Genomic DNA, 72,089 nt, shown 5'->3' with positions numbered 1-72,089 from the left:
AGATGACAGGTCTAGATAAAGGAAAATATCGGCAGAAAGAGAAAGAGAGAAGGAGAGAAGTTAAAATGTATTAAGAAAGGGGGAGATGAAAATGAGTTGGAGCGAGAAGGGCAGTGAGGAAGTGATGGATTTGTATATATATAAACAGAAAATAATTGAGACAAAGGGCCAAAGAGGGAAACTGAAAGAGGTGTGAGAGTGGGAGAGAGATGGAAATGTGAGAGTGAAAATAAGAATGAAAGTGGATTGTGTAGCTGCTGGATATAGACGGAAAAACAATCAGGAGAGAGAGAGAGAGAGAGAGAGAGAGAGAGAGAGAGAGAGAGAGAGAGAGAGAGAGAGAGAGAGAGAGAGAGAGAGAGAGAGAGAGTTATGATTGTTGTTGTTGTTGTTGTTGTTGTTGTTGTTGTTGTTGTTGTTGTTGTTATTGTTTTTAGTATATGTAATGATAACATAAATTATATAAATAATAATAATAATAATAATGATAATAATAATAATAATAATAATAATAATAATAATAATAATAATAATAATAATAATAATAATAAAAATAATAATAATAATAATAATTATAATAATAACTGATGATACAGTATCATTAGCTTCAGTTATAGTAGTAGAAGTAGTAATAGTATTTGTACTAGGTATTAGTAGCAGTAGTAGTAATACTAATTGTTGTTGTAGTGGTTCTACTAACATCAATATTAATATTAATAGCAGAAGAAGTATTAGGAAGTGAAAACGAAACAGTAACATGCCTTTTTTGTCCTTGTAAGGTTGTTTAGAGTAGGAAGAGAAGGATGGAGGTTGGAAAGGGTAAAAGAGAAGCTGGAGGTAGGAAGAAGATGAGGGTAAAGAAGGAAGAGGAAGAGGATGAGGAGGGGGAGAGAGTAGTACCAAAATCTTTATTCTACTTATTATTATTATTATTATTATTATTATTATTATTATTATTATTATTATTATTATTATTATTATTATTCATTATAATAACAACAAAAATATTAATAATAATAATAATAATAATAATAATAATAATAATAATAATAATAATATTATTATTATTATTTATTATTATTATTATTATTATTATTATTATTATTATTAATATTATTATTATTATTATTATTATTATTATTATTATTATTATTATTATTTTTATTATTATTATTATTATTATTATTATTATTATTATTATTATTATTATTATTAATATTATTGTTATTATTATTATTATTATTATTATTATTATTATTATTATTATTATTATTATTATTATTATTATTATTATTATTATTAAAAATAATTATAATAATAAAAATAATAATAAGTAATAATAATAATAATAATAATAATAATAATAATAATAATAATAATAATAATAATAATAATAATGATAATAATAACAATAATAATAATAATAATAATAATAATAATAATAAAAATAATAATAATAATAATTATTATTATTATTATTATTATTATTATTATCATTATTATTATTATTATTATTATTATTATTATTATTATTATTATTATATTAATAATAGCAGTAGTAGTAGTTAGTAATAGTAGTAGTAGCAGTAGCAGTTGTACTAATATCAATATTATTAGTAATAGCATAATTATTAGGTGATAAGAATACAAACGAATACAAAGGAAAGTCAAAGAACAACAAACGTTTTGGTTCTTGCAAAAGGTTGTTTGGACTAGAAAGAGGAGGAGGAGGAGGAGGAGGATAAAGGAGAAGCTGGGATTAGGAGGAGGGGGAAAAGTAGTATCAAGAATCTTTTTTTCTTCTTTTTCTTTCCTTTATCTTCCCCTTCTTCTTATTATTATTATTATTCTTATTATTATTATTACTATTATTATTATTGTTAATATTATTTCATTATAATAATAGTAATAATATAAACAATAATAATAATAATAATAATAATAATAATAATAATAATAATAATAATAATAATAATAAAATAATAAAAATAATAATAATAAAAATAATAATAATAATAATAATAATAATAATAATAATAATAATAACAATCAATAATAATAATAATGATAATAATAATAATAACAATTATTATTATTATCACTATTATTAAGTTTATTATTATAATAATAATAATAATTATTATTAATTATTATTTTATTATTATTATTATTACTATTATTATAGCAGAGGTTTAGTAGGAGGAGGAAGTAGACACCCTGCCAAAACGATAAGTACTCCCAGTAAGTTCTAACGCACTGTTCAGAGGGTGCTGTGAACTTATCATTAAACCCAGCTGTGACCTCACTGAACGTTTCCCTTCGTGTCTCACAACATAAGGAGGCAGTCACAGCCTATCCTCTAAAGACAACTCTCTTCCTCCACACAAAACTACAAGCACCTAATAACACACACACACCCTCTTCACTCAAAATATTCAAAATCATCATGGCGACTCCTACACAAGCTTCCAGGAGTCCCCATCTGGGGAGTGAACCATAAATGTCCCCCAGGTCGGACTGACTTTCTGTCGACGACCCTAAGTGTCTTGACACCCCTCAACTTTTTCTTCATTAACTTCTGCAACATTCGCATAGATCCTAAGGTCTAATTTTCAATCTGTAGAACAGTATCTCTCCTCTTCTAAACCTCTAGCCATCTTCTTTTCCTCACTCAAACTCAGGTGTCTGACGCAACTGACAGTAGCCCCTTTTCTGTTCCCTCCTACTTTCTCTATTCTCATTTTCAATCCAAAGCTGGATGTTGCGTTTATGTGCGCATTGACTTAACCTGCTCTCGTGCCCAAGCTCTTGAATCTTCCGAGTTTTCCACCATCTGGCTACGACTACACAGTCACTCTCAAACTAAATTTATCTGTACTGTATACCTTTCACCTAACTCCTCTATCTATAAGAAATTCTTTGACTACTTAACTTCCAAAGTGGAGCACATTCTGACCCTCTTCCATTTTGCAGAGATTTCCATTCTTGGAGACTTCCCCAGTGTTCACCACCAGCTTCCTTTTCCTTCACTGACCATCCCTGATGAACTAGCCTTCAACTTTGCTATCCTCCACTGACCTACAGCAACAGGTGCAACACTCTTACTCGTATTCCTGACCGTCTTGAAGATACGCCCATACATTCTTGACCTATCCCAGCCCTCTAACACTTCTGCTTATGCTGTCACCCATTCTTCTCAGTTGGGCTTCTCTGAGTCACAATCTTATATCTGTATCTTGTCCTATCGTTTCAATCCCTCCTCAGGATCCCCCTAAACGAAAATGCCTCTGGCACGTTTTGCCTCTGCTAGTTGGGGACACCTGAGGAGGTATTTTGCTGATTTTCCTTGGAATGACTATCACCTGCTTCCTTGTCTTCCTTTGTCTTTGTGTGCTGAGCGCATAACAGAGGTGATAGTGTCTGGTATGGAGGTTTACATTCCTCACTCTTTTTCTCGACCTACATAACCCTTCTAAACCTTGGTTTAAAACAGCTTGTTCTTGTGCTATACATGATAGAGAGGTAGCCCAAAGAATCTCCAGAATCCTCATGCACTTGTAGTATTTCTGACCGGAACCATGCCAAGTCTGTTCTTCAACTAGCCAAAAACTCCTTCATTAACAGAAAGTGTCAAAACCCTTTAAGATCTAACTCCCCTCGTGACTTCTGGCATCTAGCCAAAAATATCTTCAATAACTTTGCTTCTTCTTCTTTCCCTCTTTTATTTCAAAAAACGTTATTTCAACGGATAATTACTTCCAGTGAGGTCTAAAAAGCTCTGGGATCAGGAGGTGCTGTGAATTTATCATTAAACCCAGCTGTGACCTCACTGAACGTTTCTCTTTGTGTCTCACAACACGAAAGGGGCAGTCACAGCCTGCTCTCTAAAGACAACTCCACACAAAACTACAAGCACCTAATAACACAAACCCTTCACTCAAAATTTCAAAATTATCAAGGCCTACCTTACACCAGTCCCCATATGGGAAGGGGATTCACAAATGTCCCACAGCTCTCAATCCCCTTCTGACAACGACCCTAAGTGTCTTGACACTCCCCCTCTAATTTTTTCTTCATTAACTTCTGCAACATTCGCGATCTAAGATCTAATTTTCAATCTGTAGCCAACACCACCTCTCCTCTTCTAAATCTCATCTTCTTTTCCCTCACTGAAACTCAGACGTCATGAGACAACTGACATTAGCCTCCCTTTCTGTTCCCTCTCCTACTTTCTCTATCCTCATTCTTAATCCAAAGCTGGATGTTGCGTTTATGTGCACAACGACTTAAATTGCTCTCGTGCCCACGCTCTTGAATCTTCAGAGTTTTCCACCATCTGGCTACGACTTCAGAGTCACTCTCAAACTAAATTTATCTGTGCTGTATACTTCTCACCTAATTCCTCTGATTATAAGAAATTCTTTGACCACTCTAACTTCCAAACTGGAGACACATTGTGACTCTCTCTTCCCTTTTGCAAGAAGATCTCCATTCTTGGAGACTTCAGTGTTCACTCACCACAGCTTTGGCTTTCCTCTCCTTTCACTGACCATCCTGATGAACTAGCCCTTCAACTTTGCTATCCTCCACGTCCTAGAGCAATTGGTGCAACACCCTACTCGTATTCCAGACCGTCTTAGAGATACACCCAACATTCTTGACCTTTTCCTGAACTGTAATCCTTCTGCTGATAAGCTTTTTTTTCTCCGTTGGGCTCTTCCTGATCACAATTTCGTATCTGTATCTTGTCCTAACGCTTGAATCCCTCCTCAGGATCCCCCTAAGCGAAGGTGCCTCTGGCGTTTTGCCTCCTGCTAGGTTGGGAGGACCTGAGGAAGTATTTTTACTGATTTTCCTTGAAATGACTACTGTTTCACATGTAAGAGACCCGTCTTTGTATGCCGAGGGCATAACAGAGGTGATAGTGCGTTCTAGTATGGAGGTTTACATTCCTCACTCTCTTTCTCTCGACCTAAACCTTCCAAACCTTGGTTTAACACAGCTCGTACTCCTGTTTGTACATGATAGAGAGGTGACCCCAAAAAAGTTACCTTAAGCATTCCTTGAACAGAATCTCATGCACTTTATATTTCTGCCCGGAACACATACCAAGATCGTTTCTCTAACTAGCCAAAAATTCTTCATCAACAGTAAGTGACAAAATCTTTTCAAGATCTAACTCCCCTCGTGACTTTTAGGCATCGTAGACCAGAAAATATCTCCAATAACTTTGCTTTTTCTTCTTTCCCTCCTTTATGTCAACCAGATGGCACCACTGCTATCACATCTGTTTCTAATGCTGAACTCTTAGCTCAAACCTTTGCTAAAAACTCTACCTTGGATGGATCTGGGCTTAACATAAGAACATACTAAATAAGGGAAACTGCAACAAGCGGCCATTCTTACACGTGGCAGTCCCTGTATGAAATATACCTACCTATTTTCATCTATTATCCCCATCCATAAACCTGTCTAATCTTCTCTTAAAGCTCCCCAATATTTTAGGACTAACAACATGATTACTGAGTCCGTTCCACTCATCTACCACTCTATTTGAGAACCTATTTTTTTTCCTATCTCCTTCCTAAACCTAAATTTTTCAAGCTTGAACCCGTTATTTCTTGTTCTACCCTGGTTGCTGATCCTAAGAATTTTGCCTACATCCCCCTTGTTACTATTTAAAGACTTCTATCATGTCCCCTCTTAACCTACGTCTTTCTAAAGAATGTAAATTTAACAACTTCAATCTCGCCTCGTAAGGAATACTCCTCACCCCCTGTATCCTTTTAGCTTTGGATCAAGAATGAGGATAGAGAAAGTAGGAGGGAACAGAAAAGAGTCTACTATGAGTTGCCTCAGACGTCTAAGTTTCAGTGAGGAAAAGAAGATGAGATTTAGAAGAGAAGAGGTGGTGTTGTACAGATTGAAAATTAGATCTTAGACCGCGAATGTTGCAGAAGTTAATGAAGAAAGAGTTGAAGGGAGTGTCAAGATACTTAGGGTCGTTGTCAGAAGGGCAGTGAGAGCTGGGGACATTTGTGAACCCCTTCCCATATGGGGACTGGTGTAGGATAGGCCTTGATAATTTTGAAATTTTGAGTGAAGGGTTTGTGTTATTAGATGCTTGTAGTTTTGTGTGGAGGAAGAGTTGTCTTTAGAGGGCAGACTGTGACTGCCCCCTTCGTGTTGTGAGACACAAACAGAAACGTTCAGTGAGGTCACAGCTGGGTTTGATGATAAGTTCACAGCACCCCCTGATCCAGAGCTTTAGACCTCACTGGGAGTAATTATCGTTTCAGCAGGTGCCTACTGCCTCGTCCTGCTCCTCCTTCTCCTCCTACTACTACTACTAGTAGTAATAATAATAATAATAATAATAATAATAATAATAATAATAATAATAATAATAATAAAAAGAAGAAGAAGAAGAAGAATAACAATAATAATAACAAGGCTAAAATCACTCCCTCTTAAACTCAAATAATTGTATCTCTAAGAAATGCTGTTACAAATAATGCTACTATAGCCAATAATACTTATAGTGCCACTTCTAGTACTACTACTACTACTGCTAATACTGCTACTACTACTACTACTACTACTTCTACTACAACTACTACTACAACTACTACGACAATTATCACCAATAATGCTTATTTTGCAACTTTTATCACTTTTTTTTTTTTTTTTTGTAGGAGGAGGAATTGGCCAAGGTTAACAAAAATCTATTTAAGGAAATGCCCACTGAAATACCAGTCCCATAAAAGGGTCAAAGCAGTATTCAAAAATTGATGGATAAGTGTCTTGAAACCTCCCTCTTGAAGGAATTCAAGTCATAGGAAGGTGGAAATACAGAAGCAGGCAGGTAGTTCCAAAGTTTACCAGAGAAAAGGATGAATGATTGATAATACTGGTTAACTCTTGCATTAGAGAGATGGACAGAATAGGGGTGAGAGAAAGAAGAAAGTCTTGTGCAGCGAGGCTGCGGGAGGAGGAGAAGCATGCAGTTAGCAAGATTAGAAGAGCAGTTAGCATGAAAATAACGGTAGAAGACAGCTAGATATGAAACATTGCAGCGGTGAGAGAGAAACAGGAGACAGTCAGTTAGAGAAGTTCATGAGACGAAAAGCTTTTGATTCCACCCTGTCTAGAAGAGCAGTATGAGTGGAACCCCCCCATACATGTGAAGCATACTCCATACATGGACGGATAAGGCCCTTGTACAGAGTTAGCAGCTGGGAGGGTGAGAAAAACTGGCGGAGACGTCTCAAAAGACCTAACTTCATAGAAGCTGTTTTAGCTAGATATGAGATGTGAAGCTTCCAGTTCAGATTATAAGTAAAGGACAGACCGAGGATGTTCAGTGTAGAAAACAGGGACAGTTGATGTCATTGAAGAAGAAGGGATAGTTGTCTGGAAGGTTGTGTCGAGTTGATAGATGAAGGAATTGAATTTTTGAGGCATTGAACAATACCAAGTTTGCCCTGCCCCTATCAGAAATTTTAGAAAGATCAGAAGTCAAGCGTTCTGTGGCTTCCCCGTCTATGAAAAGACGGGGAAAAGTGCAGGGTGGTATCATCAGCGTAGGAGTGGATAAGACAAGAAGTTTGGATTAGAAGATCATTAATGAATATAAGAAGAGAGTGGGTGACAGGACAGAACCCTGAGGAACATCACTGTTAATAGATTTAGGAGAAGAACAGTGACCGTCTACCACAACAGCAATAGACCGGTCAGAAAGGAAACTTGAGAGGAAGTTACAGAGAGAAGGAGAGAAGCCGTAGGAGGGTAGTTTGGAAATCAAAGCTTAGTGCCAGACTCCATCAAAAGCTTTTGATATGTCCAAGGAAACAGCAAACGTTTCACCAAAATCTCTAAAATTGGATGACCAAGACACAGTAAGGAAAGCCAGAAGATCACCAGTAGAGCGGCTTTGACGCAACCCTTACTGGCGATCATATAGAAGGTTGTGAAGTGATAGATGTTGCTATCAGCAGCAACCGTGAACTGCAAGGCAGGGCCTTCATCCCGGCATGAGGGAGCTCGCCCCTCGTCTCAGTAGTAAGAGTACGAGAAAAATCCACGTCTTCCACCAGGAAGGAACCGACTACAGAGACCCCTGTGCCATGCTACCCAAGAACAGACACCATGGAAATCGACAATCAGAAACACCAGCATTACGACAGTGAAGACAGCGACCTCCAGCCACCGGCCAAGAAAGAACAGCTTTAGCAAGAAAACAAAAACTATGAAGACGAAAAAGGCTTCATCACCGTGACAGGCCGACGAAGCAAGAAGGGAAACCAAGATAAAGACACAGATCAACCAAAAGATCTTCCCAGGGAAACTGCAGCCACAGGGAACTTCCCGAAATTCATAAACCCACCAACAGAAAGTTCTATCTCTCCCCTGGACATAGCAGAGGCCATAAAAGAACAGCTGGGGGTAGGAAAACTCACGCTTAATTTTCTTTACTCGGTACAAGTCCTGATCACTCCAGACACCGGAAACACATGCACAGCTTGCTGCTCTGAAGGAAATCAAGAGGAAAAAATAACACCCCAATCAACCGAAGGAAAGACCACGGAAGGAATTCTGGTGAGATATCCGCTTCTGATACCCATATCTCCCATTTTAAAACATCACAAGGTCCTGAAAGCAGCATGATGCACCATGGCCAATGGGAACCTATGAGCCAATTTGCCATAACAGTGGAAGGCCCACTGCCAGAGTTTCTGGAGCTAGGAAGCTAGGGCACCTTCTACATCAGACCTTTCAGCAAGGAACTTCTGAGATGCTTCAGATGTCAGAAATTTGGGCATCATCAGGCAAACTGCAATCTACCCATCAGAAACGGAGTATGCGCAGAACCGCACGAAACAGAGAAATGCATCAAACGGCAAAAAGAGGGATAGGAAACGACTGCGAAATGCCCAAACTGCTCACAATATCACCACGCCTGGAACAAGAAATGCAACACCCCTCAAGAATTAGTTAAAACGCAGAAAGCATCACAGGCGAACTGGATGATCAAGCACAGACCTGCACTCGCCACAAACCCGTCATTCAGCACAGGACCAGCCCTGGCAGCGACTTCCACCTGGGGAAGCACACAAAACTCACCAGCCCCACCTCCAGCAGCCGCCCTCAAAGAGCTCTGCAGCTCCAGCAGCAGACCTCAAAAAACAGTGTGACAATCTCAATAACAGACCTGAAGGAAATGTTTCAAACCTTTGCCACAGCCATCGTCATCATGATGGGGAAAAACATTCCACAAGACGCATTAGAAGACATGTCGGAGCAAGTAGTGGCCAAACTGACTCCGCAAATACAGAAACAACCATCAACACGGCCGGAGACATCCCACAGCCCAGCAAGCACCACACAGCAAGCACTCCACCGCCAATGAGAAACACCAGTGAGTGCCCAGATAGAAACGAAGAAGATCGCACTTTGATTCCAGATCAGGAAAGCACATTCGAAGTCCTGCAATGGAACATCAACGGCATCCGAGCCAAACAACACCAACTCATGGCAGACGCACGGGAGAACAGGAGAGACGTCATCCTCCTACAAAAAACAAGACTTCCAGCAGACACCTCATTCACCTTCAGAGGATACACAGTCTATCATTCCCGTTCCATCTTAGTGCGAGAATCTCTTCCTACCACCAAAATACAAAACCCCATCAACTGCAGTGAGAGTGTAGAAGTAATGGGCGTTACATTACACTTATATCATTGAGACATCACTATTTACAACATATACAATCCGCCTGCCAATCGCGGTCTGGATGCCAGCGAACTCCTCACTCTATGTGCCACAACACCAACAATAATAGAAGGCTTCCTAAACGCCCATCATGTCTCATTCGGCTCCAGGAAAAATAAAATAGAAACAGACATCACCTCGCAGAAATTATAACGAACGTGCCAGAGGCAAGACTACTAAATACCAACGAGCCCACCCTCATCGAGTGCGGCGTCCTTGATCTTACGTGGACGTCACACCACTTTGCAAATCTAGGGACTTGGACTCGGCGTGATCATCTTGTCAGTGACCACTTTGCCATGACAATCAGCATCAGGCTACCATCAAGGGAAACAGTTCCCGAGCTGCCACGATGGAACCTAAAGAAGGCTAACTGGGACGAGTTCCATAGAATCTTGAAGCAACTTCTCACCGACATAATAACCCCACCCAGCTTACTTAAAGCTAAGCAACACGAAGTACGTGTAAAGTACGTGCCATCCACACAGCAGCGAACCTTAGCATTACATTTAAAAAAAGAAAACACCCAAAACACTACCACAAAGCCTGGTGGTACTATGATCCACGAGTCAAAAAAATATAATCGCAGAATAAACAGAGCTCGAAAGCTCACCAGAAAACAAAACACGGAAGAAACAAGAGAACTCCTATGAGCAGCCATAAGAACGGCAAGACAAGGCACAGAGCGAGTCAGAAACGAGAAATGGATAGAATGGTGCACATCCATGAATGCCCACACCTCACTCGGTGAATTGTGGAAAAAGATGAAAACAGCTCAGGGCAGGACACAAATGCACACACCCACCCATCCACACCCCGAAATAGAGACAGACAATCTAATCAACACTTATGAACAACGAGCAAGCAGCCATCAACTCCCAGCACCCACAAGGGCGAAGCTCCTCCAGCCACAAGCCACCCATGAGGAAAGCACCAGAAGAGCCGGGGAAAGTCGTGCAAACACAGACACCCCTATCAAGGAAATTGAGCTTGACAAAGCTTTCGCACCGAGAAGAGACACTGCAACAGGCACTGATCACATAACATACTCGATGCTCAGAAATGCTGGCTCGGCCATTCACAAGCTCCTACTGCACATAGTCAACCAGTCCTATAACAAAAGCGAACTTCTACCCAACTGGAAAGAGGCCATCATCTACCCTGTCCCCAAGCAAAAAGAACCGGGAAAAACGTGACCAATTCCTCTCCTCAGCTGCCTGGGAAAAACAACAGAGAAAGGATAAAATAGACCACAGGTTCCTTCCACGAAAAAATGTATGCCTATATCCGTGGTAAAGGAGCTAGAGATTGCCTCCTCCAAATGCTAGCAATCATTGCAGACAAGAAAGTTGTAGTCAACTTTCTTGATCTCGAGCAAGCCTTTGAACTCGCCAACCTTACAGCAATCCTCGACTTCTTAGTTGTAAAAGGCTTCAAAGGAAAGCTGCTGAAATAGGTTCAAAACTTCCTTTCAAACAGATCGGCGAAGATAAAGTTCCAGGGACACTTCTCACAAACAAAACGCTTTCACAATGACACTCCACAGGGTACCATTCTAAGTCCGTTTCTATTCAACACCTCAATGGAGAACCTGGTCGTGCTGCTTTTGCCATCCGAATCCTTTGCTATGCGGATGACATAACAGTTATCACCCTACGTCACAACTATCTCAGAGCTGCACAGACGGTACTGAATGCTGTATCTGAGAAATGTCAGTGTCTGGGGCTCAAAATCAACAACACAACACCAAGAACAAGTCCATCCTCTCCAGAAACAAATCACCAGAGCAACCTCTCCAACTCTTCGGCAGCCAGCTGCAATGGGCTCAATGTCATCAATGCCTAGGAGTATGGGTGGATAAGGACTTAAAACTCAATACACACATATCCTCTATCACAGACCGCATGGAACGGCTTCTCAGGACAATGGGGGCCTTATCTAACATAGAGGCAGGAGCAAATGAAAAAAAATTCAAACTATTCTATACACAAACAATACGGTCGGTGATAGATTATGCATCTACATTTCTTGCCACAACAAAATTGTCTCAAGTGGAATTATTACAGGAAATACAGAACAAAAGACAACGAATCATTCTCTTTGCTCCAAAATGGACAAAGATCTCCACGCTCCAAACTGAATCATAACTGCCTTCAGTTCAGAGCAGCTTAAACGTTCTATACATAACACTTTTTTTTTTTTCACAAATATATATCAAGACCCAACAATATAAGTCATCCCACGACTTCTCCAAGCAGTACGACAAAACCCAGCACTCTTCTGTGACAATAAGCGGATAAGAAGAGTGGTGAGATGCATTAAATCCTTGAACGCACAACACTCCTTCCTACACCACAATCCAGACCGCCCACACCGTAACTACACACCAGCTTCACCTTGGATGGGAAAGCCGTGGACAATCACCACCACCAAACTGAATGCTAAAAAAGAACGAGCTCAGTTCTAAACAGCTCACTACCGAAACACACCGAGCACTGTCAGCTATCCAGGCAGATGAGTCGCAGGAAATGTACTTCACTGACGGGTCGGTGGATCCAATAACAAAAAGAACTGCCTCTGCCTTTATCCACAAGGACGAATCGTCGCACTCCCTACTGCCAGACAACGCATCATCTCTGCAGGCCGAGCTGGTGGCCAGAAAACAAGTACTAACACACTCGGAAACGAGAAGGGGAGACGCTGTTATCCACACCAACTCTTTTAAGCTCCCTGCACCTTCTAAAACACCACACACCACAAGACAACATATACCTCAACACATTTATACATGCCACAGCTACACGAATACAATGACAAAACAGAGACACACACTTCAACTGGGTACCAAGTCATGCAGGAGTCAAAGGAAATGACGACGTAGACATAGTGATAAAAAAAATCACTAAAAATAACACAGGTCACTACCCAGATACCTCTGAGCAGATCATTCATCAAAACCGACCTAAAAAAATATTATTTAAGAATAGCACAACTCACCTACATAAAAACGTCAATGACGGCTCACCCAGCGCAAATTGCTATACGATTGCCTCAGTAAACAATCCACACCCAGAACACACACTTCCCAGATACATAACATGACTACACAGACTCAGACTTGGATACAAGTGCTTCTCGGAGCTAGAAGACGTAGGACAAGTAATCTGCGTACAGTGCAACATAGCATCAACAACACCACTAATATACTACATAATAAACTGCCCAGGCACAGAAACATTTTTAAACAGAACACACAGAAACATACCACAAACAATAACAACACAGCCACAGAACAACTAATACGCCTTGTAACCCAATATCCGCCCCAACGATAATGTTACCAACATTCTCTGAAATCATAAAGAGATACCGAACCAAATTGCCTCAGACTATACACAGGTGAGCGAGACTGAGGCGCGGGATCGGTGCCTCTATCTGCAATCTTAAGAAAACTCTGATACGCAGCTGTGGGCCATCTCTATGTAAAGGCCCGCATTACCTTTACAAGGTGACAATCTCAAACAACAAGAACAACCCACTCGCGCCAGTAACTGCAGAGACATCATTGAGGGGGGGACCAGTGATAGTTGGCATAGTAGTTACCTCTACATGAAAATTCGATGAATACTCTAAAATAAATGCATCTGTGATTTACCTTGTTTCCTTTTCTACAAGACTGCGAATAAATATTCCATTTAAAATCTAACAGTCTTTCATGAAAACTTAAGAAAGTGTACCTTGTGTCATTTGAAGCAATAAATCGTCAGTATTATTGAACACAAATTCACTTTTCTATTAAAGTAAACCTCTTATAGCAATAGCAGCCAAACGGACCAAATGTGCACCAACATGGAGCTACATGCAACAAAAAGACGAGGATGTAGTTCTCTGTTTGACCTGCAAAGATAAATTAAATTACTGTGGAAGTACGACTTCCAATCTCACCAAACATCTCCGCACCAGATATCCCCATGAATATGCCGGGAAAATGATACAGGACATGATTTACCAAAACAGCCTAAGATGAGTTTACAACCAGCTTTGATTCATACTATTACCAAAGCAACAGCATACGGAAGTGACTCGAATAAGAAGAGGGAAATAGATAATCTAGTTGTTAGAATGATTGGGGAAGATTTGCAGCCACTTTCAGTCGTAAAAGACAAAGATTTTAGATGCCTTATCCATGGCCTTAACCCTCGATACGAACCTCCGAGTCGTAGGAAGATAAGTAGAACTCTTTTGCCTGACCTATATAACAAAGAAAGAGAGAGAGACTGCGAAAAGAACTGCAGCAAGACAAACATATCTCTCTGACCATTGACATCTGGACATCAAGGCAGACGAAAGGCTTCATCACTGTGACGGCCCATTTCATATTCCAAGACTGGGTTCTTCGATCTACTGTCTTAGAAAGTGTGTGCATGACGAAAACCCTCAAGTTTCAGAATACTGCAGAAGACTTAAAACTCATCTGCAGAAAATGGAACATAATGGAAAAAATATGTTTCATTGTAACAGACAATGTTGCCAACATGAATGCAGCAATCAATGAACTGAATGAGCGTAAAGTACCATGCTTTGCTCATACATTTAATCTTGTTGTGCAGGACGCAATGAAGAATACTCGACGTACAGAGAGTAAAAGAAAAAATAAAGAGAAGAGTAACATTCTTTCACTACAGCGTTAAAGCTTCGGATGAACTTATTCACCTGCAGGAACAACGAAGTCTCTCAGTCAAAAAATTGATACACGATGTTAATACCAGTTGGAATTCAATATATCACATGATGGAAAGATATCTTGAACAGAGTGGACTCGTCACCACCACTCTGTGCTTGCTTGCCAAGAGCGACATGTGTCTGAATGAAGACTAGAATATGCTCCTTCAGAGCACTGGAGCCTATGAAGAGGCTACCAAAGTAATGTCGACGGAAATGTTCACTTCCCTCTCTAAATCATACCAATTGTGAGAGGGATTCAAGACTATATAAATTCATGCAACGACATGGAAACCCTGACCAACTCTATATCTCTCAGTAGGGAATTACAGCTGCAAATGGAAAGGAGATTCTCCAGGGTAGAAGGAAAGTTCTTTTTTTGGCAGCATCCACCTTTTTGTATCCTAGATTTATAAAGGTACCATTTGCCAACACATCAAACATAAAAACAGTGGAAGAGAGATTGACAGGTCTAATGCGAAAGGAGGACACTAGTGCTAGCACATCAGCCGAGTTACCCAAACCTGTCAAGAACACACCATAACAACGTAAAAAGTCCTTGTGGAGTAGGTTTGACAGCAAAATTGAAAATGTTATGACTCAGCCATCCACAGGTCCGTACACTGAACTGCGGCGGTACGTTGAAGAGCCACACATAAGGAGAAACGACGATCTGCTTATATGGTGAAAGGAAGATCCTAGCCTCTTCCCTAAACTGCAGGAATTGGCAAAGAAATTTATGTGCACACCTGCATTATCCTTTCCATCAGAGCGATTGTTCTCCAAGGCAGGTAAATTGATTTCACACAGGCCTAGCAGCCTTAAGGAAAAGCAAAATCAATCAATATCAATATGATAAATCAATATGATTCTTCTCCCTAATAGGAATTTGTAAATACTACTTTGAGTTTCTTCCCTTACAAGCGGCCTTATTTGTCTTTCAACATTTTTTTCTGTTTCCAATGCAATGAAGGATTTCCTGTCTGTGATATTGCTTATGATACTGCACTTTATTTTTTATCTTTTTTTCTAAATATATGATATGGAAATTGTATTTTAATGAATTACTATTTGTGATAGTAACTGTATATAAAACAATTACATTATATTTAGTTTATTATAATTAAACCTGTTATACGGAAATAGTTATATTATAATAAGTTTATTTCTAAACCTGTGATACGGATAATATATACATTTTTTATTTATTACAGAACATTCATTATAAATTCATATTATATATGTATTTCTGTTTTATGATGGATATGATATCTATGTACATAAACAATATTGAATTAAAATTTTCACTATGGTAAGTCTATTTCTTACCTATGGAATATTTTATATAGACGTATTATAATTTCCTTCCAATGTGTAACCCAGTGTGTATTTTTTCTCATGTGTCTATCAGTGAAAAAAATATATATATATAAATAAATAAATAAATAAAAGTCATCGTTCTTAGAAAAAAAAAAATCTTTCAGTTATAATTCCTGATAGCCACACTTGAATATATATATATATATATATATATATATATATATATATATATATATATATATATATATATATATATATATATATATATATATATATATATATATATATATATATATATATATATATATATATATATATATATATTTTTTTTTTTTTATGTAGGAAGCATACTGGCCAAGAGCAACAAAAATCTAATAAAAAAATGCCCACTGAAATGCCAGTCCCATAAAAGGGTCAAAGCAGTGGTCAAAAATTGGTGGAAATTGGTCTTGAAACCTCCCTCTTGAAGGAATTCAAGTCATAGGAAGGTGGAAATACAGAAGCAGGCAGGGAGTTTCAGAGTTTACCAGAGAAAGGGATGAATGATTGAGAATACTGGTTAACTCTTGCGTTAGAGAGGTGGACAGAATAGGGGTGAGAGAAAGAAGAAGGTCTTGTGCAGCGAGGCCGCGGAAGTAGGGCAGGCATGCAGTTAGCAAGATCAGAAGAGCAGTTGGCATGAAAATAGCGGTAGAAGACAGCTAGATATGCAACATTGCAGCGGTGAGAGAGGGGCTGAAGACAATCAGTTAGAGGAGAGGAGTTGATGAGACGAAAAGCTTTTGATTCCACCCTGTCTAGAAGAGCAGTATGAGTGGAACCCCGCCCAGACATGTGAAGCATACTCCATACATGGACGGAAAAGGCCCTTGTACAGAGGTAGCAGCTGGGGGGGTTAGAAAAACTGGCGGAGACGTCTCAGAACACCTAACTTCATAAAAGCTGTTTTAGCTAGAGATGAGATGTAAAGTTTCCAGTTCAGATTATAAGTAAAGGACAGACCGAGGATGTTCAGTGTAGAAGAGGGGGACAGTTGAGTGTCATTGAAGAAGAGGGGATAGTTGTCTGGAAGGTTGTGTCGAGTTGATAGATGGAGGAATTGAGTTTTTGAGGCATTGAACAATACCAAGTTTGCTCTACCCCAATCAGGCGTTCTGTGGCTTCCCTGCGTGATATGTTTACCTCCTGAAGGGTTGGACGTCTATGAAAGGACGTGGAAAAGTGCAGGGTGGTATCATCAGCATAGGAGTGGATAGGACAAGAAGTTTGGTTTAGAAGATCATTAATGAATAATAAGAAGAGAGTGGGTGACAGGACAGAACCCTGAGGAACACCACTGTTAATAGATTTAGGAGAAGAACAGTGACCGTCTACCACAGCAGCAATAGAACGGTCAGAAAGGAAACTTGAGATGAAGTTACAGAGAGAAGGATAGAAACCGTAGGAGGGTAGTTTGGAAATCAAAGCTTTGTGCCAGACTCTATCAAAGGCTTTTGATATGTCCAAGGCAACAGCAAAAGTTTCACCAAAGTCTCTAAAAGAGGATGACCAAGACTCAGTAAGGAAAGCCAGAAGATCACCAGTAGAGCGGCCTTGACGGAACCCATACTGGCGATCAGATAGAAGGTTGTGAAGTGATAGATGTTTAAGAATTTTCCTGTTGAGGATAGATTCAAAAACTTTAGATAAGCAGGAAATTAAAGCAATAGGACGGTAGTTTGAGGGATTAGAGCGGTCACCCTTTTTAGGAACAGGTTGAATGTAGGCAAACTTCCAGCAAGAAGGAAAGGTAGATGTTGACAGACAGAGCTGAAGGAGTTTGACTAGGCAAGGTGCAAGCACGGAGGCACAGTTTCGGAGAACAATAGGAGGGATCCCATCAGGTCCATAAGCCTTCCGAGGGTTTAGGTCAGCGAGGGCATGGAAAACATCATTGCGAAGAATTTTAATACACGGCATGAAGTAGTCAGAGGGTGGAGGAGAGGGAGGAACAAGCCCAGAATCATCCAAGGTAGAGTTCTTAGCAAAGGTTTGAGCAAACAGTTCAGCTTTAGAATAGATGTGATAGCAGTGGTGCCATATGGTTGAAGTAGAGGAGGGAAAGAAGAAGAAGCAAAGTTATTGGAGATATTTTTTGGCTAGATGGCAGAAATCACGAAGGGAGTAAGATCTTGAAAGGTTTTGACATTTTCTGTTAGTGAAGGAGTTTTTGGCTAGTTGGAGAACAGACTTGGCATGGTTCCGGGCAGAAATATAAAGTGCATGATATTCTGGTGATGGAAGGCTTAAGTACCTTTTGTGGGCCACCTCTCTATCATGTATAGCACGAGAACAAGCTGTGTTAAACCAAGGTTTAGAATCAGCAAAATACCTCCTCAGGTCCCCCCAACTAGCAGAGGCAAAACGCCAGAGCCACCTTCGTTTAGGGGGATCCTGAGGAGGGATTGGAGTGATAGGACAAGATAAAGATATGAGATTGTGATCGGAGGAGCCCAACGGAGAAGAAAGGGTGACAGCATAAGCAGAAGGATTAGAGGTCAGGAAAAGGTCAAGAATGTTGGGCGTATCTCCAAGACGGTGAGGAATACGAGTAAGGTGTTGCACCAATTGCTCTAGGTCATGGAGGATAGCAAAGTTGCAGGCTAGTTCACCAGGATGGTCAGTGAAGGGAGAGGAAAGCCAAAGCTGGTGGTGAACATTGAAGTCTCCAAGAATGGAGATCTCTGCAAAAGGGAAGAGGGTCAGAATGTGCTCCACTTTGGAAGTTAAGTAGTCAAAGAATTTCTTATAGTCAGAGGAGTTAGGAGAGAGGTATACAGCACAGATAAATTTAGTATGAGAATGACTCTAGTAATAATAATAATAATAATAATAATATCAGGTTTAATTATCAAGAGGCAGCAGACAATACTGTGATAGTCGCTGAAGGGGTCTTGATTTACATGGTATACATATTTACATAGATATATGGTATATATATTTACATGGCAGCAGCTTCACCGCTTTTACAGTGTGGACATGATTGAACTGCATACGATATACTTCTTTTTTTTTGGCAGAAGCTGCACCATTTACATAGCTTCACCACTTTCATAGTGTGGACATGATTGAATTGCATACGATATACATCTTTGGCAGGAGCTTCGCCACAGAATAACAAACACCTACTGGGGGATCGAACATGGGACCTTCCGCCTCCCAGTCAGGAGCGCTACCCGTTACGCCACGGAGTGGGCACAAGAGCAGGTTAAGTCATTGCGCACATAAACGCAGCATCCAGCTTTGGATCGAAAATGAGGATAGAGAAAGTAGGAGCGAACAGAAAAGGGGCTACTGTCAGTTGCCTCAGACACCTGAGTTTCAGTGAGGAAAAGAAGATGAGGTTTAGAAGAGGAGAGGTGATGTTCTACAGATTGAAAATTAGATCTTAGACCGCGAATGTTGCAGAAGTTAATGAAGAAAAAGTTGATGGGGGTGTCAAGACACTTAGGGTCGTCAACGGAAAGGCAGTCCGACCTGGGGACATTTATGGTCCCCTCCCCAGATGGGGACTCCGAGGTTGGTGTAGGAGTCGCCATGATTTTAAAATTTTTGAGTGAAGGGTGTGTGTGATATTAGGTGCTTGTAGTTTTGTGTGGAGGAAGAGAGTTGTCTTTAGAGGGCAGGCTGTGACTGCCCCCTTGTGTTGTGAGACACAAAGGGAAACGTTCAGTGAGGTCACAGCTGGGTTTAATGATAAGTTCACAGCACCCCGTGAACAGTGCTTTAGACCTCACTGGGAGTAATTATCGTTTCGGCAGGTGTCTACTGCCTCCTCCTCCGATATATATATATATATATATATATATATATATATATATATATATATATATATATATATATATATATATATATATATATATATATATATATATATATATATATATATATATATATATATCGTCATACACCAACATGAATAATGTGTATTGCATACTCTAAACAAAGTATACCAAAAATATCACTAATTATAGAACTAACATATTAATATTCATTATGCAATACATAACAAAAAATAAATTTGTGAAATATAATGATAAAACATTGAAAGATAAATTATGAGTATGAGATAAATCTGAGGAATGATGCAATCAGCCGCCGTGGACCTGAGCATTGACAGGAGAGCGTGGACTCGAGTATAGGCTAGATGGGACGCGAGTACTAGCAGGGATCTGCGAGCGGCCTGGGACCTGATTACTATCCGGGATTCGATTACCGCCGGGACCCAAGTAATGGCAAGGATCCGCGAGAGGCCTAGGATTCGATTACCAACCGGGACCTGAGTACCAGTGTTGCCACTCCTTGTGTTTTCCTACTAGATCTAGTATTTTTTGCTTCGATCTTAGAGTCTCGTAGTTTTTTCCTTAAAATCCAACTAATCTTGTAGTTTTCATTAAAAAAAAAAAGAAAAAAAAGTGACAATGATTATTGTTACCTAATTAGACCTATCCAAGTACGCCTTAAAACGAATTCCATGCTCCCCGTTTTCTATAGTGTTTGTTTACGTGTGTTGGACACGATCCGTTCGCGTCACCTCGCGGTCAGTCCAACCAGAACTTCCCTCAGTTAAACTGTTGAAGTGAGTTCCCTCAGTTTGGTTTTGGATACATCGCGGTGATCAAACGGGTAGATTGATAAGTTGTTGAGACAATGAGTGATTCTGAGAACCCCAGTGCAATCTGCAGTGGAGATAAAACTCCACCAAAAAAGAAAAAAAAAAAAACGATGTGGTACAACCAGTCATTTAATAGTGAGTGGTTAACTGATCCTGAATTGAAAGACTGGATCAAGCCAGATCCTAAAGATAAGTATGTTGTTCATTGTGTAGTGTGTGATTCCAAGCTAAGGAATCCTAACAAAACTGGTTTAATAAGCCACAAAGCTACATCAAAGCACATAAAAAAAAAAAAGCTATGAATCAAAGAAAAAGTGTGTTAATATTAAGCAGTTCATAAAGAAACCAACTGAAGACCCGAAAGATAAAGTTCACAATGCAGAATTATTGCTGTCTGGGTATATGGCAGAACATGGAATGGCATTTTCTCAGGCAGACCACCTGATTGAGGTAATGAAAAGGATGCTTCCAGACTGTGATACTGTGAAGAAAACGACTATGAAAAAAACAAAAGCTTCATATGTCATGCAATATGGATTAGCGTGGGAAAAAAAACAGGAAGAAGTTACAGAGATATGCAAGGAAAACAAGTTTTCTTTAATGATCGACGAAAGCACAGACATATCAGTGTCGCAGATACTTGCCGTCATGGTAAGATACTATGACAAGAACAAGTGGAGAGTGACGGATGCGTTATTAGACATCTTGGGAGTTGAAGATGGCAGTGCAGAGGGTTTGTACAAAGCTGTAAAAAAATTGTTTCAAAGCAAAGACATACCACTTGCAAACATCGTTGGTTTTGCCAGTGATAACTGTTCTACGATGATGGGTGCACGTAGTGGCTTTCAGGCACGCTTGAAAGGTGATGTACCATCAGTATTTATTCTTGGCTGTGTCTGCCATTCATTGGCACTATGTGCAAGTCATGCAAGTGTCCATTTGCCATCCTTCCTTGAAGCATTTATTAAGTACATTTGTTGTTACTTTTCGTCAAGTAGCAAACGTCAGTATCAATTTAAACTGATTCAAGAGGTCGTTCAGAGCCTAAAGCACAAAATGATTAAACTTTCACAGACTCGTTGGTTGTCCAGAGGACATGTAATATCTCGAGTACTTGAGCAGTGGGATGCTCTCCTGCTATCTTTTCGATCTTAATTTCCTTCAAAATCAGATAAACTAGATGGAGCATCATATCATATATATATATATATATATATATATATATATATATATATATATATATATATATATATATATATATATATATATATATATATATATATATATATATATATATATATATATATATATATATATATATATATATATATATATATATATATATATATATATATATATATATATATATATATATATATATATATATATATATATATATATATATATATATATATATATATATATATATATATATATATATATATATATATATATATATATATATATATATATATATATATATATATATATATATATATATAAGACAATGGTAAGTTGGGGAACTACACACAAGTTATTCCTGAAGTACGTGCTTGGAAAAGTGGATAAAATGAACATAGAGTTCCAAGCAGAGTACTTCAGGCTTAGTACACTCTACTCCTCGATTTCTGATGAATATAGAGGCATCCTAAGCATGTTTATTAAGAATGAAGTAATAGACGGTCAACTGTCTGTGATTAATCCTCGTGATGTATCTCTGCACCTTGATGTGAACAGTATAAAACTTGGTGGAAGATGTGATGCTCTGATGTTGAAAGAACCACTAGGGGAAAGTAAAACAAGGTTCCTTGCTGACTGACAAAAGTTTTTAGTGGAACTGTGTGCACAAGTAAGAATGAGATTTCCCCTAGAAGATGGTGTCCTAGCACAACTTTCAGTTGTTGATCCGAAAGTTGCTCTCTCTCCACAACGACAAGTTACGTCAATTGCACAGTTGGCTGTTCATTTCCCGACACTCGTGAAAGAGTCACACCTTGATGACTTGCAAGAACAGTGGGAAGATTTGTTGCATGCCAAGACAAGTCTTCGAAATTTGAGCCTGTCAAAAAGCATTTTTTTTTTGGCAAGAACTATTTGAAGTAAAGGATGGAAGAGGCGAAGCAAAATTTTCTACCCTTGCAGAATTCATGCGAAATTTACTGGTATTGCCACATTCATCTGCTGCAGTTGAATGGATGTTTTGAAAGATCAACGTCATTAAAACCAAGCATTCCAATAGGTTATCAACTGAAACGGTTGCAAACTGAATGCTTGCAAAGCAACCACTCGCTAGGCAGGGAGGATCATGCTGCAACTGGAACCCTTCAAAATCTCTGCTTAGTGACATGAAGTGTGGAAAGTGTCACCAGCGCTATGTAGAGAGTGTTTCCAAGTTGGAAGTGGCAACTATATACCCTGAAGAAGCTGACGAAGCTGTGGAAGAGCTTCCACTTCAAGTCTACATTCATAGGTAAGACATTTACAGTACATACATATTTTGAGACATATTTTGTGAAAAAAAAAGTTGTGGTTTTTAGGTCAGTCTTGTGGCTTTTGGAGGCACAATCTCGTATTTTCCCAAATCCTAGAGTGGCAACACTGGTGAGTACCGCCGGGACGCGAGTACCGTGCGGATCCCTCTCCCTCACTAGTCTCTCCGCGCGCTGCAGGTACCCGAATCCCACGGATCTAGCAAGCTCAAGTACTCGGATGCACTATTCCTAAAATGCCGGATCCTGCTTAGCAGTAACGTTCACATGCACATGATCATCGATTTACTGAGTAGGTCTTCAAAATATTACATAAAACTGTTGCACATAGTCATTAAATATTAGAAGTTATTTACATTAAACACTTAAAACCAGAATAAAATAAGCACTTATCATCATCCCAACTATACCATTTATAAACTCTGCTCGGAGCTTTGGTATCCAAATTAGCAACCAAATTAACTCCCACACCGCCACCCCGTGTCGGTCTCCACTAGCAAGAACACACCATGTCTGTTCACTACACTACACCTTTATTTATTCTACTTGATTTTGCCTAACATCGGCGTTTCCCAATATGTCTAGCATTACTGTCTGTACATTGTTTTTTGATATGTCTGTTTTTACTCACGTTCCTTTGCCCCTGTTCGTTAGTATTTTTGTCTATTATATTTCTGAATGTATTCTGTATTGATATTCTAAATTTTATTTGTCTCATACTGAAGATGCCTTCTGTGAAGGTAAAGTGTTGCAAGAAATAAGTTGAAAAAGAAGCTCCGGATGTATCTCTGTCCATCTCTTTTGTAGCTCGAAATATGTGTGTGTGTGTGTGTGTGTGTGTGTGTGTTGAAGGAACACTGGCTAACGGCAATAAAAAAAAAAAAAAAAGCCGACCGAGAGGCTAGAGGCTAGGCAAGGCTAGAGAGGTGGACAGAATAGGGGTGAGAGAAAGAAGAAAGTCTTCTGCACGAGGCCGCGGGTGGAGGGAAGGCATTCAGATAGCAAGATCAAAAGACCAGTTAACATAAAAATAGCGGTAAAAGAAAGGTAGAAACGCAATATTGCAGCGATAAGAGAGAGGCTGAAGACAGTCAAAGGAGAGGATTTTTGATTCCACCCTGTCTATAAGAGCGGAATGAATGGAACCCCCCATTGATATGTGAAACATACTACATACGAGTACATGGACGGATAAGGCCCATTTGCAGAGTTAGCATTTGGGAGGGTGTAAAAAACTGACGGTGAAGTCTCAGAACGTCTAACTTCATAAAAGCTCTTTTAGCTAGAGATATGAGTCAAGTTTCCAGCTGAGAGTATAAGTAAAGGAAAGGCCGAGGATATTCAGTGTAGAAGTAGGGTTAAGTCTCATTGAAGAAAAGGGAATAGTTGTCTGGAAGTTTGTCTCGAGTTGAAAGATGGAGAAATTGTGTTTTTTGAGGCATTGAACATTACCAACTTTGCTCTGCCCCAATCAGATATTTTTTGGAAAATTAGAAGTCAGACGTTCTGTGGTTTCCTTGCGTGAAATGCTTACTTCCTGAAGGGATGGACCTCTATGAAAAGACGCGGAAAAATGCAGGGTGGTATCATCAGCTTAGGAGTGAATAGGACTAGAAGTTTGGTTTAAAAGATCATTGATGAATGATAAGAAAAGAGTGGGTGACAGGACATAACCCTGAGGAACACCACTGTTAATAGATTTAGGTTAGGTTAGAAAGAAAACTTGAAGTTACAGAGAGAAAGATGGAGGTCGTAGGAAGGTACTCTGAAAATCAAAGATTTGTGCCAGCCTCTATCGAGGGCTTTTGATATGCCTTAGACAACAGCAAAAGTTTCACCCAAATCTCTAAAAAAACGATGACCAAGACTCAGGAAGGAAAGCCAGATCACCAGTATAGCGGCCGTAACGGAACCCATGCTGGTGATCAGATAGACAACAGCGAAAGCTTCACCCAAATCTCTAAAACACGATGACCAAGACAGAGGAAGGAAATCCAGATCACCAGTATAGCAACCTTAACGGAATCCATACTTGTGATCAGATAGAAGGTTATGAAGTGATAGATGTTTAAGAATCTTCCTGTTGAGGATAGATTCATAAAGTTTAGATAGGCAGAAAATTAAAGGAATAAGATGGTAGTTTCAAAGGTTAGAACGGTCTCCCTTTTTATGAATAGACTGAATATAGGTAAACTTCCAAGAAGAAAAAAAGGTAGATTTTGACAGAGTTGAAAGAGGTTGATTAAGCAAAGAGCAAGCACAGAGGCATAGTTTTTTTTTTTTTTTTTTGAAGAGCAATAGTAGGGACCCCATCAGCTCCAGATTCATAAGTCTTCTGAGCTCAGTTTAAGGCCAGTGAGAGCATAAAAAAAAAAAAAAAAAACATCAATGCGAATAATTTTAATAGGTAGTATGAAGTAGTCAAAGGGTGCAGGAGAGTGAGGAAAAAGCCCTGAATCGTACAAGGTAGAATTTTTAGCAAAGGTTTGAGCGAAGAGATCAGCTTTAGAGGGAGATGTGATAGCAGTGATGCCATCTGGTTGAATTAAAGGAGGGAAAGAAGAGGAAGCAAAGTTATTGGAGATATTTTTGGCTAGATGCTAGAAGTTACGAGGTAATTTAGATCTTGAAAAATTTTGACACTTTCTATTAATTAAGTAGTTCTGGACTAGTTGGAGAACAGCCTTGGCATTGTTCCGGGCAGAAATATAATGTTCATGAGATTCTTGAGATGGAAGGCTTAAGTACTTTTTGTGGGCCACCTCCCTATCATGTATATCATGAGAACTGACTGTTTAAAACAAGTTTTGGAAGGTTTAGGAAGAGAAAAAGAGTGAGGAATGTACACATTCATGCCAGACGGTCAGGTGTGTGTGGTAGGAAATTTTTATTTTAGAATATTGAGCGGAGCCTAATAGTAGTAAACAAGGAAGCAGAGGAATTTCTTAAGGTAATTCAGAATTTTTTTTTTTTTCTTTTTTAAACGGGTAGTCGTAGAACCCACAAGAGGGAACAATATTCTAGATTTAATTCATACTAACAGTGAGAAAGCAGTCAAGCAGGTAGAGGTTGGAGGACCGCTAGGTTACAGTGACCATTGGGAAAGTAAGTACAAATTAAAATGGGAAGAAACACTTAGAAGCAAAAACTCTAATAAAATACCTGACTTTAGAAAAGCAGATTTTGAGGAATTAAAAAGGTACCTCCAGGGAGTTGACTGAGAGAGAGAGGGATCATGAAATTAGTGGGATGCCACAGGGATCAGTATTAGGGCTATTGTTGTGTTTAATATATATAACAATGACTTGGATTGTGGAATTAGTAGTGATAATAAATTTGCGGATGACATAAAGATAGGTAGATTAATTAGATCAGAATCGGATGCCATCGACTTGCAGGCATATATATATATATATATATATATATATATATATATATATATATATATATATATATATATATATATATATATATATATATATATATATATATATATATATATATATATATATATATGAGGGACACTGGCCAAAAAGAACAAAAATTTAAAATAAAATAAAAAAAAAGCCTACTGAGATACCAGTCCCAGAATAGGGTCCAAAAGGGTAGTCAGAAATTAAAGGATTAGTGTCTTGAAACCTCCGTCTTGAAGAAATTCAAGTCATAGGGAGGGTGGAAATACAGAAGCAGGCAGGGAGTTCCAGAGTTTACCAGAGAAAGGGATGAATGACTGAGAATACTAGTTAACTCTTGCATTAAGATGGTGGACAAAATAGGGGTGAGAGAAAGAAGAAATTCTTGTCCAACGAGGATGCTTGAGGAGGCGAGGCATGCAGTTTGGAAGATCAGAAGAGCAGTTAGCATAAAAAATAGTGGTAGAAGACAGCTACAGATGCAACATTGCGGCGATGAGAGAGAGGATGAAGACAGTCAGTTACAGGAGAGGAGTTGATGAAACGAAAAGCTTTTCACTCCACCCTGTCTAGAAGAGCGGTATGAGTGGAACCTCTCCAGACAGGTCAAGCATTTTTTTTTTTTTTTTATATATAGGAAGGACACTGGCCAAGGGCAACAAAAATCTAATAAAAAAATGCCCACTGAAATACCAGTCCCATAAAAGGGTCAAAGCAGTTGGTCAAAATTTGATGAATAAGTGTCTTGAAACCTCCCTCTTGAAGGAATTCAAGTCATAGGAAGGTGGAAATACAGAAGCAGGCAGGGAGTTCCAGAGTTTTCCAGAGAAAGGGATGAATGATTGAGAATACTGGTAAACTCGTGCGTTAGAGAGGTGGACAGAATAGAGGTGAGAGAAAGAAGAAAGTCTTGTGCAGCGAGGCCGCGGAAGGAGGTGAGGCATGCAGTTAGCAAGATCAGAAGAGGAGTTAGCATGAAAATAGCGGTAGAATACATGCAACATTGCGACGGTAAGAGAGAGGCTGAAGACAGTCAGTTAGAGGAGGGGAGTTGATGAGACGAAAAGCATTTCATTCCACCCTGTCTAGAAGAGCAGTATGAGTGGAACCTCCCCAGACATGTGAAGCATACTCCATACATGGACGGATAAGGCCCTTGTACAGAGTTAGCAACTGGGGGGGCGGTGAGAAAAACTGGCGGAGACGTCTCAGAACACCTAACTTCATAGAAGCTGTTTTAGCTAGAGATGAGATGTGAAGTTTCCAGTTCAGATTATAAGTAAAGTACAGACCGAGGATGTTCAGTGTAGAAGAGGGGGACAGTTGAGTGTCATTAAAGAAGAGGAGATAGTTCTCTGGAAGGTTGTGTCGAGCTGATAGATGGAGGAATTGAATTTTTGAGGCATTGAACAATACCAAGTTTGCTCTGCCCCAATCAGAAATTTTAGAAAGATCAGAAGTCAAGCGTTCTGTGTTTTCTCTGCATGATATGTTTACCTCCTGAAGGGTTGGACGTCTATGAAAAGACGTGGAAAAGTGCAGGGTGGTATCATCAGCGTAGGAGTGGATAGGACAAGAAGTTTGGTTTAGAAGATCATTAATGAATAATAAGAAGAAAGTGGGTGACAGGACAGAACCCTGAGAAACACCACTGTTAATAGATTTAGGAGAACAGTGACCGTCTACCACAGCAGCAATAGAACGGTCAGAAAGGAAACTTGAAATGAAGTTACAGAGAGAAGGATAGAAACCGTAGGAGGGTAGTTTGGAAATCAAAGCTTTGTGCCAGACTCTATCAAAAGCTTTTGATATGTCCAAGGCAACAGCAAACGTTTCACAAAAATCTCTAAAAGAGGATGACCAAGACTCAGTAAGGAAAGTCAGAAGATCACCAGTAGAGCGGCCTTGACGGAACCCATACTGGCGATCAGATAGAAGGTTGTGAAGTGATAGATGTTTAAGAATCTTCCTGTTGAGGATAGATTCAAAAACTTTAAATAGGCAGGAAATTAAAGCAATAGGACGGTAGTTTGAGGGATTAGAACGGTCACCCTTTTTAGGAACAGGTTGAATGTAGGCAAACTTCCAGCAAGAAGGAAAGGTAGATGTTGACAGACAGAGCTGAAAGTTTGACTAGGCAAGGTGCAAGCACGGAGGCACAGTTTCGGAGCACAATAGAAGGGACCCCATCAGGACCATAAGCCTTCCGAGGGTTTAGGCCAGCGAGGGCATGGAAAACATCATTGTAAATAATTTTAATACGTGGCATGAAGTAGTCAGAGGGTGGAGGAGAGGGAGCAACAAGCCCAGAATCGTCCAAGGCGAGGGCATGGAAAAATATCATTGAGAAGAATTTTAATACGTGGCATGAAGAGTTTTTAGCAAAGATTTGAGCGAAGAGTTCAGCTTTAGAAATAGATGTGATAGCAGTGGTGCCATCTAGTTGAAATAGAGGAGGGAAAGAAGAAGCAAAGTTATTGAAGATATTTTTGGCTAGATGCCAGAAATCACGAGGGGAGATCTTAAAAGGTTGGAGAAAGGCTAGTTGGAGAACAGACTTGGCATGGTTTCGGGCAGAAATATAAAGTGCATGAGATTCTGGTGATGGAAAGCTTAAGTACCTTTTGTGGGCCACCTCTTTATCATGTATAGCACGAGAACAAGCTGTGTTAAACCAAGGTCTAGTAGGTTTAGGACGAGAAAAAGTGAGGAATGTACACCTCCACGCCAGACACTATCACCTCTGTTATGCGCTCAGCAAACAAAGACGGGATTCTGACACAGAAGCAGTAGTCATTCCAAGGAAAATCAGAAAAATACCTCCTCAGGTTTTTCCCAACTAGCAGAGGCAAAACGCCAGAGCACCTTCGCTTAGGGGGATCCTGAGGAGGGATTGGAGCGATAGGACAAAATAAAGATATGAGATTGTGATCGGAGGAGCCCAACAGAGAAGAAAGGGTGACAGCATAAGCAGGATTAGAGGTCAGGAAAAGGTCAAGAATGTTGGGAGGACGCAGTAGATATCTGCCGAAACGATAATTACTCCCAGTGAGGTCTAAAGTACTGTTCAGGAGGTGCTGTGAACTTATCATTAAACCCAGCTGTGACCTCACTGAACGTTTCCCTTTGTGTCTCACAACACAAGGGGGCAGTCACAGCCTGCCCTCTAAAGACAACTCTCTTCCTCCACACAAAACTACAAGCACCTAATAACACACACACCCTTCACTCAAAAATTTTAAAATCATGGCGACTCCTACACCAGCCTCGGAGTCCCCATCTGGGGAGGGGACCATAAATGTCCCCAGGTCGGACTGCCTTTCTGTCGACGACCCTAAGTGTCTTGACACCCCCCTCAACTTTTTCTTCATTAACTTCTGCAACATTCGCGGTCTAAGATCTAATTTTCAATCTGTAGAACACCACCTCTCCTCTTCTAAACCTCATCGTCTTTTCCTCACTGAAACTCAGGTGTCTGAGGCAACTGACAGTAGCCCCTTTTCTGTTCCCTCCTACTTTCTCTATCCTCATTTTCGATCCAAAGCTGGATGCTGCGTTTATGTGCGCAATGACTTAACCTGCTCTCGTGCCCACGCTCTTGAATCTTCCGAGTTTTTCACCATCTGGCTACGACTACAGAGTCATTCTCATACTAAATTTATCTATGCTGTATACCTCTCTCCTAACTCCTCTGACTATAAGAAATTCTTTGACTACTTAACTTCCAAAGTGGAGCACATTCTGACCCTCTTCCCTTTTGCAGAGATCTCCATTCTTGGAGACTTCAATGTTCACCACCAGCTTTGGCTTTCCTCTCCCTTCACTGACCATCCTGGTGAACTAGCCTACAACTTTACTATCCTCCATGACCTAGAGCAATTGGTGCAACACCTTACTCGTATTCCTCACCGTCTTGGAGATACGCCCAACATTCTTGACCTTTTCCTTACCTCTAATCCTTCTGCTTATGCTGTCACCCTTTCTTCTCCGTTGGGCTCCTCCGATCACAATCTCATATCTTTATCTTGTCCTATCACTCCAATCCCTCCTCAGGATCCCCCTAAGCGAAGGTGCCTCTGGCGTTTTGCCTCTGCTAGTTGGGGGGACCTGAGGAGGTATTTTGCTGATTTTCCTTGGAATGACTACTGCTTCCGTATCAGAGACCCGTCTTTGTGTGCTGAGCGCATAACAGAGGTGATAGTGTCTGGCATGGAGGCGTACATTCCTCACTCTTTTTCTCGTCCTAAACCTTCTAAACCTTGGTTTAACACAGCTTGTTCTCGTGCTATACATTATAGAGAGATGGCCCACAAAAGGTACTTAAGCCTTCCATCACCAGAATCTTATGCACTTTATATTTCTGCCCGGAACCATGCCAAGTCTGTTCTCCAACTAGCCAAAAACTCCATTAACAGAAAATGTCAAAACCTTTCAAGATCTTACTCCCCCAGTGATTTCTGGCATCTAGCCAAAAATATCTCCAATAACTTTGCTTCTTCTTCTTTCCCTCCTCTACTTCAACCAGATGGCACCACTGCTATCACATCTATTTCTAAAGCTGAACTCTTTGCTCAAACCTTTGCTAAGAACTCTACCTTGGACGATTCTGGGCTTGTTCCTCCCTCTCCTCCACCCTCTTACTACTTCATGCCGTGTATTAAAATTCTTCGCAATGATGTTTTCCATGCCCTCGCTGGCCTAAACCCTCGGAAGGCTTATGGATCTGATGGGGTCCCTCCTATTGTTCTCCGAAACTGTGCCTCCGTGCTTGCACCCTGCCTAGTCAAACTCTTTCAGCTCTGACTGTCAACATCTACTTTTCCTTCTTGCTGGAAGTTTGCCTACATTCAACCTGTTCCTAAAAAGGGTGACCGCTCTAATCCCTCAAACTACCGTCCTATTGCTTTAATTTCCTGCTTATCTAAAGTTTTTGAATCTATCCTCAACAGAAAGATTCTTAAACATCTATCACTTCACAACCTTCTATCTGATCGCCAGTATGGGTTCCGTCAAGGCCGCTCTACTGGTGATCTTCTGGCTTTCCTTACTGAGTCTTGGTCATCCTCATTTAAAGACTTTGGTGAAACTTTTGCTGTTGCCTTGGGCATATCAAAAGCCTTTGATAGAGTCTGGCACAAAGCTTTGATTTCCAAACTACCCTCCTACGGTTTCTATCTTTCTCTCTGTAACTTCATCTCAAGTTTCCTTTCTGACCGTTCTATTGCTGCTGTGGTAGACGGTCACTGTTCTTCTCCTAAATCAATTAACAGTGGTGTTCCTCAGGGTTCTGTCCTGTCACCCACTCTCTTCTTATTATTCATTAATGATCTTCTAAACCAAACTTCTTGTCCTATCCACTCCTATGCTGACGATACCACCCTGCACTTTTCCACGTCTTTTCATAGACGTCCAACCCTTCAGGAGGTAAACATATCACGCAGGGATGCCACAGAACGCCTGATTTCTGATCTTTCTAAAATTTCTGATTGGGGCAGAGCAAACTTGGTATTGTTCAATGCCTCAAAAAATCAATTCCTCCATCTATCAACTCGACACAACCTTCCAGACAACTATCCCCTCTTCTTCAATGACACTCAACTGTCCCCATCTTCTACACTGAACATCCTCGGTCTGTCCTTTACTTATAATCTGAATTGGAAACTTCACATCTCATCTCTAGCTAAAACAGCTTCTATGAAGTTAGGTGTTCTGAGACGTCTCCACCACTTTTTCTCACCCCCCAAGCTGCTAACTCTGTACAAGGGCTTTATCCGTCCACGTATGGAGTATGCTTCACATGTCTGGGGGTTTCCACTCATACTGCTCTTCTAGACAGGGTGGAATCAAAAGCTTTTCGTCTCATCAACTCCTCTCCTCTAACTGACTGTCTTCAGCCTCTCTCTCACCGCCGCAATGTTGCATATCTAGCTGTCTTCTACGGCTATTTTCATGCCAACTGCTCTTTTGATCTTGCTAACTGCATGCCTCCTCTCCTTCCGCGGCCTCGCTGCACAAGACTTTCTTCTTTCTCTCACCCCTATTCTGTCCACCTCTAACGCAAGAGTTAGCCAGTATTCTCAATCATTCATCTCTTTCTCTGGTAAATTGTGGAACTCCCTGCCTGCTTCTCTATTTCCATCTTCCTATGACTTGAATTCCTTCAAGAGGGAGGTTTCAAGACACTTTTCCACCAATTTTTGACCACTGCTTTGACCCTTTTATGGGACTGGTATTTCAGTGGGCATTTTTTTATTAGATTTTTGTTGCCCTTGGCCAGTATCCTTCCTACATAAAAAAAAAAAAAAAAATTTCCAAGACGGTCAGGAATACGAGTAGGGTGTTGCACCAATTGTCTAGGTTATGGAGGATAGCCAAGTTGTAGGCTAGTTCACCAGGATGGTCAGTGAAGGGAGAGGAAAGCCAAAGCTGGTGGTGAACATTGAAGTCTCCAAGAATGGAGATCTCTGCAAAAGGGAAGAGGGTCAGAATGTGCTCTACTTTGGAAGTTAAGTAGTCAAAGAATTTCTTATAATAAGAGGAGTTAGGTGAGAGGTTTACAGCACATATAAATTTAGTATGAGAATGACTCTGTAGTCGTAGCCAGATGGTGGAAAACTTGGAAGATTCAAGAGCGTGGGCACGAGAGCAGGTTAAGTCATTGCGCACATGAACGCAGCATCCAGCTTTGGATCGAAAATGACGATAGAGAAAGCAGGAGGGAACAGAAAAGGGGCTACTGTCAGTTGCCTCAGACACCTGAGTTTCAGTGAGGAAAAGAAGATGAGGTTTAGAAGAGAAGAGCTGGTGTTCTACAGATTGAAAATTAGATCTTAGACCGCGAATGTTGCAGAAGTTAATGAAGAAAAAGTTGAGGGGGGTGTCAAGACACTTATGGTCGTTGACAGAAAGGCAGTCCGACCTGGGGACATTTATAGTCCTCTCCCCAGATGGGGACTCCGAGGCTGGTGTAGGAGTCGCCATGATGATCTTAAAATTTTTGAGTGGAGGGTGTGTGTGTTATTAGGTGCTTGTAGTTTTGTGTGGAGGAAGAGAGTTGTCTTTAGAGGGCAGGCTGTGACTGCCCCCTTGTGTTGTGAGACACAAAGGGAAACGTTCAGTGAGGTCACAGCTGGGTTTAATGATAAATTCACAGCACCCCCTGAACAGTGCCTTAGACCTCATTGGGAGTAATTATCGTTTCGGTAGGTGTCTACTGCCTCCTCCTACTACTTCATACATGCTTCATACATGGACGGATAAGGCCCTTGTACAGAGTTAACAGCCGGGGGATTGAGAAAAATTGATGGAGACGTCTCAGAACACCTAAATTCATAGAAGCTGTTTTAGCTAGAGTTGAAATGTGAAGTTTCCCGTTCAGATTATAAGTAAATGAAAGACCGAGGATGTTCAGTTTAGAAGAGGGGGACAGTTGAGTGACATTGAAGAAAAGAGGATATTTGTCTGAAAGGTTGTGTTGAGTTGACAGATGGAGGATTTAAGTTTTTGAGGCATTAAACAATACCAGGTTTGCTCTGCCCGAGTCATAAATTTTAGAAAGATCAGAAGCCAGGCTTTCTGTGTTTTCCCTGCGTGAAATGTTTACTTCCTAAAGGGTTGAATGTTTACGAAAAGACATGGAAAAGTGCAGGGTAATATCATCACCGGAGGAGTGGATAGGACAAGAAGTTTGGTTTAGAAGATCACTAATAAATGATAAGAAGAGAGTGGGTGACAGGACAGTACCCTGACGAACACCACGGTTAATAGAGTTAGGAGAAGAAAGAAAGGACATTTGAGATGAAATTACAGAGAGAAGGAGAGAAGCCATAGGAGGATAGTTTAAAAATTAATGCTTTGTGCCAGACTCTATCAAAATTTTTTGATATGTCCAAGGGAACAGCAAAAGTTTCACCAAAATCTCTAAAAGAGGATGACCAAGACTCAGTAAGGAAATCCAGAAGATCATCAGTAGAGCGCCCTTCACGGAACCCATATTGGCGATCAGATAGAGGGTTGTGAAGTGTTATATATTAAAGAATCTTCCAGTTGATGATAGATTCAAAAACTTTAAATAGGCAAGAAATTAAAGCAATAAGACGGTAGTTTGAGGGATTAGAACGGTCGCACTTTTTAGGACCAGGCAGAATGTTGGAAAACTTCCAGCAAGAAGAAAAGGTAGATGTTGACAGACAGAGCTGAAAGAGTATGACTAGGCAAGGTGGAAGCACGGAGGCACAGTTTCGGAGAACAATATGAGGGACGCCTTCAGGCCATTAAGCCTTCGAAGAGTATAGGCCAACAAAGACATGGAAAACATCATTGCAAAGAATTTTAATATGTAGCATAAAGTAGTCAGAGAGTGGAGAAGAAGGAGGAACAAGCCCAGAATTGTCCAAGGTAGCGATTTTAGCAAAGGTTTGAGCGAAGACTTCACCTTTAGAAATAACTGTGATAGCAGTGCTGCCATCTGGTTGAAATAAAAGAGGGAAAGAAGAGGAATCAAAGTTATTGGTGATATTTTTGGCTAGGTGTCAGAAGTCGCGAGAGGAGTTAGATCTTAAAAGATTTTGATACTTTCTGGTAATGAAGAAGTTTTTGGCTAGTTGGAGAACAGACTTGGCATGGCTCCGGGCAGAAATATAAAGTGCATAAAATTCTGGTGATGGAAGGCTTAAGTACGTTTTCTGGGCCACCTCTCTGTCATGTATAGCAAGAGAACAAGCTGTGTTAAACCAAAATTTGGAAAGTTTAGATCGAGAAAAAGAGTGAGGAATGTACGCCTCCATGCCAAACACCATCACGTCTGTTTATGTTATGCTCTCGGGACATAAAGACGGCTCTCTGACAAGAAAGCAGTAGTTATTCCAAGGATCCTGAGGAGGGACTGGACCGATATACAGATATGATATTGTGATCGGAGGAGCCCAACGAAAAGGAGAGGGTGACAGTATAAGCAGGATTAGAGGTTAGGAAAAGATCAAGAATGTTGGGCGTATCTCCAAGACGGTCAGAAATACGAGAAGGATGTTGCACCAACTGCTCTAGGTCCTGGAGGATAGCAAAGTTGAAGGCTAGTTCACCAGGATGGTCAGTGAAGGGGAAGGAAAGCCTAAGCTGGTGGTAAACATTGAAGTCTCTAAGAATGGTGATCTCTGCAAAATGAAAGAGAGTCAAAATGTGCTCCACTTTGGAAGTTAAGTAGTCAAAGAATTTCTTATCGTCAGAGTTAGGTGAGAAGTATACATCACAGATAAATTTAGTTTGAGAGTGACTCTGTAGTCGTAGCCAGATGGTGGAAAACTCGGAAGATTCAGTAGCGTGGACACGAGAGCACGTTAAGTTTTTGCGCACATAATCGAAAATGAGGATAGAGAAAGGATGGAACAGAAAAGGGGCTACTGTCAGTTGCCTCAGACACTTGAGTGTCAGTGAGGAAAAGAAGATTAGGTTTAAAAGATTAGATCTTAGACCGCGAATGTTGCAAAGTTAATAAAGAAAAAAGTTGAGGGGGGTGTTAACACACTTAGGGGCATTGTCAGAAATGTCGGACAAATGTCTGACCTGAGGACATTTGTGGTACCCTCACCAGATGGGGACTCCGAGCCTGGTGTAGGAATCGCCTTTATGATTTTGAAATTTTCAGTGAAGGGTGTGTGTGTTATTATGTGCTTGAAGTTTTGTGTGGAGGAAGAGAGTTGTCTTTAGAGGACAGTCTGTGACTGTTCCCTTGTAAGATTTAGAGAGGATGAATGAATGGACGGATAGATGGCAAATGCAGTTTAATGTCTACAAATGCAAAGTATTTATCGTAGGTAGAGGAAACCAACACAGTAGATACACAATAAGCAACGAAACTTTGGTAGGTACAGGGTATGAGAAAGATTTAGGAATTCTAGTTAGCTCTGAACTCCATCTAGAAAAACAATGCATAGAGGCCAGAAACAAGGGAAATAGGGTATTAGAATTATTTTTTGGGAGTGTTAAAAGCAGTAAGCTCGAAGTAATATTTAAGTTATATTTGCCGCTCGTCAGACCTCATCTAGACTACGCCGTGCAGTTCTGGTTCCCACATTACAAGAAAGATATAGGGCTATTAGAATCAGTACAGAGGAAAATGACTAAAAGGATATAGGGGATGAGAAGCATTCCTTACGACGCGAGGTTGAAGCTGTTAAATTTACATTCTTTAGAGAGACGTAGGTTAAGGGGATAGAAGTATTTAAGTGTTTTAAGGGTTATAACAAGAGGGGATGTAAGCAAAATTCTTATGATTAGCAACCACGATAGAACAAGAAATAACAGGTTCATGCTTGAAAAATTTACTAAAAAAAAAGAAATTGGTTCTCAAATAGAGTGGTAGATAAGTGGAACGGACTTAGTAATCATGTTGTTAGTGAAACACATTAGGGAACTTGAAGAGAAGATGAGACAGGTTTATGGATGGGGCTGATAGGTGGAAATAAGTAAGTATAATTTGATACAGGGACTGCCACTCAGAAGGTTCAAGAGAGTGGGCATGAGGACAGGTTAAGAAGATGAGGTTTAGTAGAGGAGAGGTGGTGTTCTACTTATTGAAAATTAGATGGAAGATCGCAAATGTTTCAGAAGGTATTGAAAAAAAAGATGAAAGGGATGTCAAAACACTTATGGTGTATATATATATATATATATATATATATATATATATATATATATATATATATATATATATATATATATATATATATATATATATATATATATATATATATATATATATATATATATATATATATTTATATGTATATATATATATATATATATATATATATATATATATATATATATATATATATATATATATATATATATATATATATATATATATATATATATATATATATACATATAAGCTTGGTCGCTTCTTGCAGCTTACCTTATTTCTTATGGTGTTCTGTTCTTATACAGAGATGAACCTCTGGCACGGAAGCAGTAGTCATTCCAAGGAACATCGATAAAATACCTAATCAGGTCCCCTTAACTAGCAGAGGCAAAATGCCACAGCCAACTCCGTTTAGGGGGATTTTGAGGAGGGATTGGAGCGATAGGACAAGATACAGATATGAGATTGTGATCAGAAGAGCCCAAAGGAGAACAGGGGGTGACATTATAAGCAGTAGGTTAGGAAAAGGTCAAGAATGTTGAGCGTATCTCCTAGATGGTCAGTAGATTGTACCAATTGTTGGTCATGGAGGATAGTAAATTTGAAGCCTAGGTGACCAGGATGGTGAGTGAAGGGAGGGGAAAGCTAAAGCTGGTGGTGAACATTGAAGTCTCCAATAATGGAGGTTTCCTCAAAAGGGAAGAGTCAGAATGTGTTCCTCTTTGGATGTTAATTAGTCAAAGAATTTCTTATAGTCTGAGGAGTAAAGCGAAAGGTATACAGCACAGATAAATTTAGTTTTAGAGTGACTCTGTAGTCGTAGTCAGATGGTGGAAAACTCAGAAGGTTCAATACATATATATATATATATATATATATATATATATATATATATATATATATATATATATATATATATATATATATATATATATATATATATATATATATATATATATATATATATATATATATATATATATATATATATATATATATATATATATATATATATATATATATATATATATATATATATATATATATATATATATATATATATATATATATATATATATATATATATATATATATATGTATATATATATTGAAATACATTTATATTGTATAAACGAAAACGAAATTCTTTCCAGAAATCTGAATTTTTAATGTACAAACCTAACTCATTGACATATGAAAAGGACATCCATTTTATACATTTAAAAATGGGTATATAGCACAAACTGAGTTATTTAAATATCAAAAGTATATTCACTTCACACTTGAATAGGAAGGAAAATTGAAAGACCAACTGATGGATATTTAAGTCCAGGGCAGCTGTCGTTCACTACCTTTCTTTGCCAACAGTGTCGTGGCAGCAGGTTTCACCTCCATAGACATACGTGTGTTACCGGCGCCATGCGCTTTACATTGCTGATTTTGGCGGTCTTCATGATGGTGAGTCACTTGTTATATCCTCCGCTGAGTAACTATAGCGAAGACATCAGTCGGCAATATTACATAACGTATATCTAGATCTTTTCTGCCACACTATTAGTGTTATGCTTTTAAATTGCGATTTTAAAACATTGCAATTCTTTAGCTGTCTAATAGCAGGAAATGTAATAATAGCAAACAGTGTCATTATCAATAACGCAACATACTTGACCATTGCCTCGTGACCCAACATAAGATGAAAAGAACTGTATGATTAATCATCGGTATTACACATTTCTTACTTTTAAAAATATAGAACATAAAAAATAAAGGAAGCTGCAAGAAGCCATCAGGGCTACACGTGTTTATATCTTTGTGAATTTTTTTTTTTTTCATTAACGGCCCCCTACATTGTAAATTTGAAGAACATCACAAAAATTTGTGTGTTTACCTTATCTATCAACTTTATGGTTTCTGTAGATCCATGAAAGCTGCATACAATTTTTCATCCTTTCATAAACTGTTGTTTATTGTAAATTTAATTGCAAAATATGATCCACACAGACATTTCATTTTCAGGAACCTCCTTGGGTCTCACTGAGCTTCACCTCACTCACTCTCATTAGTCTCGGTCAAAAGTCTCATTAGACTCAGACAGTATATATATATATATATATATATATATATATATATATATATATATATATATATATATATATATATATATATATATATATATATATATATATATATATATATATATATATATATATATATATATATATATATATATATATATATATATATATATATATATATATATATATATATATATATATATATATATATACACATACATACATACTTCTTGTCCTATCCACTCCTACGCTGATGATACCACCCTGCACTTTTCCACGTCTTTTCATAGACGTCCAACCCTTCAGGAGGTGAACATATCACGCAGGGAAGCCACAGAACGCCTGACTTCTGATCTTTCTAAAATTTCTGATAGGGGCAGAGCAAACTTAGTATTGTTCAATGCCTCAAAAACTCAATTCCTCCATCTATCAACTCGACACAACCTTTCAGACAACTATCCTCTCTTCTTCAATGACACTCAAATGTCCCCCTCTTCTACACTGAACATCTTCGGTCTGTCCTTTACTTATAATCTGAACTGGAAACTTCACATCTCATCTCTAGCTAAAACAGCTTCTATGAAGTTAGGTGTTCTGAGACGTCTCCGCCAGTTTTTCTCACCCCCCCAGCTGCTAACTCTGTACAAGGGCCTTATCCGTCCATGTATGGAGTATGCTTCACATGTCTGGGGGGGTTCCACTCATACTGCTCTTCTTGACAGGGTGGAATCTAAAGCTTTTCGTCTCATCAACTCCTCTCCTCTAACTGACTGTCTTCAGCCTCTCTCTCACCGCTGCAATGTTGCATATCTAGCTGTCTTCTACCGCTATTTTAATGCTAACTGCTCTTCTGATCTTGCTAACTGCATGCCTCCCCTCCTTCCGCGGCCTCGCTGCACATGACTTTCTTCTTTCTCTCACCCCTATTCTGTCCACCTCTCTAACGCAAGAGTTAACCAGTATTCTCAATCATTCATCCCTTTCTCTAGTAAACTCTGGAACTCCCTGCCTGCTTCTGTATTTCCACCTTCCTATGACTTGAATTCCTTCAAGAGGGAGGTTTCAAGACACTTATCCACCAATTTTTGACCACTGCTTTGACCCTTTTATGTGACTGGCATTTCAGTGGGCATTTTTTTTTATCAGATTTTTGTTGCCCTTGGCCAGTGTCCTTCCTGCATAAAAAATATATATACATATACATATATACATAGATAAATAGAATAACTGCCTTCCTGTAGTCATTTAGCGATTCTTCCCTCTATCCCAGTTCGCACATTATAAGCATCAAACCACTACAACTTCCTCGCTATACTTTTTTTTTTTTCTACAGTTATTCTATGTATGCCCATAGCTTTGCCACACTTTAACCCAACTATCGCTTTCTGAACCTCATCTTTACTAATTATTCGCTAAATATAGGTTCCATCTCCACCTGCTTTCATACCTATATTATGAATATTACTGCCTCCCTTACTGTTTCGTCTTTTCCACACACCTTCCATGGTTCCAGTATCTCTTTGCTACCTACAAGATCTCCATCCTCTCTCTTCATTCTCGTACTTCCATTCTCCTCTACTTACTTCCTTCCAAAACAACTTATTCTCATAACATCTTGCCATTTCAATCATGGTAATGTTCCAAAACCAGTACTGTTTTTTTTTCTGATAATTTTGGTTTCCTATGCCACTTTTTTTTTCTGCAACATTTTCTCGAAAGACGTGTTTTATTTTTTTTCTCTTTTAACAGCATTCGTAATCTCTTATTTCACCCCTGAGTTTTCTGTACCCCACCACTTATGGTGCTGCTATAGCCACTATATCCTTGAATACTTTAAAGACCTCTACATTTCATTCCCTCCAAACTACCGTCCTGCCTTGTCTTAGTCTTTCACATGCCTATTTTTTTTTTTTATACCCCTCTCTATTCTCCTTCCTGGCTAACATTTCACTAGCCAGTATCGTACTTACTTTTTCTCTCTTTATCAGTATTGGTATTATATTTCCATCTATCTTCCATTTTAATTTTAACTAATGAATAGTAGTCTGACATCACTCTCACAGAAAGAGCGTCAATCACATGTTTGTTTGATATATCATCATCTGCTTTTAATTTTCAATTATTTCTCTCATCAACAGTACACCACACAACTCTTCCTTTAACTCCCGCACCTCACCTCACTCTCATTTCCTTTAATGCAGTCAATCATTCCCGAACATTCCATGTGTGTCTCGTCATCGTCAGTGTTCACACATCATTCAGTTTGCCAAAAGAGGCAGGCAAACCCGTACGAACAACATTGATATTTTTTTTATCATTCAAATGTGTGTGCTAATATAATTATAAGTTATAACTAGTTAGCAAGACGTCATGCATATCCTTTGCAGTGCGGATGGGGTAACATCAACGGCCTCAAGATCCCTTTCGAAGAGTAAGTAATTTTTTTCCTCAACATCCATATCAATTTGTATGAAAAAAATAAATAAATAAATAAATAAGATAGCGAAAAATAGATGCCGACACGTTCATTCATAATCAATACACAATAAAACTTGCCTGTGCTGCAGCTTAGTATTTATTTCACTTATACACAAATAATCCATTTACCTTCGTATGTTCTAGTGACTCTCATAGTTTCAGAGAGCTGTCGCCCTCCGAAACCAACCTCTCGGGTAGCGAAGGAGACTACATCGAACCAAAGGAAGGTGAGTCATAATTACACGTTCAGAATCTCTTGTAGCAAGAGTAATCATTTCCGCTCAAAGGATGATGTTTTGTGCTCATTGATTTTGATATATTGGTATCCTTTGTTAAGACTCATTAAATCAGAACTGTAAGACTTATGGATTAACACATATTATGAGACTTTGTGTGTGTGCAAGATAGGAAGTAGTAGATACCTGCCGAAACGATAATTACTTCGTGGGGTCTGAAGCACTGGATCAGCTGGGTGCTTAAAACTTACCATAACCCAACTGTGTCCTTGCTGAACATTTCCCTTTTTATCTCACAAAACAAAGGGGAAGTCACTGCCTACCTTCTAAACACAACTCTCTTCCTTCATACAAAACTGCATGGACTTTACTTCACTGAAAATTCTAAAGTAATATGGCGACTCCTTCACCAGACTCAGTCTCCATCTGGGGAGGGATTCACAAATGTCTCCAGGTCGGATTGCTCTTCTGATATCAACCCTATGTGTCTTGACACCTCTCCCAACATTTTGTTGTTTAGCTTCTGCAAGATTCGCGGCTTTAGATTAAAAAAAAAAAAAAACACCTCTGCTCTACTAAACCTCATTTTTTTTTTTCTCACTGAAACACAGGTGTTTCAGGTAACTGACAGTAAGTCCTTTTCTGTTCCCTCCTACTTCTGTATCCTCATTTTCAATCCAAACCTGTATGTTTCATCTGTGTGCCCAACGACTTAACCTGCTCTCCTACCAACGCTCTTGAATCTTTCGAGAGTTCTTTTCCTAAGTAGAGCACATTCTGACTCCCTTCCCTTTTCCGAAGAGATCCATTCTTGGAGACCAGAATGTTCACCACCAACTTTGGCTCTCCTCTCCCTTCATTGATCATCCTGGTGAATTAGTCTTCAACTTTGTAATCCTCGACGACCTAGGGCAACTAGTGCAACATCCTACTCTTATTCCTGACCGTCTTGGAGATACACCCAACATTCTTGACCGTTTCCTAACCTCAAATCCTTCTACTTCTTCTGTCTCCCTGTTTTCTCCGTTGGGCTCGTCCGATCATTATTTAATATCTGTATCTTGTCCTGTTGCTACAATTCTTCCTCTGGATCTTACAAAGCGGAGATGCCTCTGGCGGTTTGCCTCTGCTAAATGGAAGAACCTGATAAGGTATTATGCTGATTTTCCTTGGAATGACAATTATTCTTTGTCAGAGACCCGTCTCTGTGTGCTAAGCGCATAACAGAGGTAGTAGTCTCTGGCATGGAGTTATACTTTCATTATTCTTTCTCTCGACCTACACCTTGTAAATCTTAGTTTGACACAAACTGTTGCTGTGCTATACATGATAGAGAGATGGCTCACAAAAGGTGGGCCTTTCAATCACTTGAATCTCATGCGTTTTATATTTCGATCCGGAATCATGTCAAGTCTGTTCTCCAACTACCCAAAAATTTTGTTAATAATAGAATGTGTTAAAATCTTTCACTTTTTAACTCCCCCCGTGAATTCTGGTATCTAGCCAAAAACATCTCAATTAACTTTGCTTCTCCATCTTTCCCTCCTTTATTTCAACCTGATGGCACCACTGCCATCTTATCTATTTATAAAGCTAAATTATTCGCAGAAACCTTTGCTAAAAAATTCAACTTTGCTCCACCCTCTCCTCCACTCTCTAATTACTTCATGCTATGCATTAAAATCCTTCGTAGTGATGTGGCCTAAGCTCTCGGAGGAATTATTGACCTGAAGGGGTCTCTCATATTGTTCTCGAAAACTTGCACCTTGCGTAATGGAACTCTTTAACTTTTTTAACTTGCTTACATTCATTCTGTTCCTAAAAAAAAAACAGCGACCGTTCTGATAACTCAAACTATAGTCCTACTATTTTAATTTGATTTAATTTAGTGAAACCTTTGCTGATACCTTAGACATATCCAATTTTTAAATGAGTCTGGCTGAAGGCTTTAATTTCCAAACTAACCTATTGACAGTGTTGTTTCTTGGGGTTCTTTAATTTTTTTTTTTATTCATTAAGTTGAAAAGACTCCTGCCATAAGCATCAAAAATAAATAAAAAAAAAAAAGCTCACTGAGATGCTGGTCCCCGAACAAGGCCCGAAGCGATAGTAAAAAATTCGAGGATAACTTTTCTTCATTAACTTGTGCAACATTTGTGGTCTTAGATTATTTTATTTATTTATTTATTTTTATTTATTTATTTTTTTTTTTTTTAACCTTTAGAACACCACCTTTCCTCTACTAAACCTCATCTTCTTTTCCTCACTGAAACACTGGTGTCTGAGGCTACTGACAGTACTCCCTTTTCTTTTCGCTCCTGTTTTCTCTATCCTCATTTTAAATCCAAAGCTTGATGTTGCGTTTATGTGCGCAACGACTTAACCTACTCTGGTGCCCACGCACATGAGTCTTCTGAGTTTTCCACCATCTGGCTACGACTACAGAGTCACTCTCAAACTAGATTTATCTGTGCTGTATACCTCTCAAGTAACTCATCTGACTATAAGAAATTCTTTGACTAATTAAGTTTCAAAGTGGAGCACATTCTCTCTTCCCTTTTGCAGGGCTCTCCATTCTTGGAGACTTTAATGTTCACCACTAGTTATGGCTTTCTTCTCCCTTCATTGACCATGGTGGTGAACTAGCCTTCAGCTTTGCTATTCTCCACGACCTAGAGCAATTGGTGCAACACCCTACTCATCTTCCTGAATATCTCGGAGATATGCACAACATTCTTGACCTTTTCCTTATCTATAATCTTCTGCTTACGATTACCTTCTCTTTTTCGTTGGGCTCCTCCTATCACAGTCTCATATCTGTATTTTGTCCTGTTGCTCTAAGCACGCCTTAGAATCCCCCTAAGCGGAGGTGCCTCTAACGTTTTGTTTCTGGTAGTTGGGGAGGGGCAAGGGGCCTGAGGAGGTATTTTGCTGATATTCCTCGGAATGACTATTCTTTCCGTGTCTAAGATTCGTCTCTGTGTCCCGAGCGCATAATAGAGGTGACAGTGTCTGGTATGGATACGTGCATTTCTCACTCTTTTTCTCGACCTAAACCTCCCAAACCTCAGTTTAACACAGCCTGTTCTCATGCTATACATGACATAGAGGTAGCCCAGAAATGGTACTTAAGCCTTCTATCACCAAAATCTCATGCGCTTTACATCTCTGCACGGAACTATGCCAAGTCTGTTCTCCAGCTAACGAAAAAATCCTTCATTAATAGAAAGTGTCAAAATCTTTCAAGATCTAACTCACCTCGTAACTTCTGGTATCTAAAAAGGCTATCTATCCAAGGAAAAAAAATAAATAAATAAATAAATAATAATAAATAAATAAATAAATAAATAAATAAAAATATATTATATATAAAAATGATAAAATCTCAAATAACTTTTATTTTTCTTCTTTCTCTAATTTATTTCAACTTGACTGCTATCACATCCATTAGTAAAGCAGAACTCTTCGTTCAACTCTTATCTAAAAACTCTCCCTTGGATGATTCAAAGCTTGTTCCAACCTCTCTTTCACCCTCTGACTACTTCATGCTACCTATTAAAATTCTTCACAATGGTGTTTTCCGTGCTGTCGCTGGCATAAACCCACGGAAGGTTTGAGTCCCTTCTATTTTTTTCTCCGGAACTGCGCCTCCGTACTTACACCTTGCCTAATCAAACTCTTTCAACTCTGTCAAAATCTACCTTTCCTTCTTGGTGGAAGTTTAGTGTGTTCCTAAAACGGGTGGCCGTTCTAATTCCTCAAACTACCGTCCTATTGCTTTAATTTCCTGCCCATCTAAAGATTTTTAATCTATCCTCAACAGGAAGATTCTTAAACATTTATCATTTTACAACATTCAATCTGATCGCCAGTATTAATTCGTCACGTCTTCTCTACTGATGATCTTCTGGCTTTCCTTACTGAGTCTTGGTCATCCTGTTTTAGAGATTTTGGTGAAACTTTTTTTCTGTTGCCTTAGACATATCAAAAGATTTTGACAGTCTGGCACACAGCTTTGATTTCCAAACTACTCTCCTACGGCTTCTATTCTTCACTCTGTAACTTCATCTTATGTTTCCATTCTGACAATTTTTTTTTTTTTTCTGCCGTGATAGACGGTCACCGTTCTTCTCCTAAATCTATTAACGGTGGTGTTCCTCAGGGCTCAGTCCTGTCACCCTAGCTTTTCCTATTATTCACCAATGATCTAAATGAAACTTCTTTTCCTATTCACTCCTACACTGATGATACCACTCTGCACTTTCCAACATTTTTTAGTATATGTCCAACTCATGAACTTCCTGCCTTAATATGTATTTCTACTTTTCTATGACTTGAACTCTTTCAAGAGGAAGGTTACATAAGACTTTTCCTGTAATTTTTTTACTAGCGTTTTCGACTCTGTCCGTGGACCGGCACCTCAGTAGAACTTTTTTTTCTTTTATTGCAGTTTTGTTGTGTTTGGTCGGTGCCTCTTCTTCATTTTATATATATATATATATATATATATATATATATATATATATATATATATATATATATATATATATATATATATATATATATATATATATATATATATATATATATATATATATATATATATATATATACAGAACGACTTAAGCTTGTGCATTCCCGGTTCTCTATTATTGATGTTGTGATAGTTTTTCGGGTTGCTTAACAACGTTCAAGTTCAGGCTTTCCACACTCAAGCAATGACTATTTCAACAATAAATTTGACAAAGTATTTTTTTTAAACATTTGCATTGTATTTATGATAGTAATTCTCGTGTTTGCCTTAAACTTATGAACCAAAAGGCGTTTCGACAAGGCAGCACATGGCCTTCAGTATGAATTAGATTGCATTGTTGTGGTTTGATTGTCTTCTTCAGACCGTTCTTTAGGAAAATTTCTTACAGGTTTCCTTATCTAATATATGTTGTAGAGGCTACCCCTGCAGTTCATCTGTTTTTTTTTTTTTTTTTTTTACCTTTCTTTGTTTTCTATTTCAGCAGCAATCTCGAGCCGATTCATAAAGAACGACGAGGGCACTCAGTCGCAGAAGGCCAATTGTGGTAAGCTCAATACATAACTCACATTGGAATGATCATTCTTCCAGTCTTTGCATACTTTAATGTAATTGTAAAAAGAAACGCTTCCTGTGGAAGCCAAATGATGCCAAGCATTTGGGCTGTAACTGCATTTCACTATTTTATTATTAAAAAGTAAATCGCATAGCTGTGTTTGTGTGAGAATAGCGGTAAAAAATACCAAGTGATAAGAGAGAGGATAAGACAGTCAGTCATTTAGAGAAGAAGAGCCGATAAGATTCCAGTATATATATATATATATATATATATATATATATATATATATATATATATATATATATATATATATATATATATATATATATATATATATATATATATATATATATATATATATCTTGAGGTTTTACCAAAGAGTACTACATCATATAAAGTAGCAAAGCTCTTGTCCCTGGAATAAAGACTAGCAATTTTCAAAAATGTTGTGGAGGATTGAAATTGTGATGGTTATTTAGTGACACTCATTAGGAGCAACACACCTTGCGCATACTAGTAACTTTCGGTGCCAAAAACTTGCGGACATATTTCACGCTGGGGACATTTACTCCAAGAAGTACATTGTGTCAGGAGATTGAGAGGTGCAGATGAACTCATAAATAACTCACCTCTAATAAAGCAGCGCTAACATTGATTTCACTGTTTAATCATCTGCAGTGTGTGGCCGGCGCAATACAGTCACCAGAATTGTGGGAGGCCAGCAAACTACCGTACACGAGTATCCTTGGCAGGTTGCACTCGTCTCCAAGTATTCAAATAGACCTTTCTGCGGTGGTTCCATCATCTCCGATGTGTGGATTCTTTCTGCAGGACACTGTGTAAATAGGTAAGAAAGCAAAGATTAAGTAGCACAAAAAAACGTAGAGAATTTCAGGTTTGAAAAAAAAAAAAACTATGAAGATATTCATTAGATTTTTGCAATGATGAGATGATCATAGTAGGAGTAAGTTAAAAGTCCAGTGCAGCGAAGCTAGGCGAAGAAGTGGGAAAACATACAGTTTTTAAATTTACTTTGAGGCAGACGATGTTAAAAGCTAAGTAAGGCACATCGTCCATTATTTATTTTGTGGGTGTTTTCTATTTTTCGTATAGTTTTCTGGAGGTATTCAGGAAGTTTCCTGAGTATTTGTCCATATGGCGACGTTTTTTGGATCTTCCTAGATCCATCTTCAGGCTAAGCCTGATCGGCCTCAGTTTAACGGTTTAAAAGTTTATTCAGAAAGGGGGATAACACTATAGGGGTAGGGGGAGGAAGAGGTACAATAGTGGAAGATAGGGGATAAATGTTGGTGAAAAACAAAAAGACAGTAAAAGAGGTCGGCGTCTGGTGAGCGGGCTGTTTATATACTGTCTTGGGCCTCTTGGCGAATCACAGCGACGGGAGAGGGCAGAGCTAAGCGTGGTGACTGGCCCGTCTGTGTCAACTCATGACTAGCTGTGCTCCTTTGTGTCTTGCTGTGGGAAGTACTTGGAAGTTATCTGCTTGCCTGTTGATTGTAGGTATCTTTGTTGTTATGTATATTGCTTCTAGGAAGATGAGAGTCGATAGACACTTTCTCTGTCAAGTACTGTTGTTTTACTTTCCAAATCTTGACGAGTGAGGCTTGAGTTGTGCTTGGCAGCGTAGTAGTCTTTATTAGCGCCGTTGGATAGGTGGCAGGTGAGAAGCCAAGATAGGGAGGTCCTCGTCATTCCAATGTAAGAATTTATTTATTTATTTATTTTTTATGTAGGAAGGAAACTGGCCAAGGGCAACAAAATGGGGCCCACACTCCTCACTGTTGCAAGTGTGTTGGTAAATGACGTGGTGTTCCTTTAAGGGCGTCTTGGTTGTGCTGGGTGAGTTTCGGAGTAGTAGATGGGATGACTTTCTTGTTTAATAGTAGATGATAAGTTTGATCTGTTGCTCTGCGTTGGTAGGGTGCACGTTCTTGTTTATTATGCTTATTATTTCTTCGTCTATCTTGTGGCCAGTTGACATGAAGTTTCTGTAGAATAACTTAATGGTTTTGTGCTTCTCCTGTGCTTCGGTATTTTGCTGCTCATTTCATTTATTCATATACGTCTTGATGACTCTTGATACGTCGGAGTTACGGTACCCGTTTTTAACGAGTACTTATCAAGTTTACTAAAGTAGCTGTAATCATAGGAAAAAAAAACAGTACAATCGCAAGATATGCAAACAGCGGTAGTGAGCGAGCTATTCACGACAGGCTGTGAGACTGATAGTCTGTATGAGTGTCCCTGCCCATGGGAGCTGTAGTCGATATATAGACGAATAAGATCTTTCTATGGAGAGAGATATTGGAGGGAGGAAAATAATTGGAGACGGCGACACAAGACATATAATCAATATAGCTGTTTTTAATGAGGAATGAAATGTGGAATTTCCTCTTAGGTTTTTACAATGTAGAAGAGGATAGTTAAGAATCGTTGAAGAAAAATGTAAGACGATCAGAAATTAGTAACAGAAAATTACTGCTGGGCCTGATACTTCATCACTACCACCAGTGCTTTGTATACAATACAGGTGTCACATTCAATAGACAACATGACTCATTATAATGACTAAAGACATAAAAGGCATTATTTTTTTTCCCTACGTAGGCTTCTTCTGATCTAACAAATGTTATAGCATACTACGAATGATGGAAAATGTATGTTTGCAGAATTTCACATCCATAATAGTATAACAGTGACATGATATTTCCCCAGTAACACTAAGAAAAATGTCAGAGTCGTTATTGGGGAACACAAATGGGACTCAAGTTCTGAAACCTCCATCACCAGCAGGCGTGCATTAAGCCAGGTAACTTCTGTGAATTACTTATAAGCTAATACTCTCAAGAAATCTCTGGGAAAAGAAATACGTAGTTTTCCAAATTCAAAGTTTTAAATAATCAATGAATTAACTAATTTAATAAAAAAAAAAAAGTAAATTAGGAAAATAAAAATGAACACATAAGTAAAACATTAATAATGACAATAATATTAATGATAATAATAATAATAATAATAATAATAATAATAATAATAATAATAATAACAATAATAATAATAATAATAATAATAATAATAATAATAATAATAATAATAATAATAATAATATTATTATTATTATTATTATTATTATTATTACCACTACTACTTCTACCACTACTACTTCTACTACTACTACTACTACCACTACTAGTAATAATAATAACAACAACAACAACAACAACAACAGTAGCAACAACAACAACAACAACAACAACAACAACAACAACAACAACAACAACAACAACAACAACAACAATAATAATAATAATAATAATAATAATAACAAAAGAGTATAACTGTCATGACATCCCCATCGTCAACTTTTTTTTCATAAATATCTGCAACATTTGCGGTGTTAGATCTAATTTTCAATCTGTAAAACACCAGCTCTTTGCTACTAAATCTCATTTTTTTCTTTTCTTTTTTCTTTTTTTTTTTACTGAAACACAGGAGTCTGAGGCAACTGACATTAGCCCCTTTTCTTCTCCTTCCTACTTTCTCTATCGTCACTTTCAATGAAATGCTGGATTTTGCATCTATGTGCTCACCGATTCAACCGACTTTCGGGCCAAGGTTCTTGAATTTTCGGAGTATTCCACTATATGGCTACGTCTTCAAATTTACTCTCAAACTAAATGTATTTGTGCTGTATACCTCTCATCTAGCTCCTCTGACTATAAGAAATTCTTTGACTACTTACCTTTTAAACTGGCACACATTCTGACTTTTCGAATTTGCAGATATCTTCATTTTTGGACACTTCAATGTTCACCACCAGTTTTAGATTTCCTCTCCCCTCACTGACCATCGTGGTGAACTAACCTTTATTTTTTTTCTATCCTCCACGACCTTGACCAATTGGTACAACATCTTACTCGGATTAGAGGGTAGGAAAAAATCAAGAATGTTAGGCATATCTCCAAGACGGTCAGAAGACCGTCTTGGAGATATGCCTAACATTCTTGATTTTTTCCTACCCTCTAATCCTTCTGTTTCGGTGATTCCTCTGGTCCCTCTGGTCACAATCTGATATCTGTATCTTATCCTATCGCTTCATTCCCTCCCGAGGATTGTCCTAAGGGTAGGTGCCTTTAATGTTTTGCTTCTGCTAGTTGGGAGGACCTGAGCAGATATTTTCTAATTTTCCTTGGAATATCTACTGCTTCTATGTCAGAGACCCCTCTCTGTATGCCAAACGCACAGCAGAGGTTATAGTGTGTGGCATGGAGACGTACGTTCCTCACTCTTTTTCTCGACCTATAGCTTCCAAACCTTAGTTTAACACACTGTGTTTTCGTGCTATACATGATAGAGAGATAGCCCAGAATAGGTACTAGAGTTTTCCATCAACAGAATCTCGTGCACTTTATATTTTTGCACTTTATATTTTTGTCTCCTTTTCAACTAGCCAAAAATTCCTTCATTAAAAGAAAATCTCAAAATTTTTCATTATCTAACTCCCCTCGTAATTTCTGTCTATTCTTTCCCTCCTTTATTCTAACCCTTTATTCTAAGATATCAGCACTGTTATCGCATCTGTATCTAAAGATAATCTCCTCGATCAAAATTTTGCTAAAAAGTATACCTTTAATGATTCAGGGCTTAATCCTCCCTTTCCTCCACCCCCTGACTACTTCATACTATCTGTTAAAACTCTTTGCAATGATGTTTTCCATGTTCTCGCTGGCCTAAATTCTCAGACTTGATGAGTCACCTTCCAATGCTCTCCGAAACTGCGCTTCCGTGCTTGCACTTTAACGAGTCAAACTCTTTCAACTCTGTCTGTCAACATCTACCTTTCTTTCTTGCTGCAAGATAGCCTACATTCAGTCTGTTCCTAAGGTTGACCGTTCTAATCCCTCAAACTATCGTCCCATTGCTTTAATTTCCTGCCTATCATTTTTTTTCTTTAATCTCTCCTCAAAAGGAAGATATTTAAATATCTATCACTTCTCAACCTTCGCCATTATGTGTTCTACTGTTCATCCGGCTTTCCTTATTCAGTCTTTGTCATCCTCTTTTAGAGATTTTGTAAAACTTTTGCTATTGCCTTAGATATATCAAAACTTTTTAATAGAGTTTGGCACAAAGCTTTGATTTTCAAACTACCCTCTTACGGCTTCTATCATCCACTCTGTAACTTCACCTCAAGTTTCCTTTCTGACCGTTCTATAGCTGCTGTGGTAGACGGTCACTATTCTTCTAAATCTATTAACAGTGGTGTTCCTCAGGGTTCTGTCCTGTCACCCACTCTTTTCCTACTATTCATCAAAGATCCCCTAACCAACGTTCTTCTCCTATCCACTTCTATGCTGATGATACCACCCTGCTCTTTTCCAAGTCTTTTTGTAGAAATCTATCCCTTCAGGAAAGAAATAGCTCGCGCAGGGAAGCCACAGAACGCCTGACTTCTGATGTCTCTAAAAATTTCTGATTGAGCCAGAACAAATTTAGCATTGTTAAATGCCTGAAAAACTCTATTCTTCCATTTATTAACTCGACACAGTCTTCCAGACAAGCATTCCCTGTTTTTCAGTGACACTCATTTGTCCTCCTCTTCTACTCAGAACATCCTTTACTGTCTGTCTGTCCTTTACTTATAATTTAAACTGAAAACTTCACAGATTCTATGAAGTTAGGCGTTCTGAGACGTTTTCTCCAGTTTAACTCACCCATCCAGATGCAAACTTTGTACACGGGCCTTATCCGTCCATTTATGGAGTATGCTTCACCTGCCTGAGGATGTTCCACTCATACCGCTCTTCTAGACAGGGTGGAGTCAAAATCTTTTCGTCTCATCAACTCCTCTCCTGTAGCTGACTGCCATTGGCCTCTTTCTCATCGCCGCAATGTTGCATCTCTTGCTATCTTTTTACAATTTTTTTTTTTAGGCTAATTGGTCTTCTAATTTTGCTAATTGAATGCTTCCTATCCTCACATGGCTTCGCTGCACAAGACTTTCTTCTTTCTCTCACCCCAGTTCTATCCACTACTCTAATGCAAGAGTTAACCCGTATTCTCAATTATTCATCCATTTCTATGGTAAATTCTGGAAGTCCCTGCCTGCTTCTGTATTTCCCCATTTCTATTATTTGAATTCCTTCAAGAGGGAGGTTTTAAGACACTTGTCCTTCAATTTTTGACTACATGTACTGTTTTGGACCCTATTAGCGTACCGGCATATCAGTGTGTCTTATTATTATTTTTGTTGTTGCCTTTGGCTGGTGTCCCTTTTACATAATAATAATAATAATAATAATAATAATAATAATAATAATAATAATAATAATGATAAATAACTATTAAATAACTATTCTTCTATTCAAGTTTTCTTTCTGGTCGTTCTGTTAAAATAACCGTGACGTTCCTCTGGGTTGTGTCACCCACTCTCTTCCTACTATTCATTAATAATCTTTTAAACCAAACTTTTAAACAAACTCCTATCCACTCCTACACTGATGATACCACCCTGCACTTTTCCACGTCTTTTCTTAGGTTTCCAAATCTACCGGGATTAAACAGCTGAAGCAGTGAAACCACATAACGTCTGAATTCTGATCTCTCTAAAATTTCTGAGTGGGGCACAACAAAATTAATATTGTTCAATGTCTCAATAACTCAGTTCCTCAATATATCAACTCAACACAATCTTCCAGATAACTATCCTCTCTTCTTCAGTGCCACTCTTCTACATTGAATATTCTGGGTTTGTTCTTCACTAGCAATCTAAACTTGATTTTTCGCATCTTATCTCTAGCTAAAAAAGTTTCTTTGAAGTTAAGCATTCTGAGGCGTCTCCAGCAGTTTTTTTGTTTTTTTTTTTAATGGCCGACTCCCTAAAGAGGTTTTAAATATTCATGATTTTCATACGTTTGAAACGTATGGGTGGGACAGGGGTTAAACTGTATGCTGGTCTTCTAGTCAGAGAAGGATCGAAGGCATTTTGTCTTATCAACCCTTTTCTTGAATTTGTTTGTTTTCAGTTTCTCTCTCATCGCCGCAGTGAACCATCTTTTCCTATCTTCTCTCGCTATTTTCACTGTAACGGCTCTTCTGATCCTGCTCATTGATTGTCTCTCCTCCTCACTTTTTCTCATCCCTATTTTCTCTTTCTTTGTAATGCAAATTAGCGTTAACAAATATTCTCAATCATTCATGCCTTTCTAGTAAAATCTGGAACTCCTTTTCTACTTCTGCATTTTCTGCTTCTGTATTTCCTATTTCTTATTAATTTAACTTTTCCAATAGGAAGGTTTCGAGACACTTATCCTCCAGTTTTGGATCACCCATTTGATTTGGGAATGCCACCTCAGTAGGTCACACACACACACACACACACACACACACACACACACACACACACACACACACACACACACACACACACACAAAAGAAAAAAATCTCTCTCTCTCTCTCTCTCTCTCTCTCTCTCTCTCTCTCTCTCTCTCTCTCTCTCTCTCTCTCTCTCTCTCTCTCTCTCTCTCTCTCTCTCTGTGTTGCCCTTGGCTTTTGTCCTTCTTACATGAAAGTAAAGAAAAATATTATTGTTTTTGTATTTCCATTATTACTATTATTATTATTATTATTATTATTATTATTATTATTATTATTATTATTATATACTAGCAAGTTTCACGAAATATATGTGAATCATGAACCTAAAATAAGTCAAATAAAAATTGAAATTGAAGTAAAGTTCTTCGCCCTATATAATCAGTACTACTATAGCTGAATCTAACTTTTATTCCATGACAGGTTCTTAGGCATAAATATTACAGTTCCTCCACACTGAACCACGATATTAGTTTGCTGCGGCTTGCTGATCCCATCGTGTTCCCCAGTAATAATAAGATTGCTCCAGTGTGCATCCCGTCTGCAGATAATCTTTACGAATCCGTGAATGCCATCGTCACCGGCTGGGGAACACTCTATTCAGGTAAGCCTGTGATAAAATAACATTGGGATAAGATGAAATTTTTAGTTGATACATGCTGAATCTGAAATGCCAACAGGCAGAAAGAAAATTGTATATATTCAGCAATAAGTGTGTGAAAATGTATGGTATAAATACTTAAAAAATTAATTGAACATCACAGCATGAGTGCAATATTTTTCGGTTCAAAACGTAATTATTACGATCTCGAGATGATCAATAATTAGTAATACAAAATAATGAGGTTAAAATATAAGTGAATTAATGCCTTTGTGTGTTATTCTGAAGGAGGATATCAACCCACTACGCTTCAGGAAGTGACTGTACCCACCATGAGCAACAGCCAGTGCAAAGCAACATCCTATTCCAGCAGTAGCATTACTGATAACATGATCTGCGCTGGTTTATCACAGGGTGGCAAGGACTCCTGCCAGGTGTGTTCTAAGTGCCTCGATTCGTGTCCCGTGGAATAATAGACACTAGCGCCCGGTTCCGAACTATGTTTCGTGTAGTGTCTCAAAAACTCAATTTATTCACCTATGTCCTCGACAATTTTCTACATAATTATCCTTTATTCTCTAGTGACACTCACCTTTTCCAAAGCATTGCACATTCTTGGTATAACCTTCAGTACAGTTGCTTACTTTATATATGGTCGTTAATGTACAACTTTTCTCACTTGTTAAATTTTATTGCCAGTTTCATGGTGTCTTCTCTTCAGAACTTGCTAACTGCATATCTCCCCTATCCTCCGGACTCGCTTCACAATACTTTTTACTTATTCTCACTCGTACTTTGTCCATCACTCTAATGCAAGAGTTAAGCAGTGCTTTCACTCTTTATTCCGCTTTATTGTGTTTTTTTTTCTTTTCTTCTTTTTTTTATTTTTTGTAATCTGTGTAAATCGGCATTTTGTCTCTCCTACGATATGTCCTAATTGAATAGAGAGTTTTAAAGTATCTTCCATTCCTGCAGCGTTTTTTTTTTTTTTCTTTTCTTTTCATTCTTTTCTTTTTTTTTTGTTTGTCTTTATCAAAAAAAAAAAAAAAAATGAAGGAACATTCAGGAAACTTCAAGAAGCCGTGAAACTTACACGTAATAGTCTTTGCTTGGAACATACCTACCTATTTCCACCTACAATTCTTATACATGAATTTATCTAATCTTTTTAAAAAGCTCTCTAATAACAATTATATATATATATATATATATATATATATATATATATATATATATATATATATATATATATATATATATATATATATATATATATATATATATATATATATATATATATATATATATATATATATATATAACGATAACAGTGTATATGTATCTAGTGACAAAAAAGTACCATCCCCTCAAACAGCTGCCACTACACTAAGACCAACTTAAACTAGACTACACATAGCCTAGTAGAAGGCATAAAACAACGAGAGCAGGTTACTCACAAGGTTGAAGCTTGCCTCTCCTTCCTCGCACACAGAGGAAACATACAACGCCAGTACTTATTCCAGACGCTGGAAAGGACTCGCACAAACACGTACTAAGGAGAAACAAAAAAGACTTACGCCACAATTATGAGGCTGTAATATCCTAAGAGCAAACCTCCCTCAAAACAGCATCCACCCATTGCTCAGCAGGATATTACTGCTGTTTGATTTTCATTGTAAATCTCCCTGACAAGTGTTCTACCTCTTTACAAACTAACAAGTCAGAGAAGACAAGGGACTACCAAAACACGAGCTACTACGTGACCAAAGCAAGTCTGGCTATTAAATCACACACACGGCCAAAACCATAACAACCAGTAGCAATTAACTAAAACACACTACATAAAAGAGACAGCTTGACTCTAATGAACGAAAAACACGATCAAGCAGACCTACTTGGCGCCCGATTTCAACAATGGAATCCAACGATACGTGCACAATAACGAGAATGCAAAAGACTTCTACTATCATACAGACCCCTAACCACGTGCCAATTCAGTATACTAAACCGTGAAGTGTGTGTGTGTGTGTGTGTGTATGTGTGTGTGTGTGTGTATATATATATATATATATATATATATATATATATATATATATATATATATATATATATATATATATATATATATATATATATATATATATATATATATTGCTATTAGCAAATAACTCAGGTTCAGCCGTTTTAACAGGACAGCTTTCCCTAGAGTATCTCCTTCTACCCTAGTTCGATCATAAACACGACAATTACAGCACTTTTTTGTGGTCAAAAACCGTCAAAACTGAGGTCGCCACTGGGCCTATAACTTCCTAGAAAGCAAAGATATTTAATTTCAGCGAAGATATAATCCAAATTACAAAAGAAAAACGGATAATCATGAGATTTATAGAAAATATTTTAAAGTTAATAAATGCTAAATTAGCCATCACATTTAATAAGATACTTATACGAGAAATATCTCTTATGTAGTATAGATAGATAGTAGAAAGATAGGTAATTAGGTAAATAAACACGCATTATATCACATTTTTATCTACATTTGTTGTAACTGAATCCAACATTACGTATTTCCTTCCATATATACTATTTTCTGTGGTTCTGTGTAGAAACGTGCTTTGCTTTCCAGGGCGATTCTGGTGGTCCTATGGTGACTTACAGAAATGGAGCATATGAACAGATTGGTATCGTATCTTGGGGATATGGGTGTGCTTCTGCCAATTACCCAGGAGTTTACACTCGAGTTAGCGGTAAGTAATCTTTTCCTTATATTCACTATCTGAACTGAGTATCATAATAAGAGCTATTTTTATTTGTATTTATTTATTTATTTATTTATTTATTTATTTATTTATTGGTATTCAATGATGCGTAGATATTTTTGGCCCACCACACGGTTTTGGAAGTAGATATTTATTAATTTTTTTTTTTTTTTTTTTCTGTACAGTTTACGTCGGAATTCTTAAACAGTTAATGACAGGGACCAATTCCTGCGGCCAATGAATGATCTTCTGTACCTCAGCTTCTGGCGCTGGCTTATGGCAAGAGTAATCTACTCAACAAAGAAGTGTAATACAACATTAAATGTAATAAAAATGTGTAATGAATAATGCATAATCCCCAATAACTTAAGGCTCCACATTTCCTTTTAAATTATCCTGTAGTTGCAGTTTTCAAAAGAAAACAGAAATAGGGAAGCCAGGAAAAAAAAAAAAAAAGTTAATTTATTGTTTGAAACTTATTGATATGCTTCTTTTTAAACATTACAAGTCGTTAGCATTAGAAAATACTGAAACACAAAGCTGATCCAGAGTTTCAAAGTGAAAGCAATGAAAGAGTGGAGATACTCTTGGGAGAGGACATATGATGGAATAAGAGTGTGAGTCTTATATAGCAAAACCGCTGGAGGATGGAATAATGTAATTAGGAAGTTCAGAAGAACAGTAACTATAACAGTAATATTAGAAAAATGCAAGAGATGCAACAATGTCACGTTCAGTGAAAAGAAAAATCACTGTTGAAAAAGAGGAATTGATGAAAAGAACTTCTGAATCAACAGTTTTTTTATGAAAGAATTTATGACTAAATCCTACCTAATATGAGAGTACTAGTATGAGAGTATGAGTATGAGAGTAATATGAGAGTACTAGTATGAGTACTAGTATGAGAGTTCAAAGGTAGATGAATAAGGCTCCTGTATTACAATCAATAACAGGGAATGGGAAAGGATTTGGCGGAGACGCCACAAAACATAACTTCATGGAAACTGTGAAGATATGTGAAATTTCAAATTAAAAAAAAAAAAAACAAAGGAAAGACAATGTATGCTGAGAGCAGAAGTGAGAGGCAGTGAAGTCTCACAAAAGAAAATGGATTTGGAAAGTTATCTTGAGTTGATATATGACAGATGGAAGTCTTTGAAGCACTGAACAAAACAACGTTTTTTGTGTCCATATTCTTTCATATGTCCTAAATGCTTAGTGGGATAAAAGGTTTTACGTCTCGGAACCTTAGATTGAGACATAAATTATAGAGAGGTGGGCCACAAAAGGTACTTAAGCTTTACATTACCAGAATCTCATGCGCTTTATATTTCTGCCCGAAACCATGCTAAATCTGTCCTCCAACTATCCAAAAACTCCTTCATTATTAGAAAGTGTCAAAATCTTTCAAGATCTAACTCGCGTCGTGACTTTCGGCATGTAGCCTAAAACGTCTACAAAAAACTTTGTTTCTTCTACTCTCCCTTCTTTATTTCAGCCAGATGGCACAACTGCTATTACATCTATCTCTAAAGCTGAACTCTTCGCGCAAACCTTTGCTAAAAAAATCTATCATCGGCGATACAGGGCTTTTTCCCCCCCTCCCCTCCAACCTCTGACTACTTCATGCTACCTATTGAAATTCATCACAATGATGCTTCCCATAATCTCACTGGCCTAAACCCTCGGAAGGCTTATGTACCTTATGGAGTCCCTCCTATTCTGTGGTTCCATCTGTTCTCTGAATATGTGCCTCTGTGCTTTCATCATCCTTAGTCAAAGTCTTCCAACTCTGTCAACATCAACCTTTCCTTCTTGTTGGAAGTTTCCATACATACAGCCTGTTTCTTAAAAAATAAATAAATAAATAAACAAAAATAAATAAATAAATAAATAAATAAATAAATAAATAAATAAATAAAATATATATATATATATATATATATATATATATATATATATATATATATATATATATATATATATATATATATATATATATATATATATATATATATATATATATATATATATAATTTATTTATTTATTTATTTTTTAAGGATCTTAAGATATGGAAACATTATCAGGAAATATAACTATTAAAGACATGTAGCATCTACTGCGGATCTATGAATACCTCTACATAATCAAACAGAATACAATCTTCAAGTTTTATATATATATATATATATATATATATATATATATATATATATATATATATATATATATATATATATATATATATATATATATATATATATATATATATATATATATATATATATATATATATATATATATATATATATATATATATATATATATATATATATATATATATATGAAAGTAATAATGAGCATTATGATAAGCCTACATTCAACCTGTTCCTAAAAAGGGTGACCGTTCTAATCCCTCAAACTATCGTCCTATTGCTTTAATTTCCTGACTATCTAAAGTTTTTGAATCTATCCTCAACAGGAAGATTCTTAAACATCTCTCACTTCACAACCTTCTATCTGATCGCCAGTATGGGTTCCGTCAAGGCCGCTCTACTGGTGATCTTCTGGCTTTCCTTACTGAATCTTGGTCATCCTCTTTTAGAGATTTTGGTGAAACTTTTGCTGTTGCCTTTGGCATATCAAAAGCTTTTGATAGAGTCTGGCAAAAAGCTTTGATTTCCAAACTACCCTACTACAGTTTCTATCCTTCTCTCTGTAACTTCATCTCAAGTTTCCTTTCTGACCGGTCAATTGCTGCTGTGGTAGACGGTCACTGTTCTTCTCCTAAATCTATTGGCAGTGGTGTTCCCCAGGGTTCTGTCCTGTCACCCACTCTCTTCTTATTATTCATTAATGATCTTCTAAACCAAACTTTTTGTCCTATCCACTCCTACGCTGATGATACCACCCTGCACTTTTCCATGTCTTTTCATAGACGTCCAACCTTTCAGGAGGTAAAAATATCAGGCAGGGAAGCCACAGAACGCTTGACTTCTGATCTTTCTAAAATTTATAATTGGGGCAGAGCAAACTTGGTATTGTTCAATGCCTCAAAAACTCAATTCCTTCATCTATGAACTCAACACAACCTTCCAGACAACTATCCTCTCTTCTTCAATGACACTCAACTGTCCCCCTCTTCTACACTGAACATCCTCGGTCTGTCCTTTACTTATAATCTGAACTAGAAACTTCACATCTCATCTCTAGCTAAAACAGCTTCTATGAAGTTAGGTGTTCTGAGACGTCTCCGTCAGTTTTTCTCACCCCCCCACCCAGCTGCTAACTCTGTACAAGGGCCTTATCCGTCCATGTATGGAGTATACTTCACATGTCTGGGGGGGTTCCACTCATACTGCTCTTCTAGACAGGGTGGAATCAAAAGTTTTTCGTTTCATCAACTCCTCTCCTCTAACTGACTGTCTTCAGCCTCTCTCTCACCGCCGCAATGTTGCATATCTAACTGCTCTTCTGATCTTGCTAACTGCATGCCTCCCCTCCTCCCGTGGCTTCGCTGCACAAGACTTTCTTCTTTCTCTCACCCCTATTCTGTCCACCTCTCTAACGCAAGAGTTAACCAGTATTCTCAATCATTCATCCCTTTCTCTGGTAAACTCTGGAACTCCCTTCCTGCTTCTGTATTTCCACCTTCAATTCCTTCAAGAGGGAGGTTTCAAGACACTTATTCATCAATTTTTGACCACTGCTTTGACCCTTTTATGGGACTGGCATTTCAGTGGGCATTTTTTTTTTTTTTTATTAAATTTTTGTTGCCCTTGGCCAGTGTCCTTCCTACATAAAAAAAAAAAAAAAAAAACAGTGATGATAATAATAGTAATAATATCAGCATAGTAACAATAATAGTAATAATATCTTTAATATGGATAATAATAGTAATAATATCAGCAACACTGGGAGCATAGCAATAATATAAGTAATAGTGTTAATGAAATCAGTAACAAAAACATAAAACTTTAGAAAAATGATAATGATATATTTGACATTAGTTATAAAATTATTAGTATAATAATAATAATAATAATAATAATAATAATAATAATAATCATTATTATTTTTAGTATAATATTAATAATAATAATAATAATAATAATAATAATAATAATAATAATAATAATAATAATAATAATAATAATAATAATAACAATAATAATAATAATAATAATAATAATAATAATAATAATAATAATAATGATAATAATAGTAATAACAATAATAATAATAGATAACAACAGGAATAATGACGACAGCTGAAGAGTAACATACGTAAAAGTATCGATACTAATAACAAGAATAATATAAATGATAATAATATCAACAACAACTATAGTAAAATAATAATAATAACAATAATAATAATAATAATAATAATAATAATAATAATAATAATAATAATAATAATAATAATGATAATAAAAATAATGATAATAATAGTAATTATCATTATCACTATAGTTGTAATAATAATAATAATAATAATAATAATAATAATAATAATAATAATAATAATAATAATATCAGTACTAATAATATTAGTAATAATTATAAAAAAAGATACTAGTAGCTGAAGAATAAGTCGTTATAGTATTGCCGTTAATAAATATATTAATATCAGTAAAACAAAAAAAATGGAAGAATATTGATAGTAACTAAAGCAACGTCAAGTACTACAATAATAATATTAATGATAATAACAATAGTAATAATAATAATAATAATAATAATAATAATAATAATAATAATAATAATAATAATAATAATAACAATAATAATGATGATGATATTAATGATAAAGAAGAACACTGCATAACAATGATAACAGTATCAAAATAACAATAACTGTAAGAGTAAGTATTTGGGAAGTGAGAAAAAAAAAAATAGTGGGGACGACTCAAAACATCTAAGTTCATAGAAACTGTTTTAGCTAGAGATGATATCTGAGTTTTCCAGTTTAGATTAGTTTAGATCAGTTTAGTTTAGTGTACAAGAGAGGGATAGTTGGGTGCCATTGAAGAATAGCGGATAATTGTCTGAAAGCTTGTGTTGACCTGACAGATAGAAGAATTGACTTTTTGAGTCATTGAACAATAGTAAGTTTGCTCTGCCCTAACTCCAAATTTTGGAGAGATCAGAAATCAAGAGTTCTGCAGCTACCCTGCACAAATTGTTTACTTTCTGAAAGTTTGGACGTCTAGGAAAATACGTGGAAATATTGTAAGGTGGTACCATGAGTGTAGGAGTGAATAGGACAACAAGTTTAGTTTACAAGGTAATTGGTGAATAATAAGAAGAGTTAGTGACAAGCCAGAACCATTAGGAACACCACTATTAATAGATTTAGGAGAAGGACAGTGTTGCAGCAGCAACAGAACTATCACAAAGGAAAGTTGAGTTTAAGTTACAGAGAGAAGGATAGAAACCGCAGCAGGGTAGTTTGGAAAACAAAGCTTTGTGCCACACTCTCTCAAAACCTTTTGATTTGTCTAAGACATCAAAATTTTTACTAAAATATGAGGATGACCAAGGCTCATTAAGGAAAGCCACGTAGACTGAAACCTTATCTGCGATTAGATAGAACGCTGCGAAGAGATAGATATATAAGAATCTTCCTGTTGAGGATAGATTAAAAAACTTAATATGCAGGAAATTAAGGGAATAAGAAGATAGTTCGATGGATTAGAACCGGCACCCTTTTTAGGAACAAAATGAATGTAGGAGAACTTTCAGAAAGGTAGATGTGGATAGACAGAGTTGAAAGAGTTTGACTTGGAAAAGTCCAAGCACGGAGGCACAGTTTCGGAGAACAATAGAAGGGACTCCATGAGGTCCACATGCCTTCCGAGGGTTTAGGCAAGTGAAGGATGAAAAACATCACTGTGAAAGATTTTAATGGGTAGCATGAAGTAGATAGAGGGTTGACGAGAAGTAGGAACAAGCCATGAATTATCTAAGTTTGAGTTTTTATCAAAGGTTTGAGCGAAGATTTAAGCTTTAGAAACAGATCAGATGGCAGTGGTGTTATCAGGTTGAAATAAAGGAGGAAAGGATGAAGAAGCAGTTAAAAAAAAAAGCTCACTAAGATGCCAATCCCAGAAAAGGGTCCAAATAGATAATAAAAAATTGAAGGATAAGTGTCTTGAAGCCTCCCTCTTTAAAGGATTCAAGTCGTAGGAGGGTGGAAATACAGAAGCAGGCAGGGAGTTCCAGAGATTACCAGAATATCTCTCTTGCATTAGAGAGGAGGACAGAATAGGGGTGAGAGAAAGAAGAAAGTCTTGTGCAGCGAGGCCACGCGAGGATTGGAGGCATGCAGTTAGCAAGATCAGGGAAGCAGTTACCATGAAAATAGACATAGAAGACAGCTAGAGATGCAACATTGCGGCGATGAGAGTGAAGCTGAAGAGAGTCAGTTAGAGGAGAAGAGTTGATATGACGAAAAGCTTTTTGATTCCACACTGTCTAGAAGAGCGGTATGAGTGGAATCCCCCGAGACATGTGAAGCATACTGCATACATGAACGAATAAGGCCCCTGTACAGAGTTAACAGCTGGGGGGTGAGAAAAATAATATCTAACACCTAACTTCATTGAAGCTGTTTCAGCTAGAGATGTGATGTGAAGTTTCTAGTTCAGATTACAAGTAAAGGATAGACCGAGGAGGTTCAGTGTAGAAGAGGGGGGTAGTTGAGTGTCACTGAAGAAGAGGGGATAGTAGTCTGGAAGGGTGTGTCGAGTTGATAGATTGAGGAATTGAGTTTTTGAGGCATTGAACATTGCTCTGCCCCAATCAGAAATTTTAGAAAGATCAGAAGTCGGGCGTTCTGTGGCTTCCCATCGTGAAATGTTTACTTCCTGGATGTGAATGAAAAGACATGGAAAAGTGCAGGGTGGTTTCATCAACGTAGGAGTAGATAGGACAAGAAATTTGGTTTAAAAGGTCATTCATAAATAATAAGAGAGTGGGTGAAAGTACAGATACCTTTTTTTTTTTTTTTTTTTATGTAGGAAGGATACTGGCCAAGGGCAACAAAAATCTAATAAAAAAAATGCCCACTGAAATGCCAGTCCCTAAAAGGGTCAAAGCAGTGGTCAAAAATTGGTGGATAAGTGTCTTGAAACCTCCCTCTTGAAGGAATTCAAGTCATAGGAAGGTGGAAATACAGAAGCAGGCAAGGAGTTCCAGAGTTTACCAGAGAAAGGGATGAATGATTGAGAATACTGGTTAACTCTTGCGTTAGAGAGGTGGACAGAATAGGAGTGAGAGAAAGAAGAAAGTCTTGTGCAGCGAGGCCGCGGAAGAAGGGGAGGCATGCAGTTAGCAAGATCAGAAGAGCAGTTAGCATGAAAATAGCGGTAGAAGACAGCTAGAGATGCAACATTGCGGCGGTGAGAGAGAGGCTGAAGACAGTCAGTTAGAGGAGAGGAGTTGATGAGACGAAAAGCTTTTGATTCCACCCTGTCTAGAACAGCAGTATGAGTGGAACCCCCCCAGACATGTGAAGCATACTCCATACATGGACGGATAAGGCCCTTGTACAGAGTTAGCAGCTGCGGGGGTGAGAAAAACTGGCGGAGACGTCTCAGAACACCTAACTTCATGGAAGCTGTTTTAGCTAGAGATGAGATGTGAAGTTTCCAGTTCAGATTATAAGTAAAGGACAGACCGAGGATGTTCAGTGTAGAAGAGGGGGATAGTTGAGTGTCATTGAAGAAGAGGGGAGAGTTGTCTGGAAGATTGTGTCGAGTTGATAGATGGAGGAATTGAGTTTTTGAGGCATTGAACAATACCAAGTTTGCTCTGCCCCAATCAGAAATTTTAGAAAGATCAGAAGTCAGGCGTTCTGTGGCTTCCCTGCGTGATATGTTTACCTCCTGAAGGGTTGGACGTCTATGAAAAGACGTGGAAAAGTGCAGGGTGGTATCATCAGCATAGGAGTGGATAGGACAAGAAGTTTGTTTTAGAAGATCATTAATGAATAATAAGAAGAGAGTGGGTGACAGGACAGAACCCTGAGGAACACCACTGTTAATAGATTTAGGAGAAGAACAGTGACCGTCTACCACAGCAGCAATAGAACGGTCAGAAAGGAAACTTGAGATGAAGTTACAGAGAGAAGGATAGAAACCGTAGGAGGGTAGTTTGGAAATCAAAGCTTTGTGCCAGACTCTATCAAAGGCTTTTGATATGTCCAAGGCAACAGCAAAAGTTTCACCAAAGTCTCTAAAAGAGGATGACCAAGACTCAGTAAGGAAAGCCAGAAGATCACCAGTCGAGCGGCCTTGACGGAACCCATACTGGCGATCAGATAGAAGGTTGTGAAGTGATAGATGTTTAAGAATCTTCCTGTTGAGGATAGATTCAAAAACTTTAGATAAGCAGGAAATTAAAGCAATAGGACGGTAGTTTGAGGGATTAGAGCGGTCACCCTTTTTAGGAACAGGTTGAATGTAGGCAAACTTCCAGCAAGAAGGAAAGGTAGATGTTGACAGACAGAGCTGAAAGAGTTTGACTAGGCAAGGTGCAAGCACGGAGGCACAGTTTCGGAGAACAATAGGAGGGACCCCATCAGGTCCATAAGCCTTCTGAGGGTTTAGGCCAGCGAGGGCATGGAAAACATCATTACGAAGAATTTTAATACGAGGCATGAAGTAGTCAGAGGGTGGAGGAGAGGGAGGAACAAGCCCAGAATCGTCCAAGGTAGAGTTTTTAGCAAAGGTTTGAGCAAAGAGTTCAGCTTTAGAAATAGATGTGATAGCAGTGGTGCCATCTGGTTGAAGTAGAGGAGGGAAAGAAGAAGAAGCAAAGTTATTGGAGATATTTTTGGCTAGATGCCAGAAATCACGAGGGGAGTTAGATCTTGAAAGGTTTTGACATTTTTTGTTAATGAAGGAGTTTTTGGCTAGTTGGAGAACAGACTTGGCATGGTTCCGGGCAGAAATATAAAGTGCATGAGATTCTGGTGAAGGAAGGCTTAAGTACCTTTTGTGGGCCACCTCTCTATCATGTATAGCACGAGAACAAGCTGTGTTAAACCAAGGTTTAGAAGGTTTAGGACGAGAAAAAGAGTGAGGAATGTACGCCTCCATGCCAGACACTATCACCTCTGTTATGCGCTCAGCACACAAAGACGGGTCTCTGACACGGAAGCAGTAGTCATTCCAAGGAAAATCAGCAAAATACCGCCTCAGGTCCCCCCAACTAGCAGAGGCAAAACGCCAGAGGCACCTTCGCTTAGGGGGATCCTGAGGAGGGATTGGAGTGATAGGACAAGATAAAGATATGAGATTGTGATCGGAGGAGCCCAACGGAGAAGAAAGGGTGACAGCATAAGCAGAAGGATTAGAGGTCAGGAAAAGGTCAAGAATGTTGGGCGTATCTCCAAGACGGTCAGGAATACGAGTAGGGTGTTGCACCAATTGCTCTAGGTCATGGAGGATAGCAAAGTTGTAGGCTAGTTCACCAGGATGGTCAGTGAAGGGAGAGGAAAGCCAAAGCTGGTGGTGAACATTGAAGTCTCCAAGAATGGAGATCTCTGCAAAAGGGAAGAGGGTCAGAATGTGCTCCACTTTGGAAGTTAAGTAGTCAAAGAATTTCTTATAGTCAGAGGAGTTAGGAGAGAGGTATACAGCACAGATAAATTTAGTATGAGAATGACTCTGTAGTCGTAGCCAGATGGTGGAAAACTCGGAAGATTCAAGAGCGTGGGCACGAGAGCAGGTTAAGTCATTGCGCACATAAACGCAGCATCCAGCTTTGGATCGAAAATGAGGATAGAGAAAGTAGGAGGGAACAGAAAAGGGGCTACTGTCAGTTGCCTCAGACACCTGAGTTTCAGTGAGGAAAAGAAGATGAGGTTTAGAAGAGGAGAGGTGGTGTTCTACAGATTGAAAATTAGATCTTAGACCGCGAATGTTGCAGAAGTTAATGAAGAAAAAGTTGAGGGGGGTGTCAAGACACTTAGGGTCGTCGACGGAAAGGCAGTCCGACCTGGGGACATTTATGGTCCCCTCCCCAGATGGGGACTCCGAGGCTGGTGTAGGAGTCGCCATGATTTTAAAATTTTTGGAGTGAAGGGTGTGTGTGTTATTAGGTGCTTGTAGTTTTGTGTGGAGGAAGAGAGTTGTCTTTAGAGGGCAGGCTGTGACTACCCCCTTGTGTTGTGAGACACAAAGGGAAACGTTCAGTGAGGTCACAGCTGGGTTTAATGATAAGTTCACAGCACCCCCTGAACAGTGCTTTAGACCTCACTGGGAGTAATTATCGTTTCGGCAGGTGTCTACTGCCTCCTCCTTGGAACACCACTCTTAATAGATTTAGGAGAAGAATAGTGACCTCCTGCGGAACACCACTCTTAATAGATTTAGGAGAAGAATAGTGACCGTCTACCACAGCAACAATAGAATAGTCAGAAAGGAAACTTCAGATGAAGTTGGAGAGAGAAGAATAGAAGCCGTAGGAAAGTAGTTTGGAAATCAATGCTTTGTGCCAGAATCTATCAAAAGCATTTCATGTATCCAAGACAACAGCAAAAGTTTCACCAAAATATAAAAAAAAAAGATGACAAGACTCATTAATGAAAACCATAAGATCACCAATAGAGCGGCCTTGATGGAACCCATACTGACGATCAGATAGAAGGTTGTTAAGTGATAGATGTTTAAGTATCTTCCTTTTGAGGATAGATTAAAAAACTTTAGATAGACAGGAAATTAGAGCAATAGGACTGTACTTTAAGGGATTAGAACGGTCACCCCTTTTAGGAACAATCTAAATGTAGGCAAACTTCCAGCAAGAAAGAAAGGTAGATGTTGATAGACATAAGCTATAGAGATTGGCTAGGCAAGGTGCAAGCACGGAGACACAGCTTCGGAGGACAATAGGAGGGATCCCATCAGGTCCATAAGCCTTCTGAGGGTTTAGGAGAGCGAGGGCATGGAAAACATCATTGCGAATAATTTTAATAGGTAGCATGATGTAGTCAGAGGACGGAGGAGATAGGGAGGAACAAACCTTGAATCGTCCAGGGTAAAGTTTTTAGCAAAGGTTTGAGCGAAGAGTTCAGCTTTAGAGAGATGTGATAGCAGTGGTGCCATCTGGTTAACGTAAATGAGGGGAAAGAAGAAACAATGTTATTGGAGATATTTTTGGCTAGATGCCACAGGTCACGAAGGGAGTTAGATCTTGAAAGATTTTGACACCTTTTGTTAATGAAGGAGTTTTTGGATAGTTTGAGAACAGATTCTGGCATGTTCCGGGTAGAAATATAGCGTTCATGAGATTCTGGTGACGGAAGGCTTAAGTACCTTTTGTGGGCCTCCTATTTATTATATACAGCACGACAACAAGCTGCATTAAATTAAGGTTTGGAAGGTTTAGTTTGAGAAAAAGAGTGAGTAATATACGCCTCCACGCCAGACACAATTACCTTTGTTATGCGCTCGGCACACAAGGATGTGTCTCTGACACAGAAGCGGTAGACATTCCAAGGAAAATCAGAAAAAATACCTCCTCAGGTCCTCCCAACTAGCAGAGGCAAAACGCCAGAGGCACCTTCGCTCAGGTGGATCCTGAGGAAGGACTGGAGAGAAAGGAAAAGATACAGATATGAGATTGTGATCGGAGGGGCCCAACGGAGAAGAGAGGGTGAAAGCGTAAGCAGAAGGATTAGATCTCAGGAAAAGGTATGTTGGGCGTATCTCCAAGACGGTCAGGAATACGATTAGGGTGCTGCACCAATTGCTCTAGGTCATGGAGCATAGCAAAGTTGAAGGCTAGTTTACCATGATGGTCAGGGAAGGGAGAGGAAAACCAAAGATGTTGAAGTCTCCAAAAATGGAGATCTCTGGAAAAGGGAAGAAAGTCAGAATGTGTTCCACTTTCAATGTTAAGTAGTCAAAGAATTTCTTATAGTCAGAGGAGTTATGTAAGGAGTATAGAGAACAGATAAATTTAGTTTGAGAGTGACTCTATAGATTCAAGTGCTTGGGCACGAAAGCAAGTTAAGTCGTTTTGCACATAATCGCAACATCCAGTTTTAGATTGAAAATGAGGATAGAGAAAGTAGGATGGAATAGAAAATTGGCAACAGTCAGTTGCCTCAGACACGTGTGTCAGTGAGGAAAAGAAGGCTTAGAAGAGGAGAGGTGGTGTTCTTTAGAATGAAAATTAGATCTTAGACCGCGAATGTTGCAAAAGTTAATGAATAAAAGTTGAGGGAGATGTCAAGACACTTAAGGTCGTTGTCAGAAGGGCAGTCCGACCTAAAGACATTTGTGGTCCCTTCCTCAGATGTGGACTCTGATGTTGGTGTAGGCGTCGCTGTGACAATTTTGAAATTTTGAGAGAAGGGTGTGTGTGTATGTTATTAGATGCTTGTAGTTTTGTGTGGAGTAGGTGAACTCTCTAGATGCCAGAAGTCATGACGGGGGTTAGATCTTAAAAGAAATTTTACACTTTTTACTAATGAAATAGTTTTTGGCTAGCTGAAGAACAAATGTCATGATTCAAGGCAAAAATACAAAAGTGCATGAGATTCAGGTGATGGAGGGATCAAGTACCCTTTGAGGGCCACCTTTCTATCATGTATAAGACGAGAAGAGGATGTGTTAACATCCTTTGGAAGGTTCAGGTCCAGAGAAGGAGTGAGAAATGTACGTCTCCACGTCAGACACTATCACCTCTTTTATGCGCTCAGTACACAGAGACTGTTGTCTGACACGGAGGCAGTAGTCATTCCAAGGAAAATCAGCATAATACCTCCTCAAGTCCTCCCAATTAGCAGAAACGAAATGGCAGAGGCACCTCCACTTTCGGGAATCCTGAGTAGGGATTGCAGCAACACGACAAGATACAGATATGAGATTGCGATCGAAAGAACCCAATGGAGATAATTGGGTGACAGCATAAGCAGAAGGATTAGAGGTTAGGAAAATGTCAAGAATGTTGGGCATATCTTCAAGACGGTCAGGAATACTAGTTTGGTGTTGCACCAGTTGTTCTACGTCGTGTAGTATAGCATAGTTAAAGGCTGGTACACCAGGATGGAAACCTCCAAGAATGGAGATTTCGGCAAATGGGGAGAGTTAGATTGTGCTCAGCTTTGGAAGTTAATATATATATATATATATATATATATATATATATATATATATATATATATATATATATATATATATATATATATATATATATATATATATATATATATATATATATATATATATATATATATATATATATATATATATATATATATATATATATATATATATTTATTTATTTATTTATTTATTTTATTTTATTTTTTTATTTTATTTATTTTTTTTTTCTTATATAGTCGGAGAAGCGAGGTGAGAGGTATACAACACAAATTAACTTAGTTTAAGAGCGAATTTGTACTCGTAGCCAAATGGTAAAAAACTAAAGATTCAAGAGCGTGGGCACGAAAGTAGGTTAAGTCATTGCGCACATAAATGTAATATCCGGTTTGAATTGAAAATAAGGATAGAAAAAGTAGGAGGGAACAGAAAAGGAGCTACTGTCATTTGCCTCAGACACCTGTGTTTCAGTGAGGAAAAGAAGACGAGGTTTATTAGAAAAGAGGTTGTGTCCTATAGATTGAAAAAAAAATGATGTTGGACCGTGAATGTTGCAGAATTTAATGAAAAAGAAGTTGAGGAGGGTGTCATGACACTTAAGGTCGATACCAGATAAGCATTCCGAGCTGGGGATATTTGTTGTCCCCTACCTAGATGGGACTCCAACGTTTGTGTAGAAGTCGCCATGATAATTACGAATTCTGAGTGAAGGGTGTGTTAGTAATTAGGTGCATGTAGTTTTGTATGAAGGAAGAGAGTTGTCTTTAGAGGGCAGACTGTGACTGCACCCTTGAGTTTTTAAGACAAAGGGAAACGTCCAGTGAGGTCACTACTGGGTTTATTGAAAAGTTCACAGCACCCACTGATCCCGTGCTTAAGACCGCTAGGAGAAATTATCCTTTTGCCAGGTGTCTACTGCCTCTTCCTGAGGTAGTAGTTATTGTTGCTCTTGCTATTTAAGACATTAATAATTACTTGTGTAAAGGTAAAGAGAGTATTGAGAGTATTGAGAGTAATTAAATTAATGATTGTCATAGAAAAGGATTTATATGAGTAAAGGAAATTAAGCAAATGAAACATAAGTATCTTTGATATGCGGGTACTTATCAAAAAATGTTTTTAAGCTCCACAATGAGATGTTTCTTTCGCTTGACAATTATCTTCCCATTTTTTTGTGCAACGCTGTTGTAGCTTCTTGTTATTTCTACTGATGTTAAGTACATAATTAAAAGAAATTTTCGTCTTTTAGTGGTCAAACTCTCGTTCATGTAGATTTGAACCTTTAGCGTCATTAAGACAACAATCAGGTCATATTTCAGTCCTC

General features: G+C 38.2%; 1 protein-coding gene across 2 annotated transcripts; it reads left to right on the top strand.

Annotated features, from left to right (window-relative positions):
* Positions 1-38,322: 38,322 nt before the first annotated feature.
* Positions 38,323-57,988, top strand: LOC135090781 (trypsin-1-like). 2 transcript variants are annotated; one of them, XM_063987851.1, is made up of 10 exons: positions 38,323-38,469; positions 41,474-41,517; positions 41,721-41,791; positions 46,819-46,878; positions 47,569-47,737; positions 49,627-49,720; positions 54,710-54,890; positions 55,176-55,321; positions 57,514-57,634; positions 57,832-57,988. In XM_063987851.1, the coding sequence occupies exons 1-10, from the start codon at positions 38,431-38,433 to the stop codon at positions 57,885-57,887; spliced, it is 981 nt and encodes a 326-aa protein (XP_063843921.1). In that variant the 5' UTR covers positions 38,323-38,430; the 3' UTR covers positions 57,888-57,988. The 2 variants fall into 2 exon arrangements, with proteins under 2 accessions (XP_063843921.1, XP_063843920.1); XM_063987850.1 differs by having other exon boundaries at positions 38,328-38,469; positions 46,816-46,878.
* The last annotated feature ends 14,101 nt before the right edge of the window (positions 57,989-72,089 follow it).

The sequence above is a fragment of the Scylla paramamosain genome, chromosome 36 (assembly GCF_035594125.1).
Source record: "Scylla paramamosain isolate STU-SP2022 chromosome 36, ASM3559412v1, whole genome shotgun sequence".
NCBI classification, from domain to species: Eukaryota; Metazoa; Arthropoda; class Malacostraca; order Decapoda; family Portunidae; genus Scylla; species Scylla paramamosain.
This window is presented reverse-complemented; position numbering and strand designations above follow the sequence as displayed.

Bases quoted from the DNA above. Each gene is read 5' to 3' on its own strand.
- LOC135090781 (XM_063987850.1), top strand. From the start codon at position 38,431: ATGCGCTTTACATTGCTGATTTTGGCGGTCTTCATGATG. The intron at 38,470-41,473 runs GTGAGTCACTTG...TATCCTTTGCAG, and splicing joins TTTTGGCGGTCTTCATGATG to TGCGGATGGGGTAACATCAA. The intron at 46,879-47,568 runs GTAAGCTCAATA...AATCATCTGCAG, and splicing joins GTCGCAGAAGGCCAATTGTG to TGTGTGGCCGGCGCAATACA.